Source organism: Ochotona princeps, chromosome 5 (assembly GCF_030435755.1).
Source record: "Ochotona princeps isolate mOchPri1 chromosome 5, mOchPri1.hap1, whole genome shotgun sequence".
Classification (NCBI taxonomy): Eukaryota; Metazoa; Chordata; class Mammalia; order Lagomorpha; family Ochotonidae; genus Ochotona; species Ochotona princeps.
In genome coordinates, this window is record NC_080836.1 from 61,479,587 (window position 1) to 61,551,675 (window position 72,089).

General features: G+C 40.6%; 1 protein-coding gene across 1 annotated transcript; it reads right to left on the reverse strand.

Annotated features, from left to right (window-relative positions):
- Positions 1–19,379: 19,379 nt before the first annotated feature.
- Positions 19,380–58,734, reverse strand: FRZB (frizzled related protein). The gene is made up of 6 exons (XM_004576995.4): positions 57,903–58,734; positions 49,671–49,718; positions 32,006–32,071; positions 24,612–24,816; positions 24,166–24,229; positions 19,380–19,778 (listed from the first exon to the last, which is right to left on the reverse strand). The coding sequence occupies exons 1-6, from the start codon at positions 58,357–58,359 to the stop codon at positions 19,662–19,664; spliced, it is 957 nt and encodes a 318-aa protein (XP_004577052.1). The 5' UTR covers positions 58,360–58,734; the 3' UTR covers positions 19,380–19,661.
- Between the last annotated feature and the right edge of the window lie 13,355 nt (positions 58,735–72,089).

The following is a 72,089-nucleotide window of genomic DNA, read 5'->3' on the forward strand; positions in this document are numbered from 1 at the left end:
TAAGGAACCGTTGCCACGTGGTTCCCACAAGGGCCCCAGTGTTCATTAGACTCACCTGAGGGGTATTCAGACTTACACGTTCCTGGGACCCGTTTCCCAGAGATTGGGTCTCAGCTGAACTGTGATGGGGCAGAATTTTCAGGTGATTCTACCAGTCAGCCAAGATGCTGGCATTACCATGACCTCAAGTAAGAACTAAATAGGAAAACAAATTTTCCATTGTGGAGGATTTCAGGGGGTGGTGTGTAAGATGTTGCAGGTTTCCTGGTTTGTTTGAAATATTTTGGTGTCTTTATAACCTTAATTCTAAAGTTGTTAACATGAGTGTAGAGTAAGATGGTTTGACCTGTGTTTAAAAGCATGCTTTATTAAAAGCATCTAAATGCTGTACAGAATTTCAAAACAGCAGATGTGGTGGAATTGCTGAAAGCAAGCAGAACTATTCCCAGCATCATGGACACCTAGATTGATGGCAGACTACTGTGGCTCACTGATGGCTGGCTGGGTGCCTTCCTCCTGCACAAAATTAGCAACACTTTAGGTCTGTGCCCTGGGCAGCTGGCCTTCCCAAACCCTCCTCCTCCTCCACACCCCAGTCCATTGGAACATGACTACAATTCTGCTAATGTCTTTGGACAAAGGCATCATTTTATTCAGCTTTTATTAATAGCAGCAAGTGTTAGAGACTTCGTAGACTGAATCCTGTGGGGACAGAGGTTAGAGACTGGGTGTGGATTTCAACATTACTGTCACCTCATCAGGCCGTTTTTCCACTTTCTGTTCATAAAAACCAAAACAGATAATGGAAAAAAAAAAAACTCCAATTTCAATTTTCTGAAGGGGAATGAGAATTCAACAGTGAAACGTGTGTTTTGAATGAAATAACCACCACACAGATCTTTCGCAGCCTCATCAGCTTCCTTTAGCACCAGCTGATTGGATTTAGTGGTTTTCTTTCCATTGAAGTAATCAAACATATGGTACGTAGTTATAAGTAGTATTGCCTTCTTCTTTTTAGAAAAATAAGGGTTGACCAACGTCTTCAAATTTCAGTACCTTCATATTGTTCAAATGAATCAAGCTGACTTTCACCCTAACAACAAAATAAACCAAAAACCCAGAGTATTATCTAGTTACCCCAGAAATAATTGCTCAGCTGCAGTTCATGGAAAACCACCAGGAATCATGTGGGATTTATAAGAAACTTGAATGTCAGCTTGTCTCTGTGCCCAGTAACAATAAAATGTTTTTATTATCTGTTCTGTGATTGCAGCATGGAAAATGAGCGCACAGCAAAAACTTAAGCACGGCACTGCTGTTATCCTCCAAGTAAGAGTGCATCGGTTTTTACTGATGAAAATATTCTAAACAACGGATGGGTACTCACTCAAAAACTACCTGCTGAGAATTTCATAAAATCTTTCTGCTCATCTTTGAACGTATCTGCAAATCCTGGGAAAACAAAAACAAGGAAATACTACAGAGGCAACAGGAAGACTGGAGCAGGTCACACACATACCACTGCTCACAGACAGACATAACCATGTAAGCACCAGAGGGTTATGTCTGTCTGTGAGCATGGGACAGAGGGGCCACAGAGTGGAAAGTAAAACTTCCCCTGCCCCAAACTGTTGATATGGAGAGCCCAAAGTTAGCTGAAACAGAAATGGATAAATTTTCTTGAAAAAAATTAAACTCACTTTGAGTTTCTAAGTGACAGAGACCTTTTAGAAAACTCCAGAGAACTTGCCCAAAGGCCCAGGGGTGGAAAAGCACACAGCCTGAGAAACAAATATACACACTGTGGTGGTAGCAAAGCCAGGTGAGGAGCATGGCCACAGCACCTAGCCACCCATCAAAGGGAGACAGAACTCCTGGGCCAAAGTGGGTGCAGGTCCCTTGACATGACCCAGAAATGCAATGCTGGTGCTGAGCTCTTTAGGCTAAGTGAATACACATAAAGCAATGATCCCACCTAGGGCACGTGTCTTCATTAGACCTGGACAGAGCAATCACGGCAAGACACTCACCCTCACTCACGTGCTGAGGCACAAGGCATAACCAAAGAAGGTACAGGTACTAAAGAACCTCTTCAAATTCCTCGCATCTGCAGGAACTCTGCATCTATGGCCTCGGGGTACAGGGATCCATGGGGGCTACCCTCAGCCTGAGCTGAGTACTCCTTTGTTGGCACTAATTGTGAAGGCAAGTATCTGTTCTCACACACCTCTATTTCTCACTGCTTACTACTTAAATGTTAGTTTTTTCTTGTTTTTAGCACATTTTGATGATTTTAACACATTTTACCCTCTGCATCCTTTCCAAATTAGATGCAGACTATCAAATGTATTTTTTGAATTAGACATTTGATTTAAAAGAAATTGAAACCAGGAGAAAAAGAAGATGTTTTGGTAGTCTAGCAATTTTTAACCTCAATTTTTTTTTAATGTAACTAGGATCATTCATGTACTCCTCCAACTTCGAGTCCAACCTTATTCATTTAAATTTAATATCAGCATTTTTATATTATTAAGTACTCTTCATAAAAACATGCAATAATCCATACTACTCTGTTAAATGGCTAAAACACGGGTCTCCAAGCAATCTTCTTACACATGACACAAAGCCAAACCCGATACACAATAGCCTCTGCTTCAGCCACCGACATCTACATGCTGATCAGCGGATGCTGCGCCACACTGGTACCTGGACGACTTCTCCAATCAGTAAATTGCATAGCATGTCACACTCAATCAAGTTTACCGTATTAGCAGTGATTACACATTTCTCGAGTTTCACGGGGAAATCAAATAATTGACCACAGCTGGCAATATTTTAATTTGACATGGAGCACCCCAGTTGGAGGTATTCCAGCCTAACCTGGAACAGAGCCTTAATTGACGGCAAACGTTTAGGGGAAATGTCCTGTGCTGGCGGGTTCTCTCTCCCTGCTAACATTTTGCTCTGTGTCTAGGTACTTTCAGAAGCACTCACCGGAGTTACAGAGCCTTCACCGTGGCCTCCAATGCCAGGAACCCAGCAAGGTTTGCTCCAAGGATGAAAACCACCTCTCTGAATATGCACAATTTATTCCAGGTATTGCTGTTCAATGAGCTTTTGAAACTTATTTGATTCCTCCAAATTTTACAGTTGCTTCAAAATTGATAAACAAGGCACGCTAGCTGAGAGAACATGTTTTGAATCCCTTAATTCTCATCACAGGATTTTTCTAAGCAAGAATGAAATTAAAATGAGAAGAATCAAAGAGAAATTTAAAACTTTTTCTACTACTTATGTCTGTAATCTCTTCCTGATAGTCATCAAGTTTTTCCTGAACTAATTGATTATACAGAAATATTCTATGAGTCTGGGGTAGGAGAAAAGAGAAAGAGAAATCTTTATTGCTGTTTATCCTTTCCATGGAAATATATGTGGTTGCTATAAACTTAATATTAGAACTATCAAATCCATTCTACTGATTTTTTTTAACCGAATTTGCTTTGGGACTTGAATTTTCTTAAAGATGATTCATTTTTGCCCAGTACCACAAGAAAGAAGGAAAAATGGCCAGAGAAAGCAATCTCTAGGACATACTCTGGCCCTACTAAAAATAGGGACATAACAGAAAAGAACCAAATCTTACTGCAGCCACTATTTGTTTGGAACAAAGAACATGCTGTGTACAGCCAAGGCTGCAGTACTGATTGGAATGGCCTTGGAGGTAGCAGGGAGAAGCATCTGCTGGTTGGTTTGCAGATCTCAGTGGTTAAAGCAGAGGCTAACCTTTATATAACCTGTATATAGATATATAAATACTCTAACACTTGAAATAAGAAAAAAATGCTCCTAACATTACCCACAACATGTCATATCCTAAGTTTAAAATACCATTAGGGATCACTTGGAGTCAGGATGGAGAAAATATGTTCACTTTTAATGAATGGCTGTGAGTATGTGCACTTTCACAAATTCTAGCCTTCTGTGAGGTGTTATCCTTTAAACTTTGATTAAAAAACACTTTGAGGGCCTTGGCATGGTAGCCTAGTGGCTAAAGTCCTCACCTTGATCCCATACGGGTGCCGGTTCTAATCCCGGTAACCCCGCTTCCCATCCAGCTCCCTGCTTGTGGCCTGGGACAGCTGTCAAGGTCCGCCCAAAGCCTTGGGACCCTGCACCTGCGTGGGAGACCAGAAAGTGGTTCTTGGCTCCTGGCTTCGGATCAGCTCAGCTCCTGGCTGTTGTGGCTGCTTGGGGAGTGAATCGGCGGATGGAAGATCTGTCTCTCCTCCTCTCTGTATATCTGACTTTTAAAAATAAATAAAATCTTTTAAAAAGAAAAACATTTTGAAATTTGGTTATATTTTAACTCTACAAAGAAACTCAAGAATGAGTATAAATTATTTTTAAAATACAGCTTTAAGATGTCTGTTTAGAATAGTTTGGATTAAACTAGTCTTTCTTTAGCAATCTGCATTTTTACTTTTGGTATTTTCAAAATCTTATTCTCTGAAGAGAATTCACTGGCAATTTTAAATCTATTTCAGTTTCTAGGTATGGTTTTGGTGATCTATCCTGAGTTAACACAGGCACTGATATTACATGCACTAAAGTACCAGGTGATTAGGTGTACAAGAATCTTTGTAGATTTATTACTCCATAAATTATTTCAGTAACACCTTAAACAGACAGCTTTTGGAGCTAAGAATAGTGGTAATGTATATGTCCAAATCATAAGCATTTAGTAGCAGGAACATAACTTCATACAGTTTTTGAGAACTGATAACCTAAGTTGACATGATCATTGCATTTCTAACTGCCAGCCAATACAGCCTTTATCTTGCAAGCCGAAATGCCTGCTGGCAAAGCATCTTCTGTGGCATCCCAGATCTATGGGAATTGGGTTACCTTTCACTGCCACAATGAAAAATAACTAAGAACTATGTATTCATTCAATGCAAATTCCTAGCATTAATAGTTATTAGACTGGCTCATATCTGGCTCATTGTGTTTCCACCTTAGTAAAATATGCATTCAGCTAGAGTTCTCATGCTTGGGGCTAGACAGCAGTTACATGGCAAAAGGCAACAGGGCAATTTAACTTTTCCTTAAGTGTTTTTCCATTAATTGGACCACACATTCCTACAAGCACCAATGCATACAGTTTGCTGAGAAGATTTGCAAGTGTTTTGTGTGTCCTTTGTTACTTCCACCATACAGCTTATTCTTGGTTTAACAGACTATAGTTACACAAGAGTTTTCTTAATTGCTTTTCATGCATAGTTGGGAGAACAGCAGGCAGCCTTTAAGCAAAGGTTTTGTGGTAGCTTAAAGTGCCTCCTTTCCTCCTCTTTTATTGTTGACAATTCAATTAGCACGCCAAAGCAGCAGTAGAAGGCAGGGTCAGTCGGCCAGCATGTACTATTAATTTTATTAACCGAGGAGCAAAATTGGCTATGAAGCATTTATCCCAAGCATTTAACTAAAACACAACAGATGGAGAAATCTAGCTAGTTTTCCTGAATTAATCTTGTGGAAAGGTCACAAACTCAAGGCATTTTTTCATTGATGATTGATGAAAATTTATTCATTCTCTCTTCAAGCTTTAATAAAGCCACACTTGGTGAGAATGAAATAAAGACCAAATTTCTATCAAAGGTGCTCCTTTCATGAAAAGTGACTTTGTAACCAAAGAGAGAGTAAGGATCTTAATGGTAGTATTTCATGCATCAGGCTGCCAACAATGATCTTGGGCAGCAACAAGCACACAGGGCTCCTTAATCTCCTGTGGTTATTTGAATATACCTTGGCGAAACAACCCAAGCCTTGCAGTAACATGTAGCTGCGGGTGCTGGAGGCCAGAGGAGAAGCTCCTGGGGTGGGATGTTATTGTATTCCCTAAAAGCACAATAAAACTCAAGTTAGTACAATTCCTATTGCATTTGCAATTACCAACTATGTATGCCGATCTGTATTCCTGAAGGAAAGCGCAAGAATGCTGGAATGCCAGCGCAACACATGACTTCCCCTTTGCTAGGGCTCCCTTTCACAGCTCTCTGAGACAGTGTAACGCTAAGGTGTCACAATATGGATTTGTCCGGATTCTATATTCCCAGAAAATATTTAACTATAATTGACACGTAAAACTTTCAATAATATTTAAAACAAATGAAAAAGCCAGATTATCTAACACATGCTAACTATTTTCAAAGCTGCCTTTTAACCCATGAAAAACATCTAACTGCTATTTCTCACAGTCTTCATCACAAACACAATGTTGACCGTATTTCATGTGCGCTTTAAAGGCTCGGTCTCTTCATTGATTGGAATGATTCAGTGGTGCTCACATAAGGTCGCTAAGAAATGTAAACTAAGTCAGATAAAAAAGTTAAGATCTGATTTATTAGGATGGTATTGTATACATATTTCACATACCTAATTCACTCCTGCACACTCGAGTGGGATTAAGTGATGCAGAAACATGTCTAAATCCATAATCCTGCCTTTATATCACCTTCAAAGAGAGGGCAACATTGACATATATTTACACATAGAAAGCCACATCCATTTTACTAGTAATAAATGCCTCCCTAGATATTCCTAATGCAGCTGTCTGTGACTCTGGAGACCTCGTGGCAGTACTTAACACCAAACTCTCAATTTCTTTACTAAGAATCCTAGTAGCTCTGCGTGCAAGTATCCTTTCAATTTAGCATTTCTGCTCAACGTAGTTCAGAGGTTCTTCACTGTCTCAGTTCAAGTATGGAATGAAGGATCAGCAATGCAAACCAAAACAACAGCAACAACTGTATACTGCTAAGGAATTTTACATTTTCCAAAAATATATGGATGACTCCCAAATTTTTAATGTATGATTTTCTTGTAAGTTCCAAATTAATGTAGCAAACATTTGACTCAGCATTCTCTTTCTGAGTATGTCTTCAGCATCTGAAACCTGTAGATCAGAATTCTTTATCTACTACCCATGCTTGTCCCTGCTTCCACTGGCGCGCGCTCTCTCTCTCTTTCTCTCTCTCTCTCTCTCTCTCTCTCACACACAGAGCCCTTTCATTTCCTACACCTTTTTCTTAAGTAATTGCAACATTGTCCACAGACCAGTAGAAAAATTCTCTTTTTTTGTTTCTTTCACCCTGCCCAGTTCCCTAAATCCAATCATCAGCTACTCCCATGAGTTTAAAGTCTAACAAAGAGCTTAAATGTCTCAATGTTCCCCCTTAGCTATTGCCACAAGCTGAAACCAAACAACATCATCTGGAATACTTCATTTCTCTCATCAATTCTTCCTGCGCAATCTAAGCTCTCTTTTAGAAACACAAACCTGCTCCTTTCATGCTCCTGCTTACAAACTCTCGTGGTTAATATACCCCTCAATATAAACTCACTTCCTATATGTCTACCATGACCCTATATGTTTTTGCCTGAAAATATCTCCAACTTTACCAATTGCCTCTCTCCTGAGTCCTCATTCCCTTCCACCCACAGTTCCTCCACCTCACAAGACAGGTTTCAATGTCAAGATTTTTAAAGGGCCTGCCAACCCAACATCTTGCATGGCAGGCTCCTTCTTCTCCTATTCAACTCAAATGTCAATTCCATAGAGAAATCTTCTCTAACCACCAGATCAAGAATGTGTGGGTCCTAAAACACACAATTTGGGAGAAACCTTCTCATGAAAAAAACTTTCGTGAAACTTTAAGGGTTTTACAAAGAAAGGTGATCGTGGGAGTGCATACTCAGGGTCTAGGAAGACCCTTCAAATGTAGCTAATGAACTCACCAGTGATTCTAACTCCATAATGACCTTTGTTAAGTAGACTTCTCCTTCCACCTCTACCGCATTATATTCTCTATTACTACATTCTATTCATACTACGTGACACATTTCAAAATCTGTCACTTGTGTGTTGTATGAATCTTGTATCAACTTGTACATTCCCAAAGGACTGGTCCAGCCACCACCCAAAACCATCTGGCAATAGAGGCCTGTCCTTAATGGAGCGAGTGATAAAATTAGTAGTGCTAAAAACTTGACTTTTTTTTTCGTTTTGAGACTTGCATGTTATTGGGGCCAGTGCAGTGACTCAATGGGTGTGTGGCACCAGCATCCCATATGGGCACTAGTTCAAGTCCTGGCTGCTCCACCTCCCTGCCAGTGGACTGGAAAGGCAGCAGAGAATAGCTCAATCCCTTGGCCATGATCACCCACATGGGAAACCAAGAGGAGGCTCCTGGCTCCAGGCTTTGGATTGGCTTAGCTCCAGAATTTGTGGCCATTTGGAAAATGAATCAGTGGATGGAAGATCTTTCTGTCTGTCCTCTCCATAAGTCTGTTCTGCCTTTCCATTAAAAATAAGTATTTCCTTTAAAATACATATGCATATCTTAAAAAAAAGTGTCATATGGCTTACTCATTTATATGACTCATACATCTGAAGGAGCTAGAAAAACAACAGCAACATAACCCCAAAATTAATAGAAAAAAAATAATCAAAATAAGGGAGGAAATAAACCAGATAGAGACCAAAAGAACAATGCATAAAATCAATGAATCCAACAGCTGGTTCTCTTTGATCCAAAGAGATTCTCCACTAGCCCAAATAATTAAAAATAAATAAATAAATAAATAAGAAGATAAAAATCAATAGAATCAGAGACAATCAAGGAAATATAACAATGGATATGGCAGACATACATAAAATAACGAGGAACTATTATAATCAGCTATATGACAACAAATCAGAAGACCTAGAAGAAATGGATAGATTTCTGGTCACATATAATTTATAAAAAGTGAATCCTGAGGTAATTAAAATTCTCAATAGAACTATAACCAGGATAGAAATTGAATCAGTAATTAAATCCCTACCAACAAAGGAAAGCACAAGATTGCATGGATTCACTGCTGCAGTCTATCAAATGTTTCAAGAATGACTTAACACATTTCACAAGCTATTCAAAACAACAGAAAGAGATACAATCCTTCCAAATTCTTCCTAAGAAGCCAACATCATCTTAATACCAAAGCCAGATAGACACAACAGAAAGAGAACCTCAGACTGATTTCCCTGATGAACACAGACACAAAAAATCTTTGACAAAATACTAGCCATCAGCATTCAATAATAAATTAGACAGATCAGTCACCTGGACCAGGTGGGATTTATCCCTGGCATACAGGGATGGTTTAACATATTCAACCCAAAAAATGTCACATACCACATCAATAAAATTAAGAATAAAAATCATATGATCATCTCAATAGATGCAGAGAAGGCATTTGATAGAATCCAATACCACTTCATGCTAAAATCCCTATGTAAAATAGACATAGAAGGAACATTCTACAACACAAGCAAAACAATATATAAAATACCCTATGTTCATCATAATGAACAGAGACTGGAAACTTTTTCACTAAGATCTGAAACTAGACAAGGATATCCACTTGCACCATTGCTATTCAAAATATTAGAAGTCCTTGCAAAAGCTATTAGGCAACAAAATAAAATTGAAAGAATTCGATTTGGAAATGAGGAATTAAAATTATTCTAGTTCTCAGATGACATGAATCCACACACAGTAGAATCTAAAGTCTCAATAGACTGTTGAAACTTATAAAAAAACCTTGGCAGAGTACATAATCAATGAACATAAATCAATGGCCCTAGAATACGCAAACAACTGCATGGCTGAGAAAAAAACTTGTATGTAAAGTCCTCTTTAAAATGGTGGAGAATAACCTTAAATGTGTTGGAATAAACTTAATTGAAGATGTGGAAGAGTTTTATAAAGAAATTACAAAACAATGAGAAAAAAATAGAAGACATTAAAAGAGAGAGAAAGTTATCATGTTCCTGGATCAGAATGAACATAATCAAAATGTGCATATTACCAAAAATAATATACAGATTTAATCCAATCCCAATCAAAATCCCAACAGCAATTCTTCTCAGAAAAGATGATGCAAAGGTTCATCTGGAAACACAAGAGCCATAAATAGCCAGAGTTATTGGAGTAATTGGAGCAATTATAATTACAGGGCAGTGGTCATCACAACAGACTGGAACTGATACAGAAACAGAGAAGATCAATGAAACAGAATAGAATTCCCAAAATGTAGCTCACACATGTACAGCCAACTAATCCTCGACAAGAGAGCTGAAAATAATCTGGGAGAAAATCCTGGTCTTTTCGACAAATGCTGTTGGGACAATTTGATAGCAGCCTGCAGAGATAAGAAAGCAAGATGCGCACCTGTCACCTTATACAACAATCAGCTCAAATAGGCCAATGACCTAAAAATGCGTCCAGAAACCATCAAAGTATTAAAGGACGACATAGGAAGTGCTCTGTAAAATGTAAGAATTGGTAAGGACTTCTTAGAAAAGTCACCAAAAGTCCTGACAGTCAAAACCAAAATAAGCAAGTAGGCTACATCAAATTAAGAAGCATGTGTACAGCAAAGAAAACAATGAAGACAGCAAAAAAGCAATCAACAGAACGGGAGAAAATATCTACATAGCAGTAGCAAATAGAGAAGTAATATTCAGGATTTACAAAGAGCTTCAGAAACTCAAAAACAGCAAAACAAACAGCCCAGTGAAGAAATGGGCAAAGGATTTTTTTTTTTTTATTTTTCGAAAGAACAAATTCAAGTGTCTAACAGACATCTCAAAAAAAAAAAAAAAAAAAAAGGCTCTCGCCTCCTAGCTATAGGGAAATACAAATAAAAACCACACTGAGGTTCCACCTTACTCCAGCAACACTGGCCTACACCTGTTGGTATAGATGTGGGGTAAAAGATATCCTACTGCACTGTTGGTGGAGGTGTAGACTGGTGCAGCCACTATGGAAGTCAGTATGGAGAGTGCCAAGAGAACAAAACATTGATCTAACATATAACCCAGCTATCCCACTAGTGGGGATATATCCAAATGAAGTAAAATGTGCATATGAGAAAGTGATCTGAAATCCTGTATTTACAACAATCCACAATAGTGAAGGCATGGAAAAAACTCAGATGTCTGTTGAAAGATGAATGGATAAAGAAACTATGGGACACGTATCTGTGGAATACTACTCAGTCACTAAAAAGAATGAAATTCTACCATTTGCAACAATATGGAGACCATTTTGCTATGTGAAATAAACCAATCCCAAAAGGTTAGAAATCATATATTGTCTCTAATACAAGGTAACTGTCATGCAAAATACAAATAGATATATAGGTAAACAGGTATTTACATATGTTCTCCTAGAAGAACTGTATAATGGAGGCTATCATATGAGGAAGTGAAGACATACTACAGCAGGCACTTCTATTCCAGAATAAAGGACTCCAATGAAACTGTTATATAAACCTCAACAATAGGATACTAGACTTTCTGTCATTGTCTATACCAACAATGCCATGGTGCACTTAAATAGTTGAATGTTGGTCTTGTGCCTGTTGCTGAAGGACTATGAGAGTGTAATAATATTGGGGAAAATTGTTGTGGTAGGCAAAATTGAAAGGAGGAATGGAAGGTGGGGGGTGAATCCTTATACCTACAAACTGTATCATGGAAATAATAAAAAGAAAAACAGGACATGAAGTTGTACTAAGAATTACTAAGATGATATTCAACATAAATTTGAAATACTTTGGAATTTGGCTATGTAAATGTGATACATTGAGAAAGTAACTGAGGGGTGGGGAGCAAAGAGGCCTAACTTCCACAATTGAAGCTAAATGTTTCATGTAATTTGACAGTTTTTTGTACTAAAATGTGCAGGGTAAATAGCATCTAGCAGGAAGTATTGTTAATCTCTAGGACAATAAGTGGAGATCATTTAATATCTTCTAATAAATTATCTTTAAACGGAATAGATGAAACATTGTCTTACATGGTCTGCATCTGTTTTTACCTAAAGTTAACAGAATTTTGCTGCTAGACTACTACAAAAATCTTGTCTGCTTGAAAATCTCTAAAAGTTCTAAAATAAAGAAGTAAACTGCGCCTATTTAAGTAAGGAAATCCAGCTTCTCTTACATCACAGTGAACAAGCCACATTCCATGTTCTGAGTGGCCCAGGATCTATGCCACTCATTTATTCATGACAAGTTGAACCGTCCACTACAGTGTATATTTTATGGTTAAATTAATGCGAACAAGGTTAATTATGGTAGCAATTGAACTTCAATCCCAAATCTTACAGACTAAATCTTAGTATGACCAGATTCAACCTTAACCTACAGTATATCAAATGCAACTTCTGATTGGGAGCAGTTTCAGAATCGATTTACATTCAAATAAAAAGGCACTCCAGTGAGAGGCACATTAAGATGTTTAAGTTATGGGGCATGTGGGATTCATCAAGCAAAGAAAGCAGTTGTAAATCAAGCTTATGGCAAATGGGTTAAACACACAGAAGGAATTTAGTACTCAAGCAGCCCAGCCTGCACTCTGTTTTCAGATTTAGCCATTTAAATGAAAATTTTAAGAAAATAACAACAAGGAAAGAAGGTTTTTAAAAATAACAGCTACCAACCATGTTTATAATTTTTTATGATCTCTGGCACATCAAGCTAAAAATAAGTTTTAATTAGCACTATGATTACCAGTTACTAGTTGAATACATCAAACTAGAATGAATAATAGAGAGCAAAAGAGAAATAAAGCTAGCAGTTTGAGGGACTTTGATAAATAATTATCCTTTCATCTAGCTTCTTTTCTACATTCTATGAATGAGTATTACATGTGAATTTTCTCTGCTAAGTTATCCTATTCGGCCTTATTTCTAAACAGTGTGTACCCTCATGCAGCTTCGAGGGTCCATTTGGCCTCAGTGAGTTCAGAGGTTCTCTGTCACTAAGGAACAGTGACGTGATATAGATTGCAAGCACTTGCATTTTAAGTAGATTCATGAAAAGAACAAGGTTCAACAGAAAAGACTGTTTTCCTAATGGTAAGATTTCAGACACAGTCCTATTTAAGCACAAACCTAATAATTTTAGTATAGTAGAACCTTTATGCCACCAAAATCACCTATTTCATTAAGCCTAAAGAATAATCAAATAATTGAATCCACTTAGTAAGCTTCTGACAAGGTCTGCAAGAACTGGCACACTACAGTCCAGCTGCCAGTTCCAGCCCACTGCCTGTCTTTATAAATTAGTTTTACTGGAGCTCAGTCATGCTCATTCGCACATGTATTGTCCCGGTCTGTGTTTGAGTCTTAGTGACACAGCTGAGTAGCTACAACAGAGACTAAAGGGACCTGCAAAACCTTAAATATTCACTAGAGGATCCTCTGCAGAAGAGTTCTCCAACCCCTGGATTAGGTTGTTCCTTTCCAGCTGGCTCTTTGGTTATCGTCTGTTTTTTCAATATGGACTAGTCCAAGCCTTTTACGAATTATCCTTATTTCCCGGTTTCAGTAAAAAGCTGCCTCTGTTTTGAGATCCCTCAGTGTGTAGCCTGGAATGCAGAGCCTGCACTTTTGAAACATAAACACTTTGTCTAGATATAATTTTAGTACTCCTGGAACTCCCTAGGAAATGAAAAACACCCAGAAGCTCCTCAGACAAAAATTCAGCTTTTATTGGGAACACATATCCTTCTCACTGACCTGAACTACAAATAACAACCTTTTCAGGGAGCCCAACTCAACAATAACATTGGGAGAAAACTGCTTCTTTCTTTGCCCTTTTAGTGAAATATCAGTAACTTACAATAGATGGCAATAAAATGTAAGACTCTCATTACATTTAAAATTAAGTGAATTAATCTGGAAATGTATAGCTCCAGAGAAATAACAACATGAAGATATTAAATATCCAAAAGTTAAGTCATTGAGTCTTTACTTGTACAGTATTTGATTATCAAATTATAAATTCATATAAATATATATATTCATGTACAATAGAAATGATATATCCACGACAAAGTATTCACCAATGATACAGATATATCCATGGCATAAATATTTGTAGGAGTGAATACTAAATGGTTTTTCACCTTGTCTTTTTCAAAATTGAATGAGTATTCATCCAGTCACCTATGGAGGAAGAACAGAATGGGGGAGGAATTTCTTGGATGCCACTTTTTCTTCCAGGCTTGACAGGCATTCATTAGAGCACTGTTCAAGAACTGTGCACCCAAGAAAAGTACTCGGGAGTACAAGTAGGAAGTACTAATATGTATTAATCACATACACGCTGTTCCAGGCTTCGTGATGCAGGCTCCACCTCGCTCATCTTTCCTGATCTTATCGTTTGAAAGAAAGCTTAATGGCCACTGAGTTACAACCCAAAAAGCTGAATTCCAGGTGTCCTAACTCCCAATCTATTTTTAAGGGGCCTATTTTGAATGACTGAATGTCTCAAAGTGCTGTTCCTAAGGAAGGGAAATGTGCAAGGTCCTGACTACATAGTATGCAGTGAAGAGAAGCTTAGGACCAGACTGCTGGAGTGGCAGATCTGAAAGAAATCCAGATATTGGTCAATGGATTTCAAGGATAATGGAAAGTTTCTAATATTTGCTGCATGGTTGCTCTTTTAACAATTCTGAGTATACTTCCTGTAGACATACGTTTAATTGACCAGCAATATAAAGGGAGGCTGAGTAATGTGATTGGCCAAGAGGTAAAGTGATGCATAGGCAGACAAAACAATGCCATCTTTATGTCGTTGTATTTTTAGGTCTTCAAACATTATTCTGATGCTCTTAAATACTACTTTAGTGCCCAATCATAAGGAAAACGTTTCGGTGGGATTTTGTTGGTATTGATTTCTGTTTCTGAATTCGCCCAATTATAACTGTAACTGCAAATTCTGCCATTCAATACTAGTACAGGGCTACCATTTCTGGGAAGTCATGGTTCCTCTTGCATCACCAAAATAATGTAGAAATAAGAATGTTAAAATGCTCCTGACCAAATTTGTTATTAGCTTTATTTATCACCCAGTATAAACAACAAATACTTTGTTCCCTGTTGCACATACAGCTTACCATCTCAGAGCTATTACAAGCATTACGCATCATCTCTGGCCCACATTTGGCCGAGGTACTTTCCTCAAGTTCAACCCTGTAATCATAACATCAACTCATTCCACTGTGCTAAGTGTGTGCGGATGGGGAGGTGGCTGCTTGGAAGAGCGTCTATAATGCCATTATAGGATGAGTGGCACGACCTCTTCCACATCCCTGTGGTGAGTGGGAAGTTCTTTTTCTGCATGTTCCTTCACTTCTGTATCTGCCTCCCTGAGAGTCCACAGATACTTTCCTTGTAGACACTCTTACCTAAACACATCCTTTCCTTCTTCATGAGACAACTACTGCAGTTCTCAACATCCCCCGAATCAAAAATGTAATGAATGATGTGTCCATCTTACTGAAAGCATCTTTAATTGTGTTCCAGCATATTGAGTGCTTGCTATAAGAAGAATGTCTTTTAAATGTTGATTTGTTTGAAAGAGTAACAGAAAACAGAGAGAGATCTTCCATATCCTGGTCCCTTCCCCAAATGGCCAAAACAGCCCAAACTGGGATGGTCCAAAGTTCTTCCAGATCTCCCACATGCATGCTGGGAGCTAAGGACTTGGGCCATCCTCACTATTTTTCCAAGCACATTAGCAAGGAGCTGGATCAGAAAGGGAGCAGCCAGGACACGAACTGGTGCCTCTATATGGCATACCACCATTACTGGCAACAGCTTTACTCATATCGCCACAGCACTAGCCCCAGTAAGAAAAGCAGGAATTTGGTGACATAAAATAGTTTTCCTTCTAGACTATGGAAGATTTTGCTGGTGAAAGAAAAAAGGGAGAACAATCGAGAAGCAAACGTTGAGCATCCATATTGGAAAACAGTTATGTGTTTATTTGTAGTAACCATCAACTTCAATCTTCCTCTTTGCTGAGTACCAATTCCACAAGGGTTTCCAAATTAAAACAAAAACTTAGAGTGGATAATACCATATTTTTCTATGGAGAATCACATTATCTTTAAAATGTTCACTCTGAAAGCATCACAGAAATGTCCATTCTGTATATGAACAAGCACATTGGAACAACAGATCTGTAGAAGGCTGAGGAGGAAAAGTGACAGAATTTTGGATTGAAGTTGAGAGCACATTACAGATTCTGAGCTACTGTCTGCAGACTTCAGCTATGCCTGGCACTATGTGCTCTGTTTAGTTTCTTACAGAGTGAGGATATACTTACCTTTGTAACAGCAAATGCATCGGAGGCTCACATGCAGCTTGAGAGATAATATTAAAAAGTTGTAAGGCCCAGCTTTCTTATTTCTCTAATTCTGAAGTTCTAAATCCTCAGTTTTCTCATCCATAAAATAAGACTAACAATATTTACTGCATACACTTCAAGTGTTCAAGTGCCTTGTGCAACTGCAGCCAAACATTATTATTAAACATTTTTATTAAACATTATTATCCCAATAAAAAGACTATCAAAAGTATGACTGTGTTTTTTAATTCTATATGCTGGACTTCAGTAATGCAGTACTAGACATCTCTGCTTTACTTCATTTTTGTCAACTTTTTGGATGCTTTTATTAAAAGATCAAAATTTATAATGCTAAATATCTTGAAACATTTTGTCATCAATTGTCAAAACATAATAGCAAATAATTTCAAGCAGAAAGCAACAAATAGTACTATTTCCTCACAGTGATTGTGATTTTCGTATTTAACTTCCTAATATGCAACAGATGTGAAAACACATGGGTTTGTCCCACGCCATCCCCAAAAGCTCAATGCAACATATGGCAAGGAATCCGTTTACACTGGATGGGACACAGTAAAAGATGCATGTATCTGTGGCAAAATTAATCCAAATTTTCTGTTCATTTTTACTACCGTATTCAGAACACATCTGAGGTCTTTGTGGCATTTAGCTAACAAAATTAAAATCTTGAAGGTGAACAAAATTGTCTAAAAAATTTTTAATTAATTTTATATATCAAATTATTGTAACTATACACAAACACACTCACACACTCACACACACACACACCCTTTCCGTGGCTTTAAAAGTTAGTACCTGCAAGAAAAGGCCCTAGAGAAGCATGAATGAGGTGTTTTTGTGTTAAAGGTAATTGCAGCTTATAAATGGTTCTGCATAATCAAATCAAGCCACCCTACCAAGGCCTGCACAAACTTCCATTAATGGAAATAAAGCAGCTCTCAAGCTGGAAAATCACGTGTTCTTTATTCATTAAGTTGATATCATTTGAAATTTTAAATACATGATAGAGATCTCATGTGGATGACTAAAATCAGGCACCTCCAGGCTGCATTTTTAAGTGGGCCATATTAAAAAACACTGCTAAATCTTAGAATCTGACCTTCCTTCATTTATAAACATAATTGTTTTATATATATATATATATATGCATACACATATATATATGTATGCTTATTTCAAAAAGTTCATGGGAAATGAAATTAAATGCTGCAAAATGTTTTGAAATCCATGCATGTTTTTTCAGAATAAGTATTTTCTATTAACTTACTGAAGTCCCTTTAAAGCATAACTATGTCAAATTCTCAGACAGAAATTAATCCCACTCCTTCTTATCTCTTCCCCCCAACACACACACACACAAAACCACCCCACAATGAATGGAAACATCAATTGCTTTCACTGATATCAACATATTTCATTAATCAAAATACTCTTAACAGGCTTCAGAACAGTCGATGGCATTTGGTGGACTAAAGACAACAGTCTCTTTCTAAGCAGTCAAGGCTCGCACTTCTGCCCGCCGTGAATACAGAAACGTCTGAGGGAAACAGGATGTGGCAGATGCAATACTTACCACTCAGTCCTCAAAGCACAGGTTGAAGCAAAAGTACTGGAGACAGAGCTTCCAGGGCACAGCCCTTCCTTTTGGCACTTCATCAGTGCCCTACGGGCACCCAAACTCACCTTTATCAGGCTGTGCCAGCTGCAAGCAGAAAGAGATGCTACTGCCTTGGCCACTGGAGCACACAACACGAAACTGGACAGCAAGCTCTGAAATGACCCTTATGGTAGCCCAGCATACTACACAGGCCTGCTGCTGTGTGAGATTTCATCCAGAACTAAGCAGACTGCTTTGGATACAAATCCACCAAACAGAAAAAAAATGATTCACTCTCCTAAAAAAGAGAACTTAGATAGATATTTACCATTAGAGGAATCATCTATTCGGGAATAAATTTCATCCTTGGGTGATTGTCCTTATAAAAGGAACCACAGCACCACTTTGCTTTAGGAGCATTTTATTTGCAGCACATCAGAGCTTAGAAGTTCGTTTCTGCTCATATCGCATGGAAACTTCAGAGAATGAGACTTTCAAGTGATTGGCACAGCTCTAAGGGACCCTGCTGGAGGACGGTAGTACGAATCTCACCTGTTCCCATGGTCCCTGAAGATCTCACTGCAGCTTATGGAATGAGAATGTACGTTACGTTCAAAAGTCAGAATACTCTTTCCCGACAGCCACAACTGCTTTCATTAATATTTGTTACCTAAGCGCTAAACAGCACAAATCCAGATGATAAAGTGCAGACCAGTGTGTAGGCCTGTAATGTAGTCCAGCCTGCACGTGCGTGTAATAGACTCACCCATACACAAATAGACACACACACCAAAAACAACAGTCAGCTTACACACCTCACTGTCCTGTGAACTACAGCATTCCTTAGAGCTATGTACCTGTTCAAAAACAACCCCCTCGTGCACACGCATACATACCCATTTTCCTGGCCAACTCAACTCCAATTTATTATAAAAGAACAGATAAAGAGAGAAAGAAAAAAATTTCCACCAATAGATTTATTTAAAAGGAAGCAAATTAAATGGAACTCTAGAGACAACAGCAGATATCTAATTACAATTCACTTCCCTAATGTTGATTAACATATTCATTTTAACAAGTCAAACGTGTTGTCAAAAGATGGCTGCTACTGTTCACGCTGCAGCGGCTACTGGTTTCCATTGTGTTTCTCAATCAAGCAACATGGCCTTCCCCCAGCTCCTAACACTGCTTATTTTGCTTCCTGCCAATCTTGGAAATAATTAGTTTTGTGTGCTGTTTCTTATAAATGTTTCCTGGTGCTTGATTGCTCTACTCATGTGGCATCTGATTTCAAACTGCCATTTTACCTTTCTAAACATTTGGAACTGTCTCTGCGTGAGGAGAATGCCCACCAGGCAAATGAAAATGAGGCCGTAATCAGATGAGTCAAGTGTGTTTTACGATATATCCAGCTTTCTATATACACCAGAAATCTCTCTGCATCCAAGATTACCTTCACATTTGGGGTTCAGAACAGTAAATTAACATCTGAGGACTCCAGCAAAGAGGCCCCAGCCTCATCATGCTTCATGGATTATTACTGCAAAGGAACATCTTTCCCATGGTTAGTGAAATAAAAAACATATATTTAAGGACCTACCCACAGGCCATTAAAAGAAGAGAGAGAGCTCAGAGAAAAGCAGAAAACAATAGAGAAAACAGAAGTAATATCAGTTACCACATGATCTTTGTAGTAAACAATAGAATATGACGTGCAATAGTGCAATTTTCCTTTGCTAGTCCAGCAATGCAAGTCTTAACAGGAAGCCCGCTGATGTTGTTCTCTGTGTTGGGGGATTTAGTTGTGTGCTTGCCGCGGGTTGGAGTTTCTGCCAGACTTCTGACTCTGAGCGGACTCGCTAATGCCGGCCTCGCTTTTACTCAGTCCAAGATGACGGAGTTTCATGTCCCAACGCTGTAGAATTTAAAACAAAAAGTCATATGCACATCTCACCAACATTAGTGCTGCAATTCTAACAGCTGGGCACCACCGCCACACCAGATCTCTCAAGCAAAAGTGCAACATCCTCACCCCAGGGTACCGATGAGACTGACACTATAGGAGCCTCATTCTGATCTGAAATGCAAAAGCTGTGCTGTGGGAGGGAGATGCAGCGGCAGCAGTACCATATCCTTCTCACCCAGCTGTTTGCCCAATGACCAAAAAGAAAGCCAAGGTGAGACAAGGCGGCAGAGGCCACAGCAGAGAGTGTGCAGAGTGGGGCCCTGCGCCCACAACACAAGTGCTGCGGCACGGGTTTCTGCCAGGGCACCTGCAGGGGCTCAGCTCCAGCGTGCCCATTGCAGGTTGTCCTGCCTCTGGGAGGAGTTTGAAGCTGACTGCTCTGTGAGCTGGGAGCTTATATGCTGGGAGCACCAGCATCAAAGCCAGCCAAGGCACCCTGAAGAATGCCAGGTACAATGCCCAGTGCCAGAAGATGTGACCAAGCCCCGCACCCCTAACACCAAAGCTAAGAAGGGGAATACAAAGGAATAGAGGCCAGACTGGACAAGAAAGGCATTGTGGCTTCTTCTAGGGTCTGGCCCAAATGCAACCCACCAGTGCCTTTTGTCTGCTTAGCTTTATCAATCCCTCCCCCACATCCCCAAGTGACCAAGGTGGAGAGCAACAAGGGATTCTGGGAAATCTGAATGCCTTTCCAAGGTATTCAATTTTTAGCACCCGCTTCCGTTACTAGAAAGGAAAGCAATTTTCTTCCAATAAAAATTTTCAATATCAAAAAAGGGAAAAATGGTTATTTGAAATATAGTCAGTACTGTTTTCTTATCAAGCTTAAATGGAAAAGTTCCTGGTCCAGGCACAATGATGCAATCATCCATCAATACCTATGCTGCTTTCCAAGGTAACATTCAGAAGACAGGTGCCTCACAGGCCCTCAACAAATAAAAGATTTACCAAGAAAATTTGACAGAAGAGATATTGTTCACCCTCTTCTCTTCAGACACATAAGAAGAGAACCTTTTAAAGCTTGCAACCTGGGGAGGGTGTGGGCAGCCTCCACACAGTGGCTTCGCAAGCTAATCCTCAGCCTGTGGCACCCATAGGGGTGCTGGTTTGTGTCACAGCCAGTCCACGTTTGAACGAGCCCTCTGCTGATAGCCTAGGAGAGCAGCAAAGCATGGCTCGAGTCCTTGGGCCCCTGCAACCAACATGGGAGACCCAGAAGAAGATCCTGGCCCCCAGCCACAGACCAGTGCAGCTCTGGCTGTGGTGGCCACTTGAGGAGTGAACCAACAGATGAAAGATCCCTCTCTTTTTCTAACTCTCCCTCTGTCATTCTTTCAAGTAAATCAATAAATCTTTTAAAAATCTGACAACTTGCGAGCTAGAAACAAAAAACATAAAAGGAATGTTTTAGAGAGATGGAGGTCTCTGCTACAAGTGTTACCCTAAGTTGTATCTGCCAAGAATGACAAACAAAATAGCAAAGGCTGTGTCCTCAAGCTAAGATTTACAAAGCAAGCATGACTGATGCTTTTAACAACCACACTCAAGTTCTGATACTGCATATTAACAGTGCCAACACATGACAACAAATCAAAATTATATTCATAAATTCTACACAGTCCCAGAGGACCGCAGCTGTAAATTTCAAACTTCGCTGAACAGGGGAATCGCCTGAGTTGCAAATGTTTTTTTTAAATTCCTAAAACTGCTTTTCATGATACAGTTCCATAGGCATAGGGTTTCTCCCTCTAACCCCTCGTTCCCTCTACCCATTGTCTGACCTAACATTATACTATTGATTAAATTGCAGATTCTCATTCAGCAGATCTGAGATGAATCCCGAGATTTCTCTCCTAACAAATTCTCAAGCGATGCCCTTGCTGCTGGTCCAGGGACCACACTCTAAGAAGGCAAGAGCTAATGTCACATGGCCCAATCTCACAGTCTAGTTCTGACAATTAACATGCAGAGTCTCCCAAAATTACTAGACCTCAATTTCATTTATCCCAATGTACTTAGCAATCAAATATAAGATTGTTTTGAAGACTGAAGGACAAAAAGTGGATTAATGTATAAAAATTAGCTCATATTATTTTCCTGTTACTAGACATAATTCTTTCTTGTAGCATACTTCACAGTCTTATTGTTTTCAAAACAGTCTGAATCTCAACTCCCCAAGGCAGGCCAAATATCTTGATTGGAACAATCTGCTATAATGTAGATGAGGGAAATAACCATTTACATGGAAAAACCAAAGAAGGTCTTATAAAATTTGACCTATCCCCCCGAGAACAAAAGTCCACTGAGCAGGACACTTTGATTTTACAAAAATAAAAAAAACTAATATCCTCCATAAAATTCTTTTTCTATCTTCAAATTGATAGAAAACTAAAGAAACAACATCAGTAATGTTGGCCCAAAGTGATTTTCCACTCAAACTCTTTAGCCTTGGGTATCTGTATAACAGTTAAAACTTTGTTACTGGTTCCTGGCTTGTTTCTTCCTGTTAACATGTTGATAGATCTAGACTGAGCACACAAATGACCTTACAATACCAGCTGTAAGAACCCTGTGGAAAGCGATGTGGAATGTTTGTCCTACTAAGAAACGGACAAACAAGCCATGTGTCCTGTCATGAGGAATGTGATGAACATGATGCATTATTTTGGTACTAAAAAGAGGAATAGCAAGGCTTGTTACATGCTTCGCAGCAGGGACACTGCAAGCTCTTCTGCGCTATTATAGGAATGTAGGACAAATTCCTGTTCTGCATTAGCCAGCAGAAAACCAAATTAAAAGGACGGTAAGTGATACTAAAGAAGAGACACTTTTCTGTTAATAAACATGAAACTAATTGAAGGGAAGTACATACACAGAATGCACACAGGACTGCACTTTTGACAAATATACTGGGGTGGGGGGGCGGGGAATAAACATACTGGAGGGATTTTCTCTCCCAAAATAATGCCCTCCACATTTCGTAGGTCACTTAAACCCAAATGTGTCTGCTGTATCAAGTGCCAGATGTAAAACATAAACTGCCCAGGGGTATTTGACTTGCCCTGTAAATGTTTCCCAAGCCTTCCAACTCACAGAAGGAAGAGGGTATATTATGTTTGGTACAGCTCCCACTCCCCACCCCCACACATCCTTTTGGATTCTTTGTCTCCCTATGCATTTTTTCCCACATTCTCTGCTCTGAGGCAGATTTGCTTAGTGTAGAAAGGAGAAATAAAAATTTCTACAGAAAAGTCATTTACTATGTGATTTGTTTTAATTTACCAATCCCAGAACTTACTTATCTCTGGCTTTAAAATAGATAACACTACTGTTCTAAGGACCTAAGGGGGTCAGATCACCTATACACAGATGGATGAGGCTACATGCTATGCATTGCAATCAGTATCTATGCATTGGACAATACCGATATTATCCTACCTGCTATTTCTCTTGTTTTTTTTTTAAAGATTTATTCATTTTTATTGGAAAGGCAGATACACAGAGAGGAGGAGAGACAGAGAGGAAGATCTTCCGCCTGATGATTCACTCCCCAAGCGGCCGCAATGGCTGGAGCTGAGCCTATCCAAAGCCAGAAGCCAGAAGCCAGGAGCCAGGGCTCTTTCAGGACTCCCACATGGCTGCAGGGTCCCAAAACTTTGGGCCATCCTCAACTGTTTTCCCAGGCCACAAGCAGGGAGCTGGATGGGAAGTGGAGCTGCCAGGATTAGAACCAGTACTCATATGGGATCCCGGGGAGTTCAAGGCGAGGACTTTAGTGGCTAGGCCATGGCGCCAAGCCCCCTACCTGCTATGTCTTCTTAAAACAAAACTGGAATTTCCCAGTCTCTCTTGCAGCTAGGAAGGGACATGATATTTAGTGCTGACCAACAGTTTTAAATTTCTAGGCGCTCTTGAAATTGCCCTTACCACCTTTTTCTCTCTGCATTAAATATAAGTATGATCTTGTAATCTTCAGATAAACATGAGTATAGAAGCAATACCCTTAAAAATGACAGAGCAATAAAGCTAGACGTAGCCTGGAGCCTTAAGGAAAACATTGAATCTTTCGTAACATAAATGGAATAACTAATTACCAGCCAACTAAAGTTAGATCACTAAGAATTAGATCACACATTCATGGAATTCATTCCTTAAACAAAATCAACATAGGGACACTCATTTCTTGGAGTATTAGGTACACGAATATATGTACATCAAGTTTCACCTATTTCTCATACAGCTGAAGACAGCTGTTTTATTTAAACAGATGGCTTGGTTTTCTATTTTTTGTTTTCTTATTAAGCTCTTGCTTAAATATAAAGTATAGGCTTACCTTAACTTTTTTGCCAAGTCGATCCTTCCATTTCTCAGCTATAGAGCCTTCCACCAAGAGTAGTCTGCATTTTTAAACGAAAGAACCATTTCTAAAAATTTGAAACATACTATAGAGAAATATAAGGAATCAGTGCCAGGAAAGACATAATGGTTTTATTCTAAAATGGGATAGCTAACTTTTAGAATGCTAACGCTTAACCCTTTGGGAGCCATAGATTTCCTTAAGAAACCAATGAATTAATGATCCCTTCCCTCAGGAAAAAAAAATGTATACCCACAAATCATACACATACACCTTTTTATCTAACATATGTATAAAATGAGGAACTCAACTACAATCTATCTGTATTTCCCAGGAAGGTAAACAAGAGCCCAGGGCCAGAATGGAAAAGTGGACACAATGAGAGCAGAATAGGTAAGGACATTTTTGAGGCAGAGGATTACCTGGAGCGCTCCTCATCTTCATAGCCCATGATGATGTATTCTTCATTAACATTAAGTGGAGGACACAGGCAGCCAGAGCTGGTGTAAAGGTTGACGTTATCCCTTGGAATGTTTACCAAAGAAGACTTTAGTATCTCCTTCACCTCCACTACCGCAGTCACATCATGGCACTTAGTCTTTATTTCTTTAACTTTAGCCCGAATGACTGGGATAAAAGACAACAAAATTGATATGGTAATGTGGCACACAATAAGTGCCTTGTTCTAAGAGGACAAGCAGAATTCTTTCCAGTCAATTCCTACCCACTTGAGGCACAATGAATGCAGAGGAGGAGACAACCAGATGCTTTTATGTTAGACTAGGGAGTGAGAGAGTGAAAACACACCTGCTTCCACTTACTGTTCAGCCCTGAATCTCTTCCAACTTGTACATACCCACATATTTATGTGTGTGCATCTGCTTGTACATGTGTTTCTCTTGGCGAAATCCATTTAGATAGTAAAAGGTAGAATGAATAATCTCATGGAATTTTACTCCAGGTATTTGTTTTGGATATGCATATGTGCATGTATACAGTTCTTTCTACAAACATTTTATTTATGGGTCTAGCACTGCATGTAGCAGTTGAAGCTGCCACCTGCATGTAGGAATTCCACGTGGGTGCTAGTTTGTGTACCAGCTGCTCCACTTCCAATTCAGCTCCCTGCTAATGGCCTGAGATAAACAGTTTGAAGATGGCCCAAGTTCTTGGGTCCCTGTACCCATACCCGTGTGGGATACCTGTAAGAAGTTTCTGGCTCTTGGATTAGCCCTTGCCCTACCCTGGCTGTTAATAGCCCTCTAGGGAATGAACCTGAGATGAAAGGTATCTCTCTTCTTCCTTTCCCTCTGTGATTTTGACCTTTATTATTTTTTTATTAATTACATTGCATTATGTGACACAGTTTCATAGGCTCTAGGATTTCCCCATTCCCTCCCCAAACCCTCCCCCGCCCCCATGGTGGATTCCTCCACCTTGTTACAGTATTACAGTTCAAATTCAGTTAAGATTCTTTCATTGCAAACATATACCAAGCATAGAGTCCAGCATCGTATTATCCAGATAAATTCAACAGTTTCTTGGCGAGACCATCTCTGGTCTGAAGGCAGAGCTGGCAGAATATCGCCCTGATCAATTTAAAGCCACAACATAACATCAACAACAATTTACAACATTATGGAATTAATTGACATGGTACTGAGTAATCAATATGTTAAAAAATGCAAGTTCTTAACCACTTCCTGTGACTACTTCATTGACCCTTCAATTTTAGTTTATACACAGAACCAACTGCTATACCCCTTAAAATGGCTACAGGGTACTATTCAACTGTCTCATGTCTATTTTCATTTTAGTATTTAGCCGTTTATAGTGTTGAAGCATAATTTTGCCTAACTTGGCAGATTTTACGATAGTCTAAACTGACTTACAACTCTAACAAGGCATATGTCAACAACTGAGGTATAGAACAATTTTAGGAGGGGTGTGCAGAGAAATCTTCAATACCTTAGTGAGGAGTAACTAATCTTTGTGTCCTACCCAGTAAGGTATGTGTGAGTCCACACTGACCGTTTCCTGTCCGTTTCCAGTTGTTTCCTTGTTGTTTTCTGTCTGTCTATTCTAATGTGTGTGTGTGTGTGTGTGTGTGTTTGGGGCGGGGGCGGCTCCCAAGCGACCCTGATGGTCATTGCAAGAGGGTGGGGACCCAAAGTTGGAACTAAGTAAGGACCAGAGAAAGCTCCTCTCCCTTGTCCCGAAGGAAGTTTACTGTTCTTCTGTTCTGTTGATTTTGATCTTTAAATAAATAATAATACATCTTAAAAATCAAGAGAACTTTTTATTTATTTGAAAGGCAGAGTGATAGAGATATCTTTTTTCTACTCATTTATTTTCCAAATGCCCATCCCAGCAGGGGCTGAGACAAGAGCTGGGATGCCATCCAGGTCTCTCATGTAGATGACATGAACCCAAGTAGTTGGCTTAGTACCTGCTGCCTCACAGGTGCATCGGCAAGAAGCTAGATTGTAAACAGAGACTGGACTCACTCCCAGGTGCTGACTATGAGATACGCACATCCTGAGTGGTAATATAGCTTGCTGTATTACCACAATATAGTCCTACAGTACTAATGGCTCCCAATAGGAATCTAAACTATATTAGTTAAACATTATGTAAAGATCTCATACTCAAATGTGTTTTGCTTCTTCATCAGAATTCTTATATCAAGTCTATTAATAAATTCCCTGAAATTTTATTTCTCTATAGTGTTATAAAGTTGTGCTGTAGGCTCAGAGTGATGGCTCAGTGGCTAAATCCTCACCTGCCATGGGCCAGGCCCCCATATGGATGCTGGTTCCTGTCCTAACTGCTCTAATCCTATCCAGCTCCCTGCTTGTAGCCTGGAAAAGCAACAAAAGATGGCTCAAAGCCTTGGGACCCTGCATCCAAGTGGGGGATCTGGAAGAAGCTTCTGACTTTTGGCTTTGGATTGGCTCTGTTTCAGCCATTGTAGCCACTTGGGGAGTGAACCAGCAGACAGAAGACTTTTCTCTCTGTATCTCCTTCTCTCTGTAAATCTACTTTTCCAATAAAAATAAATACATCTTTAAAAAATAAAAATGAAGTTTTCCTATTTAGAGTGGGCATAAGAAGTGATTAAGACACCTTCATCCCTGCCTGGTGATCAGGTCTGACGCTAGCTCTAATCCCAGCTTTCTGCTAATGCACACCCTAGCAGGTAGCAGGCGATAGTTCAAGAACTTGGGTCCTTATCATCTTCAGGGAATGTTTTCCTGATTCCCAAGCATTAAGCAGTGGGACCAGATGAGAGATCTCCCCATCTTTCTGTGTATCTGCCTACCAAATAAAACAAGTAAACTTCAATTTTTTTGTTGTTGTAGTTAAAGAACTCATATGAAGTAGCAAGTTTAAAATAAAAAGGTTGTCGGGCCTGGCGCCATGGCCTAGCGGCTAAAGTCCTCGCCTTGAACACCCCGGGATCCCATATGGGAGCCGGTTCTGGTCCCGGCGGCTCCACTTCCCATCCAGCTCCCTGCTTGTGGCTTGGGAAAGCAGTTGAGGATGGCTCAAAGCTTTGGGACCCTGCACCTGCATGGGAGACCTGGAAGAGGTTCCTCGTTCCCAGCTTCGGATTGGCGCAGCACCGGCCGTTACGGCTCACTTGGGGAGTGAAACATTGGATGGAAGATCTTCCTCTCTGTCTCTCCGCCTCTCTGTATATCCGGCTTTCCAATAATAATAAAATCTTACAAAAAAAATAAATAAAAATAAAAAGGTTGTCCTGGGTGACAGTGCTGCCTAGGCATCTGCAGTCTTTTCACTTTCCTTACCTTAACTCACTCTGCAGGTATTACCTCCTTTCTTCCTTTGTTTCAGAAGAGATTATCTTTTCTTTTCCTTAAGGCTTATCTGTTTATTTGAAAGGCAGAGCAACAAGCAGATTGAGAGAAACACAGAAGGGAAAAGACAGAGTTTCTATCCACTGATTTGTTCCCACAATGGCCGCAAGAGCTGGAGCTGTGCCGGGCTTAACCCAGGAAACTGGATCTCCATTAGGGTCTCTCAGGTGGATGGCAGGTGTCCAGGAACTTGGGTCATCTTCTGCTCTTGCAGAAGTAACCAGGACTCAACCCAGTGTTCATGAAGAACTGCCAGAGTTACAGGTAGCAGCTTAAAGTGATGCACCATAATGCCTGCTTTGGAATACGAACTTCATAAAGAGAAGTTCGTGATTGCGGAGAACGAGTAAAAATGGTAATTAGTAAGAAACCAGTAACATTTGCCCAGATACCCTCTTTGTCCCAGTGTACTATTAATGCATGTTCCACAGAGCAAAATGTAAGTTATCAGGCCTTGCACAATATCCTAATGGCTAAATCCTAGCTTTGCATGCCCAGGTGCCAGTTCATGTGCTGGCAGCTCTACTTCCCTTCCAGCTCCGTGCTTGTGGCCTGGGAAAGCAGTCGAAGACGGCCCAAAGCCTTGGGGCAATGCACCCACATGGGAGAGCTGGAAGAAGCTCCTGGCTTCTGGCTTCAGATCAACTCAGCTTCGGTCATTGCGCTCACTCGGGGAGTGAATCAGCAGATGGAAGATCTTACTCTCTGTCTCTCCTTCTCTGTGTAAATTTGCCTTTCCAATAATAATAAATATATTTAAAAAAAAAACAGTTTATCCATGCTAAATACTAAAATGAAAACAGACACGAGACAGCTGAATAGTACCCTATAGCCATTTTAAGGGGTATAGCAGTTGGTTCTGTGTATAAACTAAAATTGAAGGGTCAATGAAGTAGTCACAGGAAGTGGTTAAGAACTTGCATTTTTTAACATATTGATTACTCAGTACCATGTCAATTAATTCCATAATGTTGTAAATTGTTGTTGATGTTATGTTGTGGCTTCTAATTGATCAGGACGATATTCTGCCAGCTCTGCCTTCAGACCAGAGATGGTCTCCCCAAGAAACTGTTGAATTTATCTGGATAATAAGATGCTGGACTCTATGCTTGGTATATGTTTGCAATGAAAGAATCTTAACTGAATTTGAACTGTAATACTGCAACAAGGTGGAGGAATCCACCATGGGGGCGGGGGAGGGTTTGGGGAAGGGATGGGGAAATCCTAGAGCCTATGAAACTGTGTCACATAATGCAATGTAATAAATAGTAAAAAAAATTGCCACAAAAGGAAAAAAAAACCAGTTTATCCAAATGACTATAGTTTTTGCAAGCTTCTTAAGCATATAGCTGCCCAGGGGGGAATCCTTTACACATGGATTCCCTATCCTATTCATGGTCTCTCTCTAGTCTTTATTTTGACAAAAGATAAGGTGGCCTTTTTGAAATGTCATTTGGGAGACACTGATGATCGATCCTCAGCCCCAGCTCCCAGTGTGTCCTGGTTTAAGCAAATGTGCTTCACAGCATCCATCAACCATTAGAGATTACTGAACTGTGCAAATGTTTTCAAGCTAATGATTTATTTACCCAACGTGTCTAGTATTTTCATTAGAAATTTTTAGCACATGTACCCACTCCAACATAAATATCTCTCCACAAGACCTACTTTATTATCCAAGTCATTTTGTTAAAGCTCCAGAGTTCTTAATGTGATCACTCTGAATGAGGCTGAGGCTTTGTCTCAATTACCCCTGACTCCTGTCCTCAACTTGTTTTCTAAATAGACACATAAAAATGTCTAAAATAAACATTAACCCTTTTTAAAAAAAAACACAAAAATATATTTCCTTTTAGGATATTCTGCCTTCTATCCAATCCAGGGCATGCCTGCCCCAAAAAGGCTGTAAGTCAGTCCACACAAATGTCAAGCCTTAAACTACAGGCAGCACGGTAACTAGCCATGAAAAATAATCTTGTTTCTTTACATTAATTATGACACACACCCCATTTCACTTTACAATATCCATCTAGTTACTTCCTCCAAAACTGCCCCTTCAGTGCTACAAATGCTAGCATTGCAACTTTAAAAAAAAAAAATAGCATCAACTACTGCAGAATTAGGAAGCTAGAAAGAAGTGGCAACAGAAACAAGTGGATTTCCTAACATAAAACTTTTATTATGTTTTATTTTTAGAGTAACTACACTTAAAAGTTCATATAGCAATTTTTACTCTTACAAAGCTAACCTCCTAACAGCTGAGCTCCTCTCCCCCTTTCCCTGAGGTTGTTCACATCAATTTGTCTTCAGATAAGCAGCCTGGTCATTGGTCTTCTTAGATAAACACAACCTTTCAACTTTAGGCGATGTGTCCATCACTGTCTAAGAGAGGCTAGAGTTCTCTTGAGAGGAGTAGCAAGAAAAAAAGTAAAGTTAATTTCATGGAAGAGAAACTTAGGGAATTAGGCACATTTCAAACAAATTTGACTAAGAATTTCCTATTTTTGAAATAAGTTTTTAAAAAGCTATCGAGCATCACACATATAGAGTTTTACACATTTCTCTCCTTCCAGTTTACAAAACATTAATTTAGAAATAAACTTGCCCTATAAGTCCTATGTCCTATGAGACAGGATGTTTAAACATAACGCCCTTATTTTCATTTAAAAAAAAAAAACTCACCCTAATTGTCTATTTAGCGTTCCTTGATGAGTTAGCATCTCTCATGAATATTCTACAATGGTACCCTGTCTCTCATGAATCTCATAGATAATGACAAAAATCACCATAAAATGTCCACCGTACACAGTGAATATTGATTCTTCCCTGATTTTGTTAGCTGGAAAACTCTATTAATTCTATGTGCATTTGGTAGTGATTGATATTTATGACTCCGTAACATAGGAGTACCCAGTCGAATACTAAGAATGATAAAATAAGGGACAAGTCTGTCATTCATAAAGTCAGGATAACAGTATACCTGGTGCTTGTATTATGAAAATTAAATAAGATTTTATACATAGGGACCATCCAACACAGTCCCTTGTACAGAGACATGTCTTTTCATTCTTCAGTTAAGCTTCTCAGCTATGTTTGAATTGGTCTCTCTTCAATTAATGTTTCAGAATGTCATATTTTTTTATCAATTTAGATAACAAAACATTCCCTCAACTGAATACCATAAATTTCTTTGTTATTTTCCAATTTTGTGAATGTTTTTCATGAAACTGACTAAAGAAACAAAGCTTTCCTTTACAATCATTTCTTAAGCATTAGAGTCCTCTTCTGTTTAACCCAATGAAGCCAACCCGATGGCCCATGAGCCCTAAACTAAGTTCAGATCTCTACAGCCTTCCAGATACAGTCCCAGCTCTTCTTAACTTAATTCTGGATACTGAATTATAAGGTTCTAAGATACCAACAAATCGTTTGTTAAAAATTTTGTCAATGCAGAGGGTATAGGTGAGCTAAACTAACACCAGCGCCCCTTTGGGTTCCAGTCCACGTCCTGGCTGCTCCACTTCCAATCCAGCTCCCTGCTAATGGCATGGGAAAACATCAAAGTTCAGCTCAAATACTTGGGTTCCTGTCACCCATGTAGAAGATCAAGAAGAAACTCCTGGCTCCTAGCTTCAGTCTGGCCCAGCTCCTGCCATTGGGCCATTTGGGGAGTAAACCAAAGGATGGAAGATATCTCTCTCTGCAACTCTGCCTTTCAAATAAATAAAATAAATCTTTTTAAAAAAGAACTTTGCCAACTCAAAACACGTTTTAACTCACTGCACTAAGGAGGATTATGCTTTCAAAATTGTCCTTTATTGTATTTAATATATTTTTAAACTAGCATTTTCATTTACATGAGCATGCACACACAGATACACACAAGCACCTTTCTTATCACAGTTGCTCATCAGCAACCATGGAGTTATACTTACCATAGTTGTAATTATTCCGGAAATAGGTCTTCTGTGTAGCTCTAATAGGCTTACATTTGCAGCGTTCTGAAAAAGCATAATTCTGTTATAAGAAAATTTCCATGGTTACCCTCCTGTTGTTCATTCACACATTTTATTAAGGCTAAACCTGAACTTGGTGCTGATCTCTTTCTCTTACAACTGCAATCCTATTTGTCCTTTATACATACCCTCTTATCCAATGCCAGATCCTATTCCCTAACAAACATCCCAAATTTACTGTCTACAGAAAGGCAATTCTCTATGTATGCTCAGATGGCTGGCATACTGGTGTGGAATAACACACGAGGTTCATGTATTTTTGACAAATTACAAAGCACTATCCTAAAAATGACTCCTGCACCTAAAAGCAACCGAAGGAGAAAGCAGGTGTCTTAACAAACCAATGGACTTCATTTTTATATAAAAGGGCAGAAAAAGCTATTATATCATTCAGTGATTTCTTTTTTCACATTGAAGAAATTAACACATATATATTTCAAAAAGATAAATGCCATGTTTTAAAAATATCTAGATGAGAGGTGGGTATTTGCCTCAGCAGTAAAATCACTGCTCCCAGTGTCAACATTCTGTGTTGGAGTGCCTAGCTTGTGTCCTACATCCTCTGCTTCTAACCCAGCTTCCTCTAAGGCATCCTTGGGTTAGCAGATGATGGTTCAAGAACAAAGATCCCTGCTGGCCTTGCGGCAGACCAACATGTAGTTCCTGAATGCAGTTGTGGCCTGGCCAGTCCCAGTTATTGCCGGCATTTCAGGGGTGAACCAGAAGATGCAGGCTCCCTTTTCCCCTCTTCCTCCTCTACCTCCCCACCTTGCAAACAAAGTGAAAAAAAAAAAGTTTTTTAGGGCCTAGCGGCTAAAGTCCTCGCCTTGAAGGCCCCGGGATCCCATATGGGCGCCGGTTCTAATCCCGGCAGCTCCACTTCCCATCCAGCTCCCTGCTTGTGGCCTGGGAAAGCAGTCGAGGACGGCCCAATGCATTGGGACCCTGCACCCGCGTGGGAGACCTGGAGGAGGTTCCTGGTTCCCGGCTTTGGATCGGCACGCACCGGCCCGTTGCGGCTCACTTGGGGAGTGAATCATCGGACGGAAGATCTTCCTCTCTAGAACTTCCTCTCTGTCTCTCCTCCTCTCTGTATATCTGACTTTGTAATAAAAATAAATCTCTAAAAAAAAAGTTTTTTAATCTGTGTAGAAATCAGTATACATATGTATAGAGATATATGTATATACACATATATAAATCAGAATATGCATTCTAATGATCTCAAAATGTGATATCTATAGTACTAATAATTTACCGTTTGGATTATTATACCTCTCATAGAAGAGTTCCCAGGACCATTTAACAAAGAAATACACATCACATGCACAATAAATTGTCCATAAGTAAAATACAAAAATTCAAAGCAATACAATTACTTCGGAAAATATTTAATTATATATAAAGACATCTTTAAAACATCACTCTGAGAAAAGCTTTATTAAAAATTAAATGGCATGTGTTCCTTCTGTTTTGACACAGAAGGAGAAAAGAATAAACAAAACAGAGAAAGGAAGCCAACCAAAATGTTTTGTTTAAAAAGTGTTTTATATTAACAATGAAGACCAATACATCCTGGATGTTTTTGTTGATCACTTGGTATTGTATTTTCTAATCAAAATAACTCTTACGTCCAGCTGAAATTGTTCAAGTAGCTGCTCTGAGAAGAGCAGTGCCTTCCTGCTAGCTGTAAGTTCTGGAAGGCAGTGCCTCCACTGGAGACAGCTGGCAGCAGCAACAGCTGGCATCGCCCTGGGAGCAGTGAGGTTTTGCAACACTGTACACAACACCTTCCCTTGTTCTACAAAGAGACCTTAACACACAGACTCTGCGCAGTCAAAATCTCACTCCCAGTAAGCCATAGACAGTATTAGTGCTTGTTGCTATTTTGAAGCAAAAGGAACCTTCCTAATAGCAAATGTTACTATCGCCATTTAAAACAAAATGGAAACTTAAGGAGTTTGGGGGCTCTCACATGTTGTTATTTTGTGCTAAAGTGTTACTTTTTCTTTTCTTCTTCTTCTTTTTTTTTTTTTTTTGAAAGGCAAAGTTACAGAAAGAGGAGCAGAAACAGAGAGAATCTTCCATCCACTAGTTCACGCCCCAAACGGCCACAACAGCCGGGGCTTGGGCAAGCAGGAGCCAAAAGCCAGGCTCTTCCTCCATGTCTCCAATATGGATTCAGGGGCCCAAGGTCTTAAACCATCTTCCACTGTTTTTCCCAGGCCATCAGCAGCAAGATGGATTGGAAGTGGAGCAGCCAGGACTCTGCCACCCATATGAGATTGTGGCTCCACAGACAGAGGCTTTCACTGCTATGCCACAATGCTGCTCCCAAGGTTATTTATCTTAAGACAAATTTTTTGAAATCAGAATATTTCTGAAGAAACAAATTGCTATGGTCTTTGATTTACATATTACCCTCTTCCGTATAGAAGAAATATAGCTAATGACTTCTCTTTTTAAAACACTAATAAAAAAAATACATGTTTTAGATAAATTACGTACATATTTGTGATTCTTCAGAAATTTTCATATACTCTAATAAAAAAAAAAGTCTTGGTAGAATATATAGCTAGACCAGCCTGGTGGCTTAGCAAGCTAGTCCTCCACTTACAGCATTGACATTCCAACAGAGGCACTGGTTTGCGTTCCAGCTACTCCACTTCCAATCCAGTCCCATGGTTATGGCCTGGGAAATTAGTGGAGTGTGGCTCAAATTCATGGATTCCTGTACCCATGTGGGAGGCTGGAAGAATATCCTGGCTCCTGGTTACAGATCAGCTCAGCTCCAGCCATTGCAGCCATTTGGAAATTAAACCAGCAGCTGGAAGATTTTTCTCTCTGTGTCTCTCCTGTCTGTAAAATCTGCCTTTTGAATAAAAATAAATCTTGGGAAAAAATGAAATATAGTAACTGAGGTCAGTGTTGCGGTGTAATCAATTAAGCTACCTCCTTCAACACTAGCACCACTTTGAGTTTGCCCCCAACTACTCTACTTCCAGTCCTGCTTCCTGCCAATAGACCTGGGAAAGCAGGGAAAGACGGCCCAAGTCCTTGGGCCCATCCAATTACATAAGAGAACTGGATGGCATTCCTGTGTCCTAGCTATTGTGACTACCTGGGAAGTACGCAATCTCTCTTACTCTTCCCTCTTCCTGTGACTGTGTTCCAAGTAATTAATACATCTTGAAAGAGAGAGAGAAAGAAGAGACAAGAGAAGAAAGGAAAAGAAGAGAAAAGAAAAAAAAGATGGAAGTAGGGAAGGAAGGAAGGAGCGAGGGAGGAGGAGAGAGAGAGGAAAAAAAGAAAAGAAGAGAAAAGAAAAGGAAAGGAAACGAAAGAAAAGACAAGACAAGACATGAAAAGACAAGACAGCATGTGGCAGGCTTGGTGGCACAGCAGGGTGGCTGACTACTTAGGATGCCCTCAGGGCACGTCTGCGTGCCTGGGCAGAGTAGTGGCTGCTCTGTGCTGCTGCTCCAGCTTGCTGCCAAAAAGCCCAGGAGGCAGCAGATGATGCCTCCTGCCTCGAATTCCTGCCAACAAATGTAGAGCCCTGGCTCCCAGCTCTGACCTGGCCCTAACCCTGGCTGTTGTGCTGGCATTTGAAAAGTAAGCCTGCAGATAGAAAATGTACCTGCCTTTCCCGCTCTCCAGGTCACTCTGTCTTTTAAGTTAAGAAATAACGTATTTTAAAATGTACATAGAAGCTTTCACTGAACTGAGTATAATTTCATGTTAATATCAATTTACCTTTGCTTGAAACATTAACAAATTTCTTCCATGAAACTTCCCAAGAAGAGATTTTTCTAAATTATACTTTAAGATAATTTGGAAAAATTGTGCTATATATTCATATAATTATATATGCAACTATATATATATAGACAGAACAATTACTGTGCAGCTAATAAGCTAAGCAATTATACTCGCAGGACAACATTTTGCTCATTTGCAATGTGCTGATCTACTAGTGGTAGTGCCTTACCACTTGCTTTCAGCCATGGGACCCTCTCCACATCCCAGTTCCTAATTCTTGATATCAGCAAGTATCTATCTGGCTAAAACAGCCAGTCACTCATTAAGAGTAATAAGAAAGGATGGAATTTTATACTCACAAGGCCCAGAAGTGAAAGATCTTCCTTTTACTTACATATGCATATTCAACCCCCATGCTCCCACCTGAGAGTATTCATGAAGGTATATCTTAGATCAACAGGTTCCAAGAGCTATCCCTCTTCTAAATGACTTAAACATGCATCTAAACCAAACCAAAACCTAAAGATGTTGAAATTGCAAAGAGCCATAGTGATACACTGTACATTTTTGTATCTGCCACTCTAAATGTGACTGTATCTGTTGATTTTTCTCTATAACAGTTCATTTCTTGGCACCCAGATTTCTGACTGGAGCAGTAGCATTACCACCCTTTTCTGCTTTGTTAGGAGTCTTCTCTCAAGGCTTTCTAGTGACACAAAGTTTTTAAATTCTAGCTTCTACAGTGTCGAGTATTATTAAATTTCCTGAGTTTTGCACTAAAACCATTAGAAACAGATTTTCCTGTATTCCCATGTCGAAAGTTTACAAAGCATCTGCCCTGGTGGTTTTGCCTTAGGAATAACATACATGAAAAAACTAAAGAGCTCACTGACACAATAGCCTAAAATATGGCAAAGAAATCTTCAAACACAGGCAAAAAACTTACACTAACAACCTGTTCACATCAAAGTCTACATTATCCCAGATTCATATGCCACTAGCAACCATGGCCACTCCTAGGAAACCATCTGCAGCAGTTCTGCCTCACGTCTGCACTCTGCTTGCTTCATTCTTTCAGACACTCTCCTAGAACTGATGATCTCATAACGTCTCTGCTAGCGAATACAGAAGACTTCTTCCTGTCCTAGTATACACCAAAGTGTAACACCCTAGTACAGAAATGAGTTAGCAAAAGTGAAAAAAAAAAACCTGCTAGAGCTCCTTGGAACTTGGTCTGCAACTCAGAGAGATGCCCAACGCGTATGTCAAGTGCTGGACAATTAACAGCCTCATTGTCTCAACAGTGAGACACCCAGAACTCAGGAGCGGAAATGATCAAGTTCTCCTTTATTCTATATTACTCAATAAAATACACAGGGATAATGGAATTATTAAATGGTTTTTTCAAGCTCTGAAGACTTTTTAGTTGATATTTTTTCCTGCAGTTACAGAGTTTGGTACTCACTGCTACATCACTCGATACTGAACCATGTCTGAATTCAAGCTTCGGTGTAATATAACTTTCCAACTAGCTCTGCTGTTTCCGATTGAGCTCCCTTCACTCTCATTCAGAGCTCTAATAGTGTAATGAAGGTTGCTGGATTCCAAAATCCTGCAACGTTTCGTGCACTATGACTTTGAAACACTATCTTTGAGTAGACAATTCTCTTCTTTTCTAGGAAAAGATCTTAGATACGTGCTGAAGATCTGTCCCAAGGGTTTGGGGATAGGGTGCAGGCAATGAAAGAAAACCCAATTTTATTTGTGTCAGAACTTTATTGTTCCTCTTCCAAAACTGATTCTTCCAAATCAGATACCAGTTTAAATAAGTTTCAACTTGTGCCAAATGCACTGTAGGTTGTATATCCCAGCTTGTGACCCACTTAAATGGACATGTCCTCTCCCCACAAGAGCTGATCACAATAAATATGAAAGGATACAAAGTATAAACTGTACTATTTCCAGTTCTAGATCCTAAACCATGAACTCTTTACTGAGAGCTAAAGTTCAGTAAACCATTTATGAGAAGTATCCATGGGCATATTCTAAAGTAATTTAGACACCTGCTATCAGCCATCACACCATATACTTGTCTTTCCTCTATAGAAATAAGAGTGAGTTCTGATGTCATAATTCAAAATATTCATTGTGCTCTCACAGGCAGGTGGAAAAGGAGAAGAGCACTAACTTGATTGAATCTTTTTAGTCATTTACATGTTCATATGTTCATTCTGTAAATATTAGGTATCTGCTATATTCCAAGCTCTGTAATTGGCATGCATGATGCACAATGGGTGATAGAAGAAGATATGGCCATTCAACAAGCAATAACCTCATAAAACAATTTATACTCATATGTGATACATTCCATAAAAGAAAAGTATATTGTGTATGTGTGCTAAGAATATGACTTAATAAATCAGTCTAACCTTAAAAATGCTCTAAGGAAATTACATTCATGCCAGAAATATGAAAGTAGATCTGTAGCCATCTAAACAGCAACTGTAAATATATGTGTAAGATAAAACTCATGCAATTCCTAGCAATTTAATTTGTCCTTGTAAAACTTAAGAGTCATAATCCTGATTATATTAAAAGTCACTCTAATTGTGTCATGGTTCTTTAAGTCTTATTGTCCCACAGATAAAATTCTTTATTCTGATGCTACTTACGTAAGATTGCTTCATTTCTCTTTAATCTTAAGATATCCATGTTGATTATACACTTAAACAGAAGAATGATGGACTTGTAACTGTTGTTGAGGACTACACTGTTATAATAATATAGGGGAAACTGGGGTCAGGGTGAGGATGGAAGGGGAAATCTCTGAGCCACTGGAACTATACCATACAAAATAAAAAAAATTAAAAAAAAAACAGATATCTATGTTGAATACAGATCTTTGGTAACTTTGAAGTCATAACATAAGATTGAGTAAAAATTTCAGAATTTAGGGTTCAGTGTTCACTCCCCAAGTAACTGCAACAGCTGGTATTGAGCCAATCCAAAGCCAGGAGCCTGAAGCTTCTTCCAGGTCTCCCACATGGGTGCGCGGTCCCAAGACTTTGGGCCGTCCTCAACTGCTTTCCCAGGCTACAAGCAGGGAGCTAGAAGGGAAGGGGGAGCAGCCGGGACATAAATCAGCTCCCATGTAGGATCCTGTTGCTTTCAAGGCAAAGATTGAGCCATTGAACAATTGCACTGGACTCTAATTTTGACTATACTATTCCAAACCAGTCTTTTTCAAGATATTCATCATGCTGGCATGATGGTTCAACTGGTTAATTCTACATCTACAAGTACATCCCATATGGGCTCCAGTTCATTTCCCAGCAGCTCCATTCAGATGCACCTCCCCACTTATGGCCTGGGAAACAACACAGACTGTTTCAAGTCCTTGGGCTCCTGCCTTTATCTGGATGATGATAAATGGGAACACACATTGTCAAAACTCAAGGTGGCACACACCTCAGATTTGTGCATTTTACTGCAAGTAAATGATAATAAAGTGCCAGATAACATGAAAATGCTTTTAAGACATTCCTTTCACTTTCCCAGGAAATGAAGTGTATCATGACTTAGCAATCACTCATTATGTGCTAAAAATAATATTCATTTCTTAAAGACATAGATAGGACAAAAAACATATGGAAAATGTGATAAAATGGTAAACCTAAATAATATATTATATCTTTACAAAGGAGGAATAACATTTGCTCAACTTAGCTGTAAAAACAAACCTCATCATGCTTGGAGTGGTGAGAGTGGCAGCAATTCAGATCTGTTGAACTATCAAAACCACTCTGCCAGCTCTGTCTTCAGACCAGAGATGGTCTCCCCAAGAAACTGATTAACTTATCTGGACAATAAGATGCTGGACTTTATGCCTGGTAGATGCTTGCAATGAAAGAATCTCAACTGAATTTGAACTGTGGTAATGCAACAAGGTGGAGGAATCCACCATGGAGGTGGGTGGGTGGGTGGGGAGGGGTTGGGAGAATCCCAGTGCCTATAAAACTGTGTCACATAATGCAATGTAATCAATAAAAAAATAAAAATTAAATTAAATTAAAATCTCAAATATTGTACTAAAGGACTCAGTTCATAGTGATTTCCTCTTTGAAAAACAGTTTTTAAGATTGAGAGGACCTGGGGCAAACATTATGGTATAGCAGGAAAAACTGCTGCCTGTGAGCTGGCAACACACATGGGTACCAGTTTGAGTCCCAACTGCTCCTCTTCCTATTAGCTCCCTGCTAATGTGCCTGGGAAATAAACAGAAATATATCCCAGGATCCTGGGCCAAAGACCCCACTTGGGACACATGGAGGAAGCATCTGGCTCCTGACTGGATGGGCCCACCTCCAGTGGTTGCAGCCATTTGGGGAGTGAACAAACAGCACATGAAATGCCTTTCTCTGTCACTTTCTCTGTAACTCTGCCTTTCAAATAATCAAATGAACATTTTAAAAAGTTGGAGCCCGGCACTGTAGTCTAGTGGTTAAAATCCTTCCCTTGCACACACTGGGATCCCATATGGGCACTGGTTCTAACCCTGACAGCCCCACTTCCCATCCAGCTCCTTGTTTGTGGCCTGAGAAAGCAGTTGAGGGTGGTACAAAGCCATGGAACCAACCACACAGGAGACCTGGAAGAGGCTCCGGGCTCCTAGCTTCAAACCAGCTCAACTCCAGCCATTGTGGCAGCTTGGGGAGTGAATCAACAGACGTAAAATCTTTGTGTCTGTGTCTCCTTCTTTCTGAATATCTGACTTTTCAATAAAAATAAATCTTTAAAAAATTCAGAGGACTAGCACTGTATTACTGAAAAAGAAAATCAAAAAAGAAAAGAAAATCCAGCTTATTCCTTCGGGATTTGTGTCACTGGATAATTTTTAATTAGCTGTCTTTCATACAGTTTCTGGATCCAAGAGTCATTCTGGATATCCAAATGTAAGAAAAGTAAATGAAATTTTGCCTGTGTTCCCTCATGACATCCTAAGTGTTGAGTTTCAAGATATACTCAAGAGATCAACCATCAGTCTGTAAGGATCGTGTGTCTACTCAGAGCCAAACACAGACAAGAGGTGGAAAGAGGGGAAAATTCTAGTCATCTGTTGGCTCCTTCTTCCCATGACCTTGGCATGTAGCATACCTGCTACAATACATATTCATAGATTTTTATGAATGGTGGTACTAATGGACTAGTAACAAACCAACTAGTAAGTTTCAGCATGAGGATCCAGGAAAATGAGATGTTGCAAGGAGGAAATTTTTCATGAAGATTAATTATCAAATATATTATATTTGAAGTACAAATAAGACATCTTAGGCAAAGTGTTTATTGGAAAGAAAATGTGATATTATACCTGACAGAAAGATGAGAACTAGAGTCACAGATGTGCTAGTCAAGTGCTTGTAGTTGGATGAATTTCAACAGGAGGAAATTCTCCTGAGGACAGGGGAACAGAGGCCAAGCACAGGGCCTTGGGCTGCTTGCCCAGCAGAAGGACAGCAGCAGAACAGGGGAATGAGCCCAGGCAGGGAATGCTCAGGAAAGAGAACTGGCCAAACTATCTATAACTACGGCTGGATGGCAAGCACCTGTGATTATGTCAGTGTACCATTACAAAAATACTACTTATCTATCCTAACAGTTTTACCAATAAAATATAGAAGTCCAAAGATAGTTTAACCTGCCTCGTCAATAAATACTGGCATTAAAGAAAAGTCTAAATCCCATTCCTCAATTTGGAAGAAACCCAAAGGGAGAACAGAAGTTCCGATAAGGCAAGAATGGGTCTACCCCACACTAGGCACAGGCCACCCCACATAAAGTGGAGGGCAGCTCCAGGCACCGAGAAGTGCTAGGTGCTCAGTAGTCCCATCCAACTTCCAAAGAAGTCGGTAGTACCCGTGAGAAGGCTAGCAATTGCTGAGTGGAAACTCCAGGAGAGTGTCTAATTTGCAAAAGCAATCACCGCTAAGGTTTCCCTAACTTGAATTGTATCAAAAGCTAAATCCTAAATCAACACAAACTGATTCCTCTATTAGAAATCAGACCCAGAAAAGTGGTATGGCTGTCCTCTCATATTTTATTAGTAACCTACCAACATTATGGAGAAATCTGTGTCTTTGAATGCAAAATCTCATGAACTGATTGCATCACCAGAAAACTGAGAAATCATTTTTGTAATTCTTTCAATTTTTTTAGATGTATTGATTTATTACAGAAAGATATACAGAGGGGAGAGACAGAGAGAAAGAGCTTCCATCCATTGATTCACTCCCCAAATCGCCACAATGATCAATGCTGAGCCAATCCCAAGCCAGGAACCAAGAGCCTCTTCCAGGTCTCCCATGTGGGTGCAGGGTCCCAAGACTTTGTTCCATCCCTAACTGCCCTCCCAGGCCACAAGCAGGGAGTTAGATGGGAAGTGGGGCTGTCGGGGTTAGAATCAGCACCCATATGGGATCCCTGATCATGCAAGGTAAGAACTTTAGCCACTAGGCTACTGCGCTGGACCTAAATTATTTTAATTTTTAAAAATGCCTGTGCATTAGTCCATTTGACTATCTGCCTTCATTTTCTCTGTTTACCTAACAGACTAAATGACCCAGGAGAGCAGAATTAAATTTTTTTTCTTATATCATGCAATGCAATTAGATAGGATCTGTATATTTTTCATATTGGTGGATTTACAACTGTAAAATATGCTCCCAAGAGGAAGCTACTTACAAGCCATGATTCCAAAAAACAAAGAAAAAAATTTTTCGGCTTCAAAGCAAAAGACAAATTGCAGTGAAAGAATTTCTCTTCCAAATTCCAGGCAGAACAGCTTGACACTTTGGGAAGAAACTATTACGTGGATTACAATGTTTTTTGTGCCTTCCTCATTTCCTGTTTTATCATGATCAACCTCAGCTGTTACATTTCTCCAAAGCATAAAATTTTGAGTGTGAACAAATTATATTTTATTTTCGGACCATGTGAGTCTGTTAGTGTTTCTTTCCCAAACACCACGAGCCTTGGTTTTGCTTGTGGGCTTGTTTACTTCCCTCCTATTATACCAGGGACAGGAAAGCATTTTTAAAAGGGGAACAGTAAACACAGAAGCCAGAACACTGCATCCATTCTAGGTAGCTTTACATGTTGAACTGCTTCAGTATAGTGTTTCTAAGGGCTCTTGATACCTTCTCTCCACGTGAAAGCTTTGGATTATACTAACTATAACTTCTGGACAAATTGATGGCATAGACGTGCACTTTGCCAGAAACTGTGGCTTGCTAATTACACTGTTGTGCAAAAGAGCTTGTTGGTTTGTTTTGAGCAAACATAACTGGAGGGAGTGACCCTTAAAATAGCAACATTGCTAGACACCAATGATTTCTGCGGGTTTTAAGATACTGAAAAATTTAAGAGTGGGTAACTTATTCCAGATAATGTTAATTCACTTGATTCTTATTAGGAAAAATGCTTGTTGGAGCCACCTCTGGGGGACGTTTTCTCAAGTCAAAACTGGTAAGATTCGGTGAAATTTGACTGTAAATAGCATTCCAATCTCATGAAAACTGATGTTTCAAAGTTATTTGCAACTCAATACATGTTCCATTTTCACATGAAAGACATCTTAGAAGGTGGAACACACCAACCAAAATAACAAAAAGAAAGTGAAATCGAACATAGTAACTCATTATAGTTAAATTTTTATACAAACAGATGCAATATTAGCCACAGTAACCAAAACCAGAAACAACTCAAATACTCAAGCACATCCAATAAACACACTGTGATGTAATCAATGATAGGAGACTTCACAGCCATGAAAGTGGAAAACTGTGGCTTTGCAGAGCATCATGTAGGGAGGAGGAAGACACGTGCACACCAAGAAATACACACACAGAGTTCTATCCACAACAAGCCAGGGGTAGGTAGAGCTCATCTCTGATATAAGAATTGCTGCTAGCAGTTACCTTCGGCAAGAACAGTGATGCTAGTGATTTGGACATGCCAAACTTCTGGTAACGCACATCTTGGTCTTAAAAGTGATTATAGCAGTGTCTATTTTGTGACCATGCACTCGGCCGAATGCTTACAATTTATGTGCTTTCATGAATTTATATTGTAGTTAAAGGTTGATATGCTAAAATGAAATAAGTAGACTCCTTTTCTCCCACAGAACACGGCAATAAAACTTGAACAGAATGTACAGAGCAGCTTTTTAGGAACTCTGAAAAGTAAACAGTAGCAGAGGGATTGGGGAAGAACATCAAGACCATTCAACTGCGAGTGGGGTCTTCAGTTCTCCCCTCCTGCTGTCCACCAGCCTGGTTACGGGCCTGCAACCCGGAGGTGGAGATTGTGAAAGCAGACAGTACTCCAGCAAGAGCCCTCTAGGTCTCAGTCTCCATCTAAACAGAAAAAAATGGGAGATGGGGAGGAGTGAACAGAGGCACTAGCCAATGCCAACAGGTCGAACTTTCAGAGCCTCATGGAGGAAAATGAGGGCAAAAAGTAAGGATTTAACAAAATAACTTCTGAGCACTTCCCAAATTTGACTAAAGTAATAAATGGATAGATTCAAGAATCTCACTTCATGGTAAACAGGACAATCCAAAAAGATCACTATCTAAACATGTCATAATCAAACTGCTAAAAACCAAACACAAAGAAAAAAATCTTCAAAGGAACCAGACAAAATAGATACATTACTTAAAAGGAAAGAATGGATTAAATGACTGTTGGATTCCATAAGATACACCAAGGCCAGAAGTAAGTAGGACATTTTTTTCAGAATAGTGCTGAATGAAGTGCCAGCACCAAATTCTATACCTAGTGAAAATATTCTTCAGGAGTAAGGGTGAAACTAGGATATATTTAGGTTAGAGAAAATATAAAACGTGCTGTCATTAGGCTGTGCTAAAGGAATGCAAAAGGAAGTTCTTTGGGCAGAGGAGAAACTATAACAGAACCAAGACGGAATACTGGGAAGAAGGAAAAGCAGGGAACTGAGTGGTAGTGTGGCAAATCAAGCTGCTGCCCACCATGCCAACATCCCATCTCAAAACACGGGTTTAAGTCCCTGCTGCTCCACTTCTCATCCATGTCCCTGCTAATGTGCCTAGGCAATCAGCTGATAAGGTCCCAAGCACTCAAGCCCTTGCCACCCACCTGAGACACCTAAAACGAGTCCTGAGGTCCTGGCTTTGGCACAGTCATTTAGGGAGTCCACCACGAGATGGAAAATAATTCTACTTCTGTCTGATACCCTACCCGCATTCAGTCACTCTGTCTTTCAAGTAGATAGATAAATAAACCAATAAAAGGCAGAACAATAGAAATTATAAACATCTATATAAGCACCATCGACTATTGTTCTTTCTAGTTGCCTACAATACATTTAATTGATTAAAAGAAAAAATACAGGACCAATGGTAAGTCAAGCTGCCTCCTACAATGCCAGCATTCCATATCTGTGCCAGTTCAAACTGGCTGTTCCATTTCAGATCTCACTCCCTGCTATCATGCCTTAGAAGGTCATGGATGATGGCTCAAGTGTTGGAGTCCCTATACCCATGTGGAAGACCTGGAAGAAGTTCCTAAATCCTGGCTTCATCTTGGCACAGGCACTCCAATGATTTAGAGAGTGAGCTAGATGATAAAATATCTCTTTCTCCCTCCTTCTCTCTATAACTCCATCTTTAAAACAAGTGAATAAATCTTTAAAAATACATGTATACATAAAACATTATCTAAGAGGGATGAGAGCAACTCAACACAAAAGAAACAAGGAATGGGAATGAAAGAGAGAGAACAAAAACAAATTTAAAGACCTAGATATCAATAACAACATTAAAAGTAAATGATCAAAACAGAGTCATCAAAAGACAAAGATTGGTAGAAGGAACTTTTTAAAAATCAACAACAAAAGGACTCAATTATATAGTGTCTACAAGAAATGTACTTAAAACAAGGCATAGGTATTTTAAGGTAAATAATGAAAATAGATACATTGAAGACACTAATTAAAAGAAAGTTTTGGGGCCCAACATGGTGGCCCAAAAGTTAAAGTCCTCAACTTGCATGCGCTGGGATGCCATATGCTCACCAGTTCTAATCCTGGCGGCCCTGCTTTGCTTCCAACTCCCTGTTTGTGGCCTGGGAAAACAGTGAGGACTGCCCAAAGCCTTGGGACTCTGCACCCACGTGGGAGACCTGGCTTCTGGCTTCAGATCAGCTCAACTCTGGCCACTGCAGTCTTTGGGAGAGTTAATCAACAGAGGGAAAACCTTCTTTCTTTATCTTTCCTTCTTTCTGTAAATCTGCCATTCAAAAAAGTATATATTTTTTAATTTTTTTAAATAAAAGTCTGACCAGCTCTATGAAGTAACCTCAAAAAGCTCACTGGAAAGTGGAATTAGAAACATGAGTTCACCTAGGTACCCAAAAAACATTGAAATTCATGTATGGTACGTTTTACACATCTTACGAATAGAAATTTTTACATCAAATACATTTTGTACCAAAAATAAACTCAATTTTAGCTCAATTTTTCTGTTAACAAACAAACAAAATGGGCTAATAGAGTAAATGATCAGATATAGAAGGACCAAACATAAGGGAACCATCAATTCAGCAGTAATACAACTGGGGAAATATAAACTATTTAATATGCACTGAGTAGCGCAGCTTCAAAAACTCATGAAACAAAACTGACAAAACCAATATAGAGAAATGAAAAACTCCAAAATAATATTTGGGGATTTTAACACCCTTCTTTCAATCTTAAATAAATCTACTGGACAGAAAGCCAGCAGGAACATAGGAGAGCTAAATAACAGCATCAATCAACTAAATGGAATTGACATTTAAAGGACATTGTACTAAAAAATATATATATATATATATAAGTATGCTTTTTCCAAATGAAGTATTCACCAAGATAGGCTGTCTTCTCAACAAATAACCTTAACAAATAAACCCTGACATATTTAAAAGATTGAAATACAATTTTAAAATGTACTATAGTTTCAAAGGAAAAATTGAAATCACAGAAAATATGTTCCCTGGTCACAAAAGAATTAGAAAAATTAAGAATAGAAAGACAACTGGAAAATCCCCAAACAACAGTAAAGTATACCACTCAATCCCAAATGATGCTTGAGCCACAGGAAGTCTCAAGGGAAACTACAAAGCATTTTGAACTGGATAAAAATGAAAATCTAATCTACAAAATTTATGGGATGTGGGCCCAGTATAACGACTCTTTGGCTAAATACCTACCTTACATGCACCTGGGATCCCATATAGGTGTTGGCTCGTGTCCTAGCTGCTCCATTTCCCATCCTGCGCCCTGCTTGTGGCCTGGGAAAGTAGTGGAGGATGGCCCAAAGCCTGGGGACCCTGCACCCACGTGGGAGACCTGGAATAAACTCCTGGCTCCTGGCTTCGGATCAACTCAGCTCCAGCCAGTGCAGCCACTTAGGGAGTGAACCAGTGAGTAGAAGATATTTCTCTATGTGTCTACTTTTCTCTGTAAATTTGCCATTCCAATAAAAATAAATAAATTTTTAAAAAAATTATGGGATGTAGCTAAAGTCATTCTTAGGATGAGTATTTTCAGCATTATCTTAGAAAAGTCTCAAAACATAAGTACTATCCTAAGAAACTAAAAAATACAAAAGCTAAATAAATCTAATGCAAGAAGGAAAGGAATAGAACAAAGCTGAGAACAGAAAGCATAGAAAACGTGTGAACTCAAAGATGGTTCTTAGCATTCATAATAAAGAATTCTCTAAAATTCTATTGTAAGAAACCAATAAAATTTTAAATGAATAAAAAAATTGGACATACGAGAAAGGATCTATGTGGATAGCAAATAAGCCCATAGAAATATCAAACATCATTATCTAACAGGGAAATACAAATTAAAGCATGATGAGCTATCATTACACACCTATTAAAATGACTAACAATTAAAAAGCAAAACTAATATTGCCAAGTGTCAGGATATGATACAACTGAAAGTCTTACACTAACTGGTGCAAAATTGGACAACCAATTGGACACCAGTTTGGTAGTTTTCTAAAAAGCCAACCATATGCTTACCATATAACCCAGCAATCCTTTTCCTAGATGTTTTTCATATGTGAGTGAGAATTAATGTACAGTGCCTACCTTGGGAGCACATATGCTCAATTAGAATGAACAAGAAAATTTGCAAGTCCCTTTGCAAGGATGGCATGTAAATTTGTGAGCATTCCATATTTTTGAGTACCAAAACAATTAGTTAGGAGTAATAGTTTCTGTGTTCTACAACACAATGGGCTAACTATAATGCATAATAATATATGCATTATATAAAAGCAAACTTGTAGGCTCCAAACACAGAGATAAGGAAATAGAAACATTAGCTATTCTAATATCCTGGTTTGCTGATTTTGTGTTCTATACATGTTTTTGAAAAACTGTACCATATTCCACAATAAAGTACAATGCCTGTTAAGCAAAAAGTTTTTAAAAGAAATTTTACATTTAGGGCCCGGCATAGTAGCCTAGTGGCAAGAGTCCTTGCCTTCCATGCGCCAGGATCCCACATGATCATTGGTTCTAATCCCGTCAGTCCCACTTCCCATCCAGCTCCCTGCTTGTGGCCTGGCAAAGCAGTCGAAGATGGCCCAAAGCCTTGGGACTCTGCACCCATGTGGGAGACCCGGAAGAGGCTCCAGGCTCCTGGCTTTGCATCAGTTCAGCTGTGGCCATTGTAGTCACTTAGGAAATGAACCAATGGATGAAAGATATTTCTGTCTCTCCTCTCTGTAAATCTGACTTTCCAATAAAATAAACAAACACATGAACTTTTTTTTTTTTGGTAAAAAAGTTTACATTCAGGCAAAATCCTATGCTCATGAACACCCCAAACTGAAAGGACCCCAGAAATCAATCAAATAAAAGAAAACACATTCAAGTAATAATATACTCAGCAATTAAATGGACTGGAGGAGCCAACATTGTAGTATAAGAAATTAAGCAGCTGCCTGTGACAATGGCATCACCAATTTAAGCACTAACTGCTCCATTTCCAAACCAGCTCCCTGCTCCTGTACCAGACAAAGCACTGCAAGATGACCCAAGTGCTTGGGCCCCTGAGCCCATGTGGGAGACCCAGAATAGATCCAGGGTTCCTGATCTCAGCCTAACAGAGCCTCATCCACTGCAGCTATTTCGGGAGTAACACAGCTGATAGAAAACCGTTCCCTGCCCCTTAACTCTACCTTTAAAATAAAATTTGAAAAAATACATATTTCTATACTAACAGTTTTCTTAAAAAACAAATGGAATATTGATAGATGCAACAACTTGGATAAAACTCAAATGGACAGTGCTGAGCAAAAAAAATAAATCTCAAAAGCTTACATACTGTATCATTCCATGTTTATACAGCAATCTCCAAAAGACATAACATTGGTAATAGAGAACCAGTTGGTAATTGCCAGTGCTGGGAACAGTTTCATAGAAATAGATACAGCTAGATAAGTTTTTAGGGTAATGTAATTTCTCTACCTTCTGATTGTGACAGTGGTTACACGCATCTGTCCATGCTTTTAAACCTGTGTATGCCAAACTACCTACCAAAATAAAAGTCATTTTACTATAAGCTAACATTACAAAGCTAATATAAATATATAAATAAGAAAATTATTTTTATGTTTATTTTTAAAATGTAAGATAAAAACTTTAACAAAGAAGACTTGGATATTCAGGTGACATCAAAGCAGAACTTGACCACAAATGAAAACCAGAAAGATAATGATATACTTACCACTGCTTGCCCCTCTGCAGTTTCCGTTACTAGAATCCATAGGGAAATCTGAAAGATGAATAAAGAAATAACCATCACACATTTATTACCTTAAAGATTTTTATCTAAAACTCTGATTCAGTAACAAGTTTGATTTGGGTAAGAATCCAGGTGTTTTGGGAAGAGTATCTTACTAGTGTCACATGCCTGACTCATGTGCGAGTTATGTGAGGATGAGATCTATCCTTTTATGCGATTAGACAGTGATGCTCTTCAAAATCTTCAAATTTCAGTATTTAATAGTGCGAGAAGTTTGCAACACTTGTAAATGATGAAGCCCATGCAAATAGGCACACATCCTATACTTCTGACTTGATGACAAAAAGAATCAAACACATCTCTTCAATATTTGGATTTGTCACACTGAACTTGGATGCATTTAAATAATTTGTGTCTCCAGAAAACATGCAGGAAGCATGTTCATTCCATTTATTAATCACAGACTAAACAGTTTTTCACCAGAAAGGAAGCCTATTGTCCAGGGACTTTTCAAGCCAGTGCAATCAACAGATGTAACAATGAGTATAAATTAGCACTGAATTTTACGATGTCTTAATCGCAAAAATATAACAAAGGGATTCCGTGTTCTTATTAAGAAAGCAGCCTCTAACAGATAATGCTTGGTGCCAGAGCAGAGCACCATATAGAAGTACTATACCAAGCTATATGTTCCTGGCACTCCAATTCAGTACTTCAATACCAGGGCTTTTTATTTGTATTAACACTTTAGCTACGTGACTGTAATGTGTCTATTTATTTCAACAAAACCCAGCATTCTTCTTTTGTGATTTTTCTCCATGGGTCATATCATGAGCAAACTTAACCAGGAGGAGTTAATATTATTTTAGGATGATGATCGCAATCGCAATTAATGTATTACTTTTTCAGGGCAAGTATAATCAGCTGCTATTTAAAAAGGTGTAACCAAGGAAAGACAGCAATCACCAAATATGCAAGAACAAATATGCAAGTGACAAATAGTAATTCCAAACATTTAATTCAACTTGGCATACACTGCTAATTTAATGACCTTAATTGTATTCAAACACATTATTCATAATAAATGCATCCACAATTTTGAGTAATGTTCCAATACTTGAGCAATGCATATGGTCAATACAAAATAATTTACTATAGTAAATCAATTACATCAATCTACATTTAGAATGCTGAGTGTTTGAAGACTGGAATAAAAATGAGGAAAAAAATTCCTTTTCTTGGAAAAAGAAAACCTCTTTAAAGCAGGTGAACCAAGCAGGGTTTTTTTTTTCTTTCATTCTCATTCATAGGAAAGTATTCCATCACCTTCAAAAATGCTTAGAAGCCAAGTGTTGGAATTATAAGAGATAAAAATGCCAGAAGGTGCTGATCATAAGTCATTCCATAACTTCTCAGGGAGTTGAACTTTGGATTTCTATTCAACAAAATTATTTTAAATTAAAATAGCTGATATTGTCCTGAAGACTTCCAGTGGAGGTCACGAAGGTTTCCAGAAGGTGAATCCTAAAGGAACCGGGAGGGCAGGATTGCAAATGTACCCGAGTGAGTGATGGCAGAAGTCAGCAAGGGACCTGCAAGTCTTCCAGTGAAGCTGAAACAGGAAGCAGAGCACACAGAGAGGAAGGAAGCCCCAGAGGTGGGGAGGGGCGAGACAGTGCAGGCTAGTGGCAGGTATCAAAGGATTTGAAGCAGAAGCCCTGTTAGTCACAGAAATCATCCTGGCAGGAATACCAGGAAGATGTAGCCAGTTAATGTCTTAGGGCCCTAATCCATGTGAGAAACAATGAAATCCAAACTAAAGAAATGACATTAGAGAGGGAGGAACGAGAAGTCAAGTCACAGTAGGTCTAGTTGTGTTTGCCACTTATCGAAGGTGAGAGATCAGGAAACGTGCAGAAGCAAGGCTCATGCTTGGCGCGGTAATGACTCAATAACACAGAAAACACCTACCGTAATGTGTGAGGACAAGAAAATAATGAGCTTACTTTGGGGCCTACAGATCGAGGGCTTGGGGCCAGATGTGAGATCCAGAGTATATGTTCTCTGCTATCCAAAAAATGCAATGAAGAAGCCACCTCTTATCTCTTGAAATCCATTGTTCAGAATTGTCTTTTATTCTCTAAGCCATATATAAGCATGTTTTCAAAGTAAAACAACAAGAGGTTCTTTTATTGCAATCTCATGGGCAAAACACACAGATGCTCTCCCTCTAAAAATCAAAATCAGTAAGAGAAGTATGGGGGTGGGGAAGGTTGTGGTTTCAATCCTCTTTCTTTTTAAAGATCGATTGAGTTGAAAGAGTTATAGAGAGAGGGAGAGACAGAGATGGAGACATCCATCCCATGGTTCCCTCCACGGATGGCTCCAGTGGTTAAGATGAGCCAGGCTGGAGCCAGGAGCTTCATCAGACGCTCCCATGTGGGTGGCAGAGACCAAGCACTTGGGCTATCTTAAGCTACTTTTCCAAGGGGCATTAGCAGGGAGTTGAGTCAGAGGGGGAAGAGCCAAGGCATGACCCAGCACCCTCACAGGATGCTAAAATTGCAGGCAGCAGCTTTACGCAGCATGCCTCAATGTCGGTCCCTAAGTTTTCTTTCCTACAAGCTGTATCAATGTGGAAAAATCACTTAATTTCTCTAAATACCTCTGCCTCCTTTTCACAAAATACAATAGCATCTACCCTGTAGTTGTTGCAATTAATACGCGCAGTGCATGTAGGACTGCACCCAAAACATGCAGTGTTAGTTTGTGCTCTGTTACTGCTGTTGAATCCTGTCCTGCAGGTGCCATGTCCTCTCCCCAAAGATGTTGTTGGAAAACATTTCTATCATCCTTCACTTCATATGACTATTCCCAATCACTGTCAATGCTAAACGACTTGCTAAACATAAAATCAGGAACAAATCTGGAATTCTAACTAAGGGCCTATAATGCCAAAACTGTCTTTCTCTAAATGGAAAAAAATATGGCAAACTCTGAATTACTCAAAACTATAGTAAAGTAGTGCTTGGTCTATGTAGATATCAAGTGGATATAGAAAGATTAAATATAACTTGATCAATTTACTTTGTCACAATTACTTGAAAATGTAAAAATTAGATAAAAAGTGAATTATTAAATATGGTTTGGGGACTACATAAGATGCTATTTCCACTGATAACTGAGTTGGCTATAAATAAATTTAAATATAGTGCTTTGAGATACCCTTCCATATCCCATCCAGACAACCTATCTATATTTCACATAAATAGTTCTTAGAATTATCTTTTCTGTCCAGTCCTAATCTAAAATTTCCATTTCTCCTTTCCATTCCATCTTTTTCCTCATATCACACTAAATAATTCTTCTTCCTTCTTAGTATTTGGTCCCTCAAATATTTGTGAACCAGGGCTAAAGAAAAGGCCGCCTGTTCCTCCAGGAGTGGAGAAATGATTAAACAACAGCTCCTACATGTGAAAGTTGGGGCAGCTCTGCCAGGCAAGAAAGGGCCTGCAGAAATGTGTTAGCCAAGAGCTGGGTGACAAGTCAGTACTACCACAAAAACGAGCAATGACTGAGGTGTGATTATAGAGTCCTTGGCATGGCAAACTGCAGGTATTGTAGAAATCGTCATGAAATAACTTAAGTTTTCATAAATGCTTGATTTCTGGGTACCTGTGCTAGACTATTTGCAATTAACAGACTTTCATAGACTCATTCTCTATTTCTGTTGCTTCCAAAGGTACTGGTGCTCTTGTCCCCGAAGCCCAGGTGGAGATCTGTTAAATGGACTATTAGCATATTGGGAAGCAGTAAGATCTGCTCTTCTAGTTGGGTTGCAGCGTGTAAAGCTTGTTTCTCAGGAATGAACCCATAAAAGTTCTAGGCCATTTCTGCCTTTCCCAGTATACACTTCAAAATACAAAATGAAGCACCAGCCAACTCCATATAAAAGGATAGTAATGGTAAAATAACAACAGCAAAAAAAACGGCAATTTGACCAGGGCTTACTATGTTCAAGGGTCTTTTATTTTTAAATATTAAATATCTTAATTTTTGAAAAGATTTATCTATCTTTCTTGAAGAAACTTATCAGATTTACAAAAAGAAGGAGAGAAAGAAAGATCTTCCATATATTCTGGTTCATTCCCCAAACTACTGCAAGTGCCAGAACTCAGCCATTCAGAAACCAGGAGCTTCTTCCAGGGCTATCCTTTGCGGCTTTCCCAAGCCATAAATAGGGAGCTGGGTGGGAAGCAGAGCAACTGGGACACAAACCAGCACCCATATGGATCCTGGTTTATGCATAGGTGAGGATTTAACCATCAAGCCACTGCGCTGGGCCCCAGAAAGCTTTATTTACTTATTCGTTTTTAAGATTTATTTATTCTTTATTAGAAAGTCAGATTTACAGTGAGACAGAGATACATCTTCCATCTACTGGTTTAGTCCCCAAGTGGCTGCAGCAGCCAAAGCTGAGCCAACCTGAAGCCAGGAGCCAGGAGCTTCTTCCAGGTCTCCCACATGGGTCTTGGGTCCCAAAGCCTTGAGCCATCCTCTACTACTTTCCCAGGCCACAAGCAGAGAACTGAAAAGAAAGTGGAGCAGCCGGGACATGAACCAGTGCCCATATGGGATATCCCAGAGTTTGCACTAAGCCATCGTGCTGGACCCGAAAGCTTTATTTTTAAATGCTATTAATTTCACTTGCACCATGCCCTTGGAATATAGGCAGTTTTGTCCATATTTCACTGATTTTAAAGCTGTGAATCAAAGTTAAATAGTTTCCTTATAGCAATCGTCGATATTGGGCAGACAAGATTCAACATCTGATCTGCCCAACCCAAAACCCACACTCTTTACCCACCAGCAATTTTAGAGCTGAGGCTAGAGCTGGACATCGTGGCTCAATGACCTAAGCCGCCTTTGGAGCCATTCACAGCTGACTGCTGTGTGCTGAGCACTGAGGAGTCACGGCATCACTCCCAATCCTGCTTCCTGCCAATGTGCCTGGAAGGCAGCCAATAAGTGCCCAACAACATAGGATCCTACCACCCGTGTGGGAAATCCTGTTGAAGTCACGTGCTCCTAGTTTGGGTATAGTTCAGTCTTGGCTATTTTTGTATTTGGTGAATGAAGCAATGGGTAGATTTCTCTGTGTCTCTTTCATTCTGTCACTCTGCCATCCCAAATAAGTAAATAATTTGTTAAAAAGGATTGAGTAAGTGTTTAACTAACTGGTAGAATGGCTAAATTGAACTAAGATAAAGCAGTGTCCTCACTCAGACACCTATATACTATGGTAGATATAAAATGTGTAAGAGGGCCCGGTGGCATGGCCTAGCAGCTAAAATCTTCGCCTTGAAAGCCCCAGGATCCCATATGGGCACCAGTTCTAATCCCGGCGGCTCCACTTCCCATCCAGCTCCCTGCTTGTGGCCTGGGAAAGCAGTCGAGGACGGCCCAATGCATTGGGACACTGCACCCGTGTGGGAGACCCAGAAGAGGTTCCTGGTTCCTGGCTTCAGATCGGCACAGCACCGGCCCGTTGCGGCTCACTTGGGGAGTGAAACATCGGATGGAAGATCTTCCTCTGTGTCTCTCCTCCTCTCTATATATCTGACTTTGTAATAAAATAAATAAATCTCTAAAAAAAATGTGGAAGAACAAAATTCATTTGAGTTGAAAGCTTACAGTCAGGACATACTTTTTTATAAAAGTATGTTTACCCTTGGTATTTAAAGCAAAACATTGTTCAAAGAATAACTCCACCACAGTAGCGGTGAGCTTTGTAAAATGTCCTAAGCTTGACTGTGAAACCACAATATACCATGAGGAAACAGAGTGCTAGAATGGTGGGATCTGAAAATTCTCTTAGTGGTAAAGGAATGTAAAATGCTATCCCACTTTTTCAGGGAGACTTCACTTTTTGTTTCTGGCTGGTTGTGAGACACAGGGATTCTGATCATACCTAAAGGAAGAAAAAAAAAATCTGCTTGGTGAGCTTTCCTCACCCACTGAGGCAAGGGGTATATTGCCTTGTAAATTAAACTGGCCCTGTGCAGTAGTTCCTAACTAATTCCAGGTGTCTGACAGTTTGACCCAACACACGGAATGTAATTTTCAACAAGCTAGCCCTGGAAGCCAGGGGAGCCTTCAGGTCAGAATCCACCCGCTGCCCCCACCTCCCCTTCAGCCCCTTCCTGCCACCATAGCCTCAGTTTCACACGGAGGGCTGTGGTTGGGGGAGGGGAGACCAGTACTAAAATATGATTCCAACTATCACCTCCCCTTACTTACTATTCTAACAAGGATACTGTCAGCAAAGCAAATATTATGGCATTTTAAAGAAGCTCGGAAATCCATAGACTAACAAATTGTTTCCATGCATGTCCTATTTGAGTTTTTCAATGAGGCAATTGTTCCACATCTGATCCACAGTGACAGGTAACTCAGGGTCATTTAATGAGACTGCTTCCTCTCCCTACCGACTTATGGCTCTTTGAGAGCCCTGAACCTTGCCAAACCTAGCTCAATCGAGGTCCATCTCTGAGAGGGGTTTAAGAGCAACTTTTGTCCTTCAGGGGAAGGAATGCATCGCAGCCTGAACCAATGCCACTTCATTCCTAGCTCTTGGCCCGAGAGCAGTGCCAGCATTTAACGGATACTAAGTGCCCGGCAAACCAGGGCAACCAAGTGCCTTGTGCTCTTCCAGAGTCTGCAGAACCTGTGACTTCAGTGGGAATAAAGGCTCAAGGGTGTCCTTTTAGCTTAAAGGGTAATAAGAAATAGTTCTTTCTGGCAAATTGCCACCACCAGCTCCTGGTTCTTAAGACAACCATCGGCACATTCAAAGAGTAACACATCGAGTTACCTCTTAGCGAGCTCTTGTTATGCTGGGTATTGATTTTTGAGCTATTTGTACCTGTACTTTTACTTTGCCTTATCATTTTATTGATTTTCTCCCAAATTAATTTCCTGGCAACTAAGAATTATTACCCAGTAATGGATGCATTGGGAATGTAAGCCGAGCTGCGTAAAGAAAAGCTGATCCTCAAGAAGTGAACAGAAATGGTGGCAAGCAAGTCAATCTATCTATGAACAGAGTTGATCTAGGAGAGGTGTGAAGGTGAAAACAAGATGCTTTTGTGAGAAAATACATATGGGGCATACATGAAGCGTAACATTGGGGTTCGGGCTGGTTGGCAGGAATGATATTGACTTAGAATTAAATGGACCATAAAGAGTTAGGTCTCAGTGGGGGTGTTAGAGTTATGAATGTCATAATTAGACCAAACCCTGGTGAGAAAACAACTTGAGACTGATTGTGTTCGTGTAGAAGTGCAATGAAGTTTTACAGTAGAGACTGAGATCAATGTATAAAGAAGTATAAAGTAAGCTGTTAAAGACAAATCATTTACAGTGTTTGAGACCAGGATGAGCAGCGAGATTAAAAATAACATTACATGAATCTATGATGATAGCATGCCTTAAATATAACTTCTTCCACCCATATGCCACTTACAAAATGACCTGAGGACATGTTAACACGTGAAAGGATCCTAGTAATTTCAGTCTGCGGGGCTCTCAGGGCCCCCAGCTGCGGCCAGCCACAGAAGCTAATTAGCAATGCATAGCAATGTTTCGCAGCTGTTTCAGTCTGGAATGGAAGAACAATTTATCTCATTGAAAGGAGAAGGAAATGTAAGGTGAAGGTAATTGCTCAAATTGGGCTGTGAGCAAACACATGCCACTAACATCTGTGGATTGGAGTAAGGTTACTGAGATTATCATGGCATTTTTAACGATTAGAGGTCAACAGGGCCTTCGGTTTTCTGTTTTCTCCACACATCCTCAACAAGCAGTGAAAACACGAAAAACAGTGATGACTGAGATGGTAGGAGACCCTGGCAAGGAAACTCAGAGCGATTACAAATTAAGAACGGACGATAACAGCATCTCGGTATAAAATGTGATTAGTTCCACGCGTAAGGAGCAGCAAGGGCCAGGGTGTTGTGGGATAAACGGAGTCTTAGAAACACACAAACTTCTGCTGGAACACAGGACAACCCTGCTGGAGGAGATAGAGGAGCGGTTAAAGGAGAAGAAATCAGAAAAGACGGAATTCGAGAGTTAAAGGGAAGAACGCAAGCGAAAGACAAGGCATTTCTGTGGGGAGGAGGGTCGGCGAAGGGCAGCAAGGTGGAGGCTCACCGGCTCCGTCCGCGGTGACGATGGCCTCGGGGGAGATGCACACGCCGCGGTCGTACACCGGCAGCTCCTCGCAGGCCAGACTTTCCGGCCAAGAGTGGCGGTACTTGATGAGGATGGGCTCGCAGCCCTGACGGGCCCGCTCGCACACGGACTTGCAGGGTTTGATGGGTTCGTGCTGGAAGTCAATGGTGCAGATGGGCGCGTACATGGCACAGAGGAAGAAGAGTAGATCGGGGCTGCAGTGGGTGCCCAACAGCCCCTCGAACTGCTCGATGGCCAGGATGGCGTTGGCCTGGGTGCTGTGGTGCAGGTGGTTGGGCATCTTGGTCATGTTCCAGGGCAGAGACTTGCACAGGGGGATGCGCACCGGCTCGCAGGCTGCAGCCCAGGCTCCGGGCACCTGGAGCAGGAAGAGCACGCCCAGGGCCAGCAGTCCGGCCAGGCTGCCGCAGGCCATGATCCCGGCAGGATAGGGCAGCGTGCAGCTTCAGTGCCGTCCAGAGGCTCACTGCGCCGTCTCCTCTGGTGCCCTGGATGTGGACACAATGATCTGGGAGCTTCTCCTCCCCCGGCAATCTCGCGGCTTCCTTGGATCAAATTCCCCCAATGGGGTCCCACGAGCCGCGCTGAGCTCCAGTCGCCACCGCCCCTACCGCTCTTTCCCAACGCCTAAGCCTTCGGGGGCAGCAGCATCTATTTATTCCTCTCCCGCTGGCAGGAGTGTCGGACCTCGCAGATCAATCAGATGCGCGCCGCGCGGGAGGAAGCGAGGAGCAATCAAAACAAAAGTGGAATTTCGTTGCGGTAACTGGAGCTCTAGGGTACCAAGCACCCCGGGTCGCAAAAAAGCGAGGCTAGGAAGCAACATTAGATCCTCTAAAGTGGGAAAGAGGGAGAGGGGAGGGGAGGGAGAAGAGGGGAGGGAGCAGGAAAGTTTGCGAGTCTCGGTGTGCGCAGCCGCTTCACCCACCGCGACTGCCCGCAGGACCCCAGGGGGGGAGTGCGGACCCCGGGACTCGGCGCCCCGGACCCCACAGCACTGTCCCTTCCCACTTGGCGGTCGGACTGAGTCTGCGCTTGCGGGCCAGCTCCGCTTCCCAGGAGCGGCGCGGGCAGCCCTGCCTAGCCGCAGGGAAGCCGGGTTCCTGGACCGTGCGGACGCGAGCTGAGCTCGGGTGCCTCGCTCCCGCATCTGGGAGCCGGACGTCGATCCCAAAGATGAGCCTTAGCCGTGCACTAAAGAGTTCCCCGCCTCAGCCCCCAGTTTCCCTCTTGGGAGCCCACTGAGTCCTCCTGCCCCCCTGCCGGGGTCTGAGTAGTTCCCTTTCAGCCAAACTTCGTTTCCTACGGCCTGTGACGGGCTCTGCAGACAGGCACACACGAGGGGAAAGGACTTAAACCTAGTCCCTCTAAAGGAAGTCGCAGAGCGCTCGTACGCACCGCCTGCTGTCTGTCCCGTCCTGAGCTAGCAGCTGTGGGGTTTTGCGTGTCCACTCCAGAGGAAGTGCCTTGCATAGAAAGAGAAGCAACGCTGGGCGTGATTCCAAATAGGCCACCAGAAGCAAGGAACCCTGCAGTTAGTTTTGTTTGTTTGTTTGTTTGTTTGTTTGTTTGTTTTCTTGGTCCTGTGGAATTAGAACTTCCCAGTTTTCGCTGTTTAAAAGTGGAAAGTAACTGCTTTAAAGCACTTAGTGTTTTGGGCTGAGTCTGCTCACTGAAATAAAATGACATTTATCATCTACCCGTTCCCACCAACGTGGCATAGCACCGAGCAGATAACAGGGGTGATGATGGTGACGGCAACAACACAACCCTCTCCACTGATCAGATGAGTTCAATCCGGAGGAGAAAATAGAGAACAGATGCGGTCCGGGTCGGTTGGCCTCCTGCTGACACTCCCCTCCCCCTCCGCCCCAGCCATCCCTTTTTCGGCCTGTTGTGCACGGGGTGACCTGCGGAGGCCCAAGCACCGTGCCCTTTCAGTGGGAAACTACTGAGCAATAAGCCTGCAGACCGTCAGAGAGCACAGCCCGCTCCGAGGAGAGGCAGACGCAAAACCAAAACCAACACAGGAAGTCACCTTTGCTCCGCATCATCGAGATAGCTCTCCGCCTGAATCCAGGCAGTTCTCACTGTGAATAATGAGCAGAAAAAGCCTGCCGGCACTTGGAGCACACACTGAGACCTTGTCTTCCTTTACCCAGCCTGGGCTTGACAGCGCTTACAAATGCCAGTGCTAACAGGAATTGATAGGATTTTATCTTTAAAATGACCATAAGCAGCAGTGTGTGATTGCAGTAAAAAAAATTTTTTTTTCAAAAGGAATTCTGTTCCAATTAAGAGGGAAAGAGGAAAAAAGCAAATGGTAGATGAGGAGTCATTGAGTCAGTACACAGACTTTTCCTGTTCTGCACTTATTCAGTGTCACATAAGAAAGCAAAGCCCAAAATGCTTATCAGTGAATTAAATGAAAAATAACAGCATTGGAAATTTGGGGAGAAAACAAAGAGTATATTTGGGGGTCCTTCTGTGTAATGAAAGCATACACGTAATGATGAGTAGAAACAACAAATGGCTTGCTAAGTATTTCCTTATCCCTCGCATTACTAAGAACAAGGAGCCGATTGTTTCAGTGGCTCTACACCCATCTGAAATCAGGTCGGCTTTCCTCTCCCTCCCCCACTCCACCCTGACCAAAACTCCGACCACGTCCTTTCTAACACTAACCTTGTCATCCTGCATTTGCCCTGGTCTAAATTTCAGAAAGTCTTTGCGAGTTCCTTGTTCAGTTCTGCTCATTTTTTCTAGTTACTTCCCTTGAACATTGTTCATTTATACAGACTATTCTGAATGCTTGGCAATTTTATAGCTTCAAAAGTTTTTCCTCCGTTATTTCTTCTGGGTTTGCGCTTCCTTCCTAGACAGCACACTTGGTTTTTGAAAGCAGAGAAGCCATCTTCCGTCACTTCTGAGAAGATATTTGAGAGATGGTGGCTGCTGGAATCAAAATATTCTAAATTTTAAAATATAAATGTCACAAAAGTCAGTAAGTTAATATGAATAAAATTAAGTAAATTTTTTAAATCTTTGGGATTTTTAACGTTTGCATCAAGAGAGATGAAACACAAACTCCAAGTACACAGCTTTTGAGATTTTGAGAGTTAAATCCTCAGGTATCAGAGGAGGGGCAATTTATTTCTCTTACGCTTATTTTTTGTGGTTTTATCTGACCATTATTTAACTGACAGAACACCTGTTTTTATACATTCCTGCATCTGGGATGCAGAAAAGCCTGCATTAGACATTTCCCCACAGCTACTGAAATTTCAAGAGAGTTAAATCCTCAGGTATTAGACAAGAGGCTAGAGAACTGGATCCTTTAAACAAGTTGGGATTTTTAAATATTTATTTGAAAGAGTTACAGAGAAAGGGAGAGATGGAGAGAGATCTCCCATCCGCTGGTTCATCCCCCAAACGGCTGCAAGTACCCACCTGGTCCAAGCTGAAGCCAGGAGCCCAGAGCTTGTTCCTGGTTTTCCACATTGATGGAGGGACCTGAACACTGAGGCCATCCTCTGTTGCTTCGCTTGGTGCATTAACATTATGCTTGTATCTGATGGATCAGGACGTGGAGCAGCCACCTTTTGACAAGTGCCTACATGGGATGCCAGTTCCACAAACGGTGGCTTGACCAGCTACACTACAGTGCTGGCCCCTTAAATGAGCTTTTGATTAGTATAGCAATCAATGACCTTTTAGAATTCAACTTTGGGAACTATAAATGAATTTTATATTTAAGGAAAATGTCAAGCTGGGAAATAGTAATATTTATTGAGGTACCAATACCATACTGAAAAAAGACGTAATGGAAATTGGATTCCTATATCTATTAGGGTTCGGGGGCAGGTCCATTCCAGGAGCAAGGATGCCTGGTTCTGTGCAAGCTGCAGCACAGTACCTTCCAAGAATCTCTCTGGGACTGTGGGTCAACTCTGGACTCAGCAGCTGCTTAGGAAATGCATGCAGACCAGTAGCTTAGACTAACTCCACAGTCCTTGTACTGCATTTTGCTTCTTGACAAGGGTTCCCAAGGTGACGTCAAAAAAAAAAAAAACTTGCTAAAGATAAAATAGTCTGAAATACCCACTTGAGTTTGGCTAATGACCCCTTCATGTCAAATTGCAATGACTTATTTCAATCATTTAAATATGGATATGTTTTTATTGGTTTCAATAAACCACATTTCCCCTATTTGTCTTGATAAGATTACCCATGGGGGGTAGCCCAGCACGTTGTTAGGCCACTACTTCCAATGGTGGCATCTCATATCCAAGGGCTGCTCACTGCCCTGTTTCCAATCCAGCTCCCTGTTCATGGACCTCGAAAGGCAGTGGAGCAGCAGCTTCACCTGCGTGGGCCTCTGCCACCATGTTTGCAACGAGGGTGGAGGTCCTGGTCCAATGCAGCCGTCAGGGGAACGAATCAGTGGATGGAAGATCTCTGTCTCACTCTTGCTTTGCCTTGTAAGCAAATAAGTCTTTCAAAATTACATACACCTTTTTCTAGGAGAAAATAAGTGTACAACACATAATCATTATTTTCAAAACAAACTTAGAAGAAGAAAGCAAGCAAGCAGGACTGAAACAATTAGCCAGTACAACATGCACACTGCCCAGTCAGAATGGCTGAGGGCAATTACATCCCATCTCAGCCCTCAGTACCCAGGGAGCCAGGGAACGGGGGTTCGTGTGTACTTTGTAGGCGTACGAAGTCATACAATGCTTTGCAGAGGGGTTAGCTCGAAAAATGAAGACATGAAGCTGAGACAAATGAAGTTTCATGAATTTTCGTCATCAGATGAGTTCTGTCAAAAGCAGGACATGCTGTTTTCACACCTGGAATCGTGTTGCTTTGTGAGCAGAAAGCAGCCAGCAAAGGAAAAGAGCTGATTCTCTGTAAGCGTGAATCTTAAACTGCACCCTGGTTGTAGCCCTGCTGTCCCTAGAAGAGAAAGTGGCTAAGGTACCAAGTCCAATCAGGAGCTTCAGACATCAAATGAGACTTTCTTGGACATGGCTTCCATCTGAAGTAGTCTGTAGATCCAGTAGTTCCTTCAATTCCGTAATAGGAATCACATGAGGACAGCATCTCTCTCGACCTGGAGGGCTTGTGAAAATTCAGTCTTTCTGAGAGTTTGTAGCATGTTTCTAGGCAGTTTTGATTCTGTTGTCCAAGGACAACAATTTGAGAATCCTGCTTCCGAACTAGGCATTCCGCTTTGGCTTATGCTCATAACTGCAAGCTATGAAGGTTTCATGACTTTATCTCCTTTTACCTTTTTAAATTGGGAAGTTGGAAATAAAATTTCCATAAAGCAACTTAAGAACTAAATAACACTCCAAAAGAAGGAAAGAGATCTAGATAACTCTACCAGTTATTCAAGGTTCCTATTAATAACCTCTGCAAAACACACATTGCAATCAGCCAGTCCTCCGTTCCTAATGTATTTTCTTAAGGGCTCATAGCACTTCTCTATCCCCACTGCAAATAAAGAACAACAGATTTGTCTTCGAAGTAGTCTCCGAGAGTAACCTTATTAACTTCCTGCTGAAAGGAAGCTCAACCATAGAGGCCCTAACCCTATTAGTGTCTAGTACTCTTTCAATTTTTCTCTCTGTTTTTCTGTCTCTAAGTATGGAATTTGTAGGTTGTGACTTGGGCAAGAAAAGCAGGATCCACTCTATGTTCATAACTTTACTATTTCCTAGTTCTAAGTCACACGAGGTGAATGCAGACATCTGGCTTCTTTCTTAGGCTATATATGAAGATTTATTTATTTTTATTGGAAAGGCAAATATGCAGACAGAAAGATCCCCCATCAGCTGATTCACTCCTCAAGTGGCCGTGGCAGCCAGAGCTAAGCCAATCCAGTCAGGAGCCAGCAGCTTCTTCCAAGGTCAGCCATGCAAACACAGCATCCCAAGGTCTTGAGCCATTATCTATTGCTCTCCCAGGTCACAAGCAAGGAGCTGTGAGGGAAGTGGAGCAGCCAGGACACAAACCAGTGCCCATATTGGATCCTGAAATACGCAAGGCAGGGATTTAGCCACTGAACCATCGGGTCAGGCCCTCTTAGGCAATGTTGAAACACATTTCTCAGACACAGCATATTATGTCTTAGAATGTAGCACAGGGCCTGGCATGGTAGCCTAGTGACTAAAGTCCTCACCTTGTACGTATCAGTGTTCTAATCCCGGCTCCACTTCCCATCCAGCTCCCTGCCTGTGAGCTGGGAAGGCAGCAGAGCATGGCCCAAGTGCTTGGTAACCTGCACCCACATGGGGAGACCTGGAAGAGCCTTCCAGCTTCTGACTTCACACCAGCTCAGCTCCAGCCATTGTGACCATTTGGGGAGTGAGTCAATGAATAGAAGATCGATTTCTTTCTCCCTCTCTCTGTATCTATGTTTTTCAATTAAACAAATTTTTAAAATATCCATTGAACATTATGGCAAAGGAATGCTTTTGTGCTTTTAATTCCACCACATTGAATCTCTAGATCTTTTAATTTAGCCTAAGGATAAATGAAGAACTTAACAAAGATTGGTTTCATTTCAGGAAATTTATGTTAAAAAGTGTATCTCCCTAAACAATCTGTTGGAAATGGCAGGAAATATAGGGAGGTTGTAATTTCCAAACACAAACTTGAACGTATGACTAAAATGTAATTAACATGGTATTAATAACTGAACACAATAATAAATTAATTCTTGAACCCTAAGGAAAACATCCTGCAAAATTCCTTAATTACTGCCACATTATAAAACTTGATAATTTTGGAATAAATATGGGGAGATTGCACCTTGTCTCTTAATGCGCTTTAAAAAAAAAAAAGATTTATTTGGGCCCAGCACGATAGCGTAGTGGTTAAAATCCACACCTTGAACGCACCAGGATCCCATATGGGCACCGGTTCTAATCCCGCCAACTCTGCTTCCCATCCAGTTCCCTGCTTGTGGCCTGGGAAAGCAGTCAAGGATGGCCCAAAGCTTTGGGACCAGGCACCCATGTGGGAGACTCAGAAAAAAGTCCCTGGCTCCTGGCTTCAGATCGGTGCAGCACTGGCTGTTGCGGCCACTTGGGGAGTAAATCATCGGATGGAAGATCTTCCTCTCTGTCTCTCCTCCTCTCTGTGTGTCTGCATTCCCATTCATCTCCCTGCTTGTGGGCTGGGAAAGCAGTCAAGGACGGCCCAAAGTGTTGGGACCCTGCACCTGCGTGGACGACCCAGAAGCAGTTCCTGGCTCCTGGCTTCAGATCAGCTCAGCTCCAGCCATTGCGGTCACTTGGGGAATAAATAATTGGATTGAAGATCTTCCTCTCTCTGTATATCTGCTTTTCCAAAAAAAATAAATAAATCTTTAAAAAAACATAGCTTGCTTTGAATAAAAATGTGTAATAGGTCTCCCAAGTGGGCCCAAGGATAAACTGTCCTTTAAAATTTATTTGTTCTATTTTATTTTGATGTTTCTAATATAAAGATGACTGTGGTGATTAAGACAACTACAGTGTAACTGGTAAGGTCTAGAACACTGTGCCTTACATGACCGAAGTGGGCAAGATACAGGAAATAATGAAACTTCTTTCAGGCAAGGGGTGGAATATAATTTCCAAGGAAGGTTGAGAAGAATACTATTTCCTTGAGAAAGATCATTCATCCATTTAGTCACGAAATACTTAGTACCGCAAGTACCATTGCATGCTTACAGTATCGGCTATAGAGATAGCACAAGAAAGAAAGTTCTAACCATCCTAACACTGGAATTCCATCCTGTTTTCTCCCCAAATTGGAAAGAAGTGTTATAATGGCTGATGTTCTATCTTAACCGATTGAAGTATAAGTTATAACATCATTTATATCATAGCAAAGAAGATCTATTCAGGGTCAAACAATGTTCTAAGGTAGTTTAGTAAATCCATGAAAACTGAGTTGCATGAAAGAACACCTGTTTCTTTAAAGGGTTTGGAAGACATTGCCCTGCAAGCCAGGCCACGTCCATCACTGTTTTCTTCCTAAAGCCCAGGACCTCAGGAACCAGCGAGTGAGGTCTCAGACTGGCAAGTGGAAATGATCAATGGCATCTTTGATCGTGTGTATAAACTGTCTTTGAAAAGCTGCTTACATTTAGCACTGACATTTTTCAATGCTGGCATGTATTTATTTAGTCACTTTTCATTTGGTAAGAGCCTCAATGTGTACATTGGAAACAATTGTTCACTCTGCAGGTGACATATCTGATGTTTCATTTCAGCAAATTTTAGCCTCACGTTATCATTTTATTTTTGTTTCTTTTCCTATATCATCCCTGGGCATGCTTTTTTGCAGAAAACTGCATTTCCTTGCGAAGATATAAAACATTTTAACTAGAAGTATCTGTAGGGCTCGGCAGCGTGGCCTAGTGGCTAAGGTCCTTGCCTTGATCCCATATGGCCGCTGGTTCTAATCCCGACAGCTCCACTTCCTCTCTATCTCTCCTCCTCTCAGTATATCTGACTTTGTAATAAAAATAAAATAAAAAAAAAGAAGTATCTGTAAGCCCATAATTACAAGGTTTTGGCAGGCCTCAGGAACTGTGCCACAGAGCGCCACATCAACAATTTCGTGGGTACAGCCTAGTTTCAAAAATATCACTGATGGTGAAAGGTTGGGGGGCACATTTCAGAACCTTGCAGTTGCTATGCACATTGGCTTTTAGCCTGTTTTTCTCTGAAGAATGGGATCAAAGCAACAACAGGCAAATAGTTTCCCTAAAGCACCGAAGAACCACCAAATAGGAAACTAAAATTGTAACCCTGAATTCACAGTAAGACTATGACTAAGGATCTCAAGGCCATTATGAAACTCACACAGACAAGAGGTCAGTCACATTTGGAATGAAAAATACTAAAAAAAGAAATCCTCTGAGAAAACAAAAATTTCCAGGTTTTGCTTATGAATGAACTTATTTCCTGATAAATGTGACAAATACGACTTTCCTTAGATATCCACACATCCCATGTTTTCAACCTCATCGCAAAATTAGTTACTACACACGATTGAAATAAATTATTGGCAAAAAGTACACGAAAAGGTACTTGATGTCAGCCCTTAATCAGTGCGGCATGAAGTCCCACCCCTACCCCAGGAAAGGAGCTGTAGAATGAACAAAGGAAATGAAAAGGTACAGCACAAACACTCGTGGGGGCGGGGGTGCAGTTCCAGACAGGAGGAAACTCCCTGCCCTTGGCAAAAACCAACACTACAGAAGAAATCCGATTGAAGGAGAATCTTTCTGACTTAGGAACTTAAGACAGGCCTTTGGACTTTTCCCTCCTGTTTGGAACTAGCTCCCCAAGACTGCAAAGCAGCCCTGTCCTGGTCCCTTGCAGGGTCAGCTCGCCAGCAGAAGGCTGCAAGTGGGTTCAGCATCCTCCTGGTGGGAAACTTCATTCTTATTCTTTCTGGACCAACAATAAGCAAGATGTTCTAAAAGAATTGATCTCTCACAAGTTGAGAACACTCAATGGCAATTGCCAGAAGCTGGGGAAGTGGCTGGGTGGGATTACTGGGGAAAGTTGGAGTACTGAGTTACACGTAGTTTGACAAAGAGATCCTGGGAGGAGGGCAGTGCCGTAGAATAGTGGGGTCACGTCTGTGACACATGTATCCCAGTAGTTCCACTTCTGACTCAGCTCTCTGCTGATGCGCCCACGAGAGCAGCAGAAGATGGCCCAAGTTGTTTCACCCCAGTCCCACATGGGGAGACCAGGAGGAAGCTCTGGGCACCTGGCTTTGGACCAGCCCAGCTTTGGCCTTTGCGGCCATTTGGTCAGTTAACCAACAGATGAAAGATCTCTGTCTAACTGTGTATTACAATAAATAAATCAATCTTTTCTTTTTTAGTGAAAAAAGAAGTCCTCGGGTTCTATTACACACTAACAGAACTGTCAATTATGATAACACACTGTATATTTATGTAAAAACACAAAACACTGGAAGAAAAGTCTTTGGATGTTTTCACCATACAAGGATGCTAGATGTTTTAAGAGATGTGTATATTAACTCTGATTGGATATTATACAATGTGTGTGTGCACTATATAAATATCACAAGGTAGCACATAAACATATCTCAATTAAAATATTATGAAAAAATTAACAAGACCTTTAGTTATTTGTGGAAAGCCACATTATCCAATCATCTTATCTAGTGACAGTACCTATCAGTTTATCTACTTGACTTCTTTTTCATTTAGTTTCTGATCTGGATGGATGAGTGAGGTGTTTGTTTCTTGGGCCCCTTTCAGATTTACGAGGAATCAGGTCATCCTATTGCTCCCCGAGAGATGCATGTCCCAGAGGGTAGCTCTGCAGAGTGGGGGGATAATGAGACCACTGTGCAGGGCCTCTTATAAATGCCATAAAGAAGGTAATTCCAAAAAGATGCTTAGATCCCTAACAATTACATTGCGATTTGCATGAGAAGAATCACAAAAATAAACACATCCCAGAATGATCAGATGCAAAATAGTGTTGGTCAAGGCTTTGATTCTCACAATTTTTATTTTCCTCAGGTATGCCGTGACCTCTGAACCAACTTGTTTCTCATGTCTGCTGTTCTTTGCCTATCCATAAACAAAACGCCCTGAAGATTAAGCACTACATAAATATAAAACAGAACAGATGGTGCCTGGAATAACCCTTCCGCCCCGACCCTGAAATCTCCGACCTGCAGGTGCTTTTGATGCACTGTATTTATAAGGCCAAACTTGTGTTGCATGTTTTTATAATAAGATTATTATTCATGGCTAATGCCATGAAATATAGGATTCTGAAATAAGATATGGGAACATTGCTGAGCTTCTCTTTGAATCTGCTTGTAATTCAACACATCTCCTACCAGGTTTCTCATTTGCTGTCACCAAGACTCTCTTGACTGTTTTACTTGCAACTCCCCACTGATAAAAGTAATGAATTTTGAGCAAGTGCACATGGGTCTGTGAACTAATATTCAGATCAAGGCACAAATATGTTCCCTACTGTTAGGGAAAGGTTACAAAATAGTGACTTTTCAATGGTAAAAATTCCTATACATTTTCATCACACATTAGTTTATAAATCGTTTTTAGAAAGTTATAACTGGGAAACCTTTAACTGGCTTCTCTCTAGTCCTTTTTTTTTTTTTTTTTTAAGAGTGGCCACACATCTACATTTGGTTACTAGAAAACGACATAATTTTAAAAGAGGTGGTGATTAGCATTACAACATTCTAGAGGCTGGTGTTGTGTGAGTAACTGATAAACCTGCCACTTGTATAGCTGGCATCTTACATGGGAGCCAGTTTGAATGCTGGCTGCTCCACTTCGGATCCAGCTCCTTGCCACTGTACCTGTGAAGGCAGTGGAAGATGGTCAAGTCCTTGTGTGGTGGTCTAGGTTCAAGTCAAATATTTACTTCCTAGATTCTTGCCTTTTACTTAAAAGCAGTTTAAGCACAGGCACCAACATGACTTAAGCAAGTGGTAAGGTTTATTCAGAGTGAGGAATAATACAGATACATGGGTCATGTTCAGGGAGAGTGGGCCAAAAAGGGAAAAGGTGAGGGAGAAAGAGAGCTAGGTCTGTCCTCAGAGTCCACCCAAGGAAAGTAAGAGCAAGCAAGAGGCCAAGAGCCTGAACTGAAGCGAACAAGAGGGCAAGAGCCCCAGGCCCATCCCCAACATGGGATTTAGGGGCTTGGGAAGGGAATAGTTATGCACAATGCAACACTGCCTGCTCTCAGATTCCAAGTAATGATGAGCATCATTTGACCCACAAGTGGGCAGAAAGGATTACACAGGCAGGGTAGGTGTGACTTCCAAAGTCATGACCCTGAACTAGCTGCCTAACACCATCACTTGGGTCCCTGCACTCAGGTGGGAGACTCAGAGAAAATTCCTAGCTATTGGCTTTGGCCAGCTGGGACCCAAACCAGTGGATGAAAGATCTTTATGTGTCTCTCCCTCACACTCTGTGAATTCTTTCCTTCAAACAAACAAATAAAGACATTCTGGATATTTTATTATTTGGAAGGATTATTTGCTGGTCAAATTATTGACATTAGTATTAGGTGAAATGTGTCCTTCTGTGGGCCTAACATAACCATGTAAAATTAGCGATAGTGCATAGAATGTTTAAAAAAAAAAAGGTCAGGGGCCTGGAGCAATAACCTAGTGGCTAAATCCTCACCCTGCAACAGTTGGGGTCTCATATGGGCATGAATTTGTGTTCCAGCTGCCCGATTTCCATCCAGTTCCCTGCTTGTGGCCCAGGAAGACAGTGGAGGATGACCCAAAGCCTTGGGACCCTGCACCTATGTGAGAGACCCAGAAGATGGTACCAGACTCCAAACTCCTGGCTTTGGATAGGCTCAGCCCCGTTGTGGCTACTTGGGGAGTATCTCCGCTCTCTGTAGATCCGCCTTTCCAGTAAAAGTAAATAAAGAACGAAAAAATATAGAGAAAAAGAGTTTTTTCAAAAAATTAAGGCAAAGTACAAGTATATACATATATATGTATTACAAAGTATATATATACTAGATAGATAGATAGATAGATAGATAGATAGATAGATAGATAGATAGATAGATAGATAAATCAGGCAGGCATTGGGTGAAGCAGTTAAAGCACTGGTTGGACCACCTGCATGCCACACTGGGCCACCAGTGTTTAAGCCCCAGCTCTGCTTTCAACTCTAACTTCCTTCTAATGCACATCCTGGGAGGCAAGAAGCAATGCTGAGCAGCTAAGTCTGGCCTACCCACGTGGGAGACCTAAACTGAGCTCAGGCTCCTGGATCCCAGCTTCAACAGCAAGTTGCAAGAGGCATCTAGGGAGTGAACCAGTGAACTGACTGAATAGCTTGCCTTGTCTTTTCCTTCTTCTCTTTCCTCTTTTCTTTCTCTCTCGCCTTTCAAAATAAATGAAACAAATAAAATGTATTCAGATTAATAAAGAAAAACGTAAGCAGAGGAAAAAACTGGAAAAACTTCAAAACACTCCTTGATACTGGAGAGTGGATATTTTTGGGAAATTTTTCTAGTTATGCGTGTTCCAGAGGATGCAAAATGACTCCCCCCTTGTGACTTTCACCAAACCAGGAAAACAAGGTGTTCCTGCTCCCCATGCCACCCCCACTCTTTCTCAGCCTCTCTCTATATATGTTCATAGGCATATATATGCTTGACCATTTTTATTTCCTCTACTTAGAGAACCTATGTCTATATTACAAGAAAAAGACAGAAATAATTTGGCAGTGCCTGCAATTGATTCTAGGAATAAGGAAACTTGACAAGCTGAAAACAAAAACCTGGGCTGCTACTTGTAATGCTACCATCCCGTTTCAGAGCAGTAGTTTGAGCCCTGGTCACTTCACTACCAATCTAGTATCCTGTTAATCTGCCTGGAAAAGTAACAGATCATGGCTCACGTAGCTGGGCACCTCCCATCCATCCAGAGATCAAACGGATCTCCTGGCTCCTGGCTTCAGCCTGGCCAATACCTAGCTATCCCCCTCATTTAGGGAGTAAACCCAGAGAGGATCTTTCTCTTTCTCATGATCTGCCTTTTAAATAAATAAAGAAATCTGTGCAGGGTGAGAGGGAGACAAGGTTAGGGGAAGGAAACCAAGTTGAATAAAAGTAAACTCTTAATTTATCTAATTTATCTGGTGCTTATTTTCACTGGTAAACCAACAACTTCCGATGACATGGTTTGTGGCTTAACTCGCTCTCCTCAGTTGGAAGTATTCACTATTTTCTTCACTGATCGCCAAAATGGAGGGCAGAAGAAGGGAGGAGAAAAGAAGGCAGCCATGGGATAGGTTTTGCACTGGTGAGACTTGCCGAGGGCTTCATCAGCTACTTACCGACGCCACGCATTTCATTTTAGCGAATTCCAACTTGATGGCCTCAATCTGACATACAAAAAAAGAAAGATTAGGATTACATTCCAAGTCTCATTAGAATGGCCTGTGGAACAGACAAATTAGCCCACCTTGGTGAATAATACAATCAGCTCTAGCCAAAAGGTGGCAGGAACATTTGTGTAGCACAGCTTGATCAGAAGAGGAAACAGCAGGTTTTGATATCGAATTTGGATTAAAATATAAGC

Bases quoted from the DNA above. Each gene is read 5' to 3' on its own strand.
- FRZB (XM_004576995.4), bottom strand. From the start codon at position 58,359: ATGGCCTGCGGCAGCCTGGCCGGACTGCTGGCCCTGGGCGTGCTCTTC. The intron at 24,817-32,005 runs GTAAGTATAACT...CTTTTATCCCAG, and splicing joins CCGGAATAATTACAACTATG to TCATTCGGGCTAAAGTTAAA. The intron at 24,230-24,611 runs GTAATCCTCTGC...TTAAAAATGCAG, and splicing joins GAAGATGAGGAGCGCTCCAG to ACTACTCTTGGTGGAAGGCT.